This window comes from Mesoplodon densirostris, chromosome X (assembly GCF_025265405.1).
Source record: "Mesoplodon densirostris isolate mMesDen1 chromosome X, mMesDen1 primary haplotype, whole genome shotgun sequence".
NCBI lineage: Eukaryota > Metazoa > Chordata > Mammalia > Artiodactyla > Ziphiidae > Mesoplodon > Mesoplodon densirostris.
In genome coordinates this window covers 90,602,950-90,663,897 of record NC_082681.1, presented here as the reverse complement: position 1 = coordinate 90,663,897, position 60,948 = coordinate 90,602,950, and the positions used below count along the sequence as shown (strand labels likewise).

At 48.8% G+C, this 60,948-nt stretch overlaps 2 protein-coding genes across 3 annotated transcripts; one reads left to right on the top strand and one right to left on the bottom strand.

The window, feature by feature from the left end:
* The first annotated feature begins 7,011 nt into the window (after positions 1–7,011).
* TSR2 (TSR2 ribosome maturation factor) lies at positions 7,012–11,994 on the top strand. Of its 2 annotated transcripts, XM_060088114.1 has the most exons (5): positions 7,012–7,122; positions 7,286–7,376; positions 9,919–10,010; positions 10,567–10,740; positions 10,983–11,994. In XM_060088114.1, the coding sequence occupies exons 1-5, from the start codon at positions 7,024–7,026 to the stop codon at positions 11,106–11,108; spliced, it is 582 nt and encodes a 193-aa protein (XP_059944097.1). In that variant the 5' UTR covers positions 7,012–7,023; the 3' UTR covers positions 11,109–11,994. The 2 variants fall into 2 exon arrangements, with proteins under 2 accessions (XP_059944097.1, XP_059944098.1); XM_060088115.1 differs by lacking the exon at positions 7,286–7,376 and having other exon boundaries at positions 7,015–7,122.
* Positions 11,944–47,743, bottom strand: FGD1 (FYVE, RhoGEF and PH domain containing 1). Its single transcript, XM_060088112.1, has 18 exons — positions 47,355–47,743; positions 31,082–31,255; positions 30,600–30,777; positions 30,054–30,474; positions 28,674–28,763; positions 27,838–27,986; positions 26,314–26,470; positions 26,068–26,206; positions 20,538–20,596; positions 20,246–20,392; positions 19,757–19,849; positions 19,515–19,594; positions 16,093–16,123; positions 15,475–15,576; positions 14,957–15,082; positions 14,623–14,784; positions 13,421–13,564; positions 11,944–12,880 (listed from the first exon to the last, which is right to left on the bottom strand). Exons 1-18 carry the CDS (start codon positions 47,659–47,661, stop codon positions 12,575–12,577), a joined length of 2,865 nt encoding a protein of 954 aa, XP_059944095.1. The 5' UTR covers positions 47,662–47,743; the 3' UTR covers positions 11,944–12,574.
* Positions 47,744–60,948: the final 13,205 nt, after the last annotated feature.

Sequence of the window (60,948 nt, the reverse complement as noted above, 5' to 3'; positions counted from 1 at the left end):
ATTAGTTTGAGGCTGAGACCTTGGAAGCTCATCTGGGAGCATGCTGGCTTCTGATCTCAATCTGTAGACTTATTCTGAACATGGGAGTTGTGGGTCTCAGACACTGGCAGCTCAGTCTGGAGCAATTAACCTCACAGTCTCATGCCTGGGAGCTTGTGTTAGATCTGAGAAGCAGACATTAAGATTGGATTAGTGTCACAAAAGTGAGCAACAATTTTATCAGGGGAAACGCCAATGAGAGAAAATGGGGTGGGTGCCATGGAAGGCTGGGAGAGCCATTGGAACATAACGCAGTCTGACCCAGACTAAGGTGAGAAAGAGGGAAGGTTGAGTGAAAGTGTCCTAGACTGCTGTGCAGTGCAAGGGAGTTTTGGCAAGGCTGTGTGGGATTCCTTGAACCAAAGTCACCCAAGTATCCCTGCCACACTCAGTCATTGGCTGGGAGTAGCTCGTGGGAAGTATGGTCTCTGCACAAATGAGGGGAATTCAGAACACAGCAGCTGGGGCTCTTGATCAATTATGCATCAATTATGCATCCTGAAGTTTAAAGTCTATGAGATGCATTCTCATGACTACCATGGTTGTTCTCTCTGGGGATTCTCTCTAGGGCTCATTCTGGGCGTGTTATTTGGGACCTCAGACATTAGGTTTTCAGTCTGAGGGAATCTGTTTCAGAAAGTGGGCTCAGTCTGTATTTTCAGTGGGGGCATATCTGTGGCCTCAGTGTGTGAGGGGTCCTTCTGGGAACTCAGTTTGGGCTCACTTCCAAGATACCAGCCCCATTCTCCTTCAAGGAGTTAAGCTTGAGGTCTTAGTCCTATGGCTCTGCCTAGAGGTTCATTATGGGGAACCTGACTTTGAGGGTTTAAATGTTGACAGTTCACTCTTGAGACACCTGAGGATTCAATATGGGAGCCTGATTTTTGGTCTAAGATATGACTGAGTCTCTCACCAAGTGAGTGCTAGGCTCAAGGCTCTGTCTGGGTGGCGGGTCTGGCCAAGTTCGGGAGGCTCAGATACTGGGGGCTCAGTCTGGGGTATTTTAGCCTGAGGAGTCATGTGTAGGGTATCTCAATGTGATGACCTCACCTGGGGATTTCTGTCTGATGGGCTCTGTCTTGGAATCCTAAGAGGGGTCCTAGTCTGAAAAGTTTCATCTGGAAGCACCCTCTGCATTTACACCCTAGCAGTTCAGTTTGGCAGTTCAACCTTCATTTCAATCTTGGAGCTGTGCCTGAGGTCTCATGCTGGGGATTAAATTTTAGTTTAGGTTTTGGGAGTTCAGTCTTTGACACATCAATCTGATCATCTTCATCTGAAGGTCTAAGCTAGCCTGAAATGTCCCCTCTAGAGTAGGGTCTAGGAGTATTTAACCTGGGATTCATGGATTTATAAAGTGTCATGCATAGAATTTGGAGTGTCTGTGTATTTGGGTGCTAGAAAAATACATCTTATTTTCACCAACCTCCGCTGAAACTTGACATTTCTTTCAATAATGAAAGTAGGCAACCAACCACAGTAGTATTAGCAGTACATATGACTTTGTCACCAATACACAGATATTTCTCATAGAAGATCTCTTAAAGTATTGTTTACATTCATCCTTAATTTGAAATCACAGTAGTCACTTAACCTGTTAGTGAAACTGTGCAACTCAGGTTGGGACTTGAACCCTCGTGCCAGGACTCGAACTCAGACAAAACCTACAGTCTTTTAATTGAGATCACACACCTGGTCTCAGGACTTATCGAAGCTCAGGTTCTTTATGTCTTATCGCAGAAAGAATTCAGTGAGAGACAAAGTGATAGGTAAGAAGTAGATTTATTTAGAGAGGTACACATTCCATAGACAGAATGCAGCCTGTCTCAAAAGGGGGAATGGCCTTGGGAGAAACACACGCCACAGACAGAGTGTAGGCCATCTCAGAAGGCAAGAGGCCCTGAAATATGGGGTGGTTAGTTTTTTTTTTTTTTAATATTTATCTATTTATTTATTTTATTTTGGCTGCCCCGGGTCTTAGTTGCGGCACGTGGGATCTTCGCTGTGGCATGCGGGCTCTTAGTTGCAGCATGCATGCGGGATCTAGTTCCCTGACCAGGCCCCCTGCACTGGGAGCACGGAATCTTACCCACTGGACCACCGGGGAAGTCCCCCACGTGGTTAGTTCTTATGGGCTGGGTAATTTCATAGGCTAATGAGCAGGCGGATTAGTCTAACTATTTTTGGGGGAAGGGGGCGGAGATTTCCAGGAATTGGGCCACCGCCCACTTTTTGGCCTTTTAGGGTTGGCCTCAGAACTATCATGGCACTGTATTACAATGAGTGTATGAGGCTCAAGGTCTACTGGAAGTCGAATATTCTGCCATCTTGGACCTAATTGGTTCTAACCGGTTTATGTTATGTCCTCAACTGCTGTCATTCTTTTAAAGGTTGTGCCCTTCCCTCTTCCCTCCTGTTTCATTAGTAGGTCATGGTATTTAATGCATTAATAAAGAAATATGTATACTGGGAATTCCCTGGCAGTCCAGGGGTTAGGACTCAGTGCTTTCAATGCCAGGTCCTGGGTTCGATCCCTGGTTGGGGAACTAGGATCCCACAAGATGCATGGCATGGCCAAAAAAAATGTATATTACAATTAATTTTTATATTATTTTGCTATTTTAATATAATTGGTTTCCTTTGTAATTCTATATTTTAGTTTATGTACTTAAAAACATTATTCTGGCAAGAGGTATATTGGCTTCACCAGATTGCTAGATGGGTTCAAGTCACAGAAAAGGTGGAATCTTCGTACACTCAGCTTTGCACTTCAGTCTCAAGACGAAATCTCAGGGTTCATTCAGAGGCCTTGGTTTGTTGGAGCCCAGAATTGGGCTCCCTGTGTGGGAATTTCCAGCAGGCCCATCGTGATATTGTGATTTATAATAAGAAATACAAATTGGGTCTTCAACCCATTCCTGACACAGAGCTCCTACAACCTTTGGAATTTCCTCTGAGATGAGGGTGATAAAAAGTGTCTTTTGTTACATTAATGAAGAGACGTTTGGAAAGCCCCTAGGTAACCAAGTATGGGGGCTGGTTGTCTGTGGCGCCAACCACGGGGATTAGAGGTTTGACACTTTCAGTCCCTCCCCTCCACCTCTAGGAGGGGAGAGGTGCTGGAGTTTGAGTTCAATCACTAATGACCAATAATCTAATCAATCGTGCCTCTGTACCGAAGCCTCCATAAAACCCCAAAGGAACAGATTCTGAGAGTTTCAGAGTTGATGAACACGCAGAGATGCCAGGAGAGTGGCATTCTCAGAGAGCTTGGAAGCCCCTTGACCCTTCCCACATAGCTTGTCCTATGACTCTCTTCCATCTGGCTGTTCCTGAGTTATATCCTTTTTATAATAAACTGATAATCTAGTAAGTAAAATGTTTCTTTGAGCTCTGTGAGCCCCTCTAGTGAGGGGGGGGGCATTGGAACTCTGATCTGTAGGCCTGTGGGTCAGAAGCACAGGTGACAACCTGGACTTGGTGATTGGCGTCTGTGGTGGGGGCAGTCTTGTGTGACTGAGCCCTTAACCTGTGGAATCTGACACTATCTCCAGGTAGATAGTATCAGAACTGAGTTGAATTGTAGGACACCCAGCTGATATTGAAGAATTGCTTGGTGGTGTGGGAAAACTCAAGACACACACACTGCAACTGGTAACCGGAATCTTACCTACTCTCTCCCCGTACGTAACTCTGAGGTCCTGGGAACTCACGCGCAAGTGCTTAATCTCAGTTTCTTCGTCTGGGCTTCTTTGAACTCAATTTAAATTGCTGAGTCTGCAGGAATGAGTCTCTAGAGCCCCGTAGGAGTTTATGCCTCCTGAGATTATCAGTCTGGGAATGCTCATGATTATCATCACACACCACGTTGTTCCCTGCTTCTGTTTCTTTGTATAGATTGTTTCCTCAGCATGAAAGGCTCTTTCTCTCTTTAGAAACACACCCTCACCCTCATCTACACAAACTCCCCATCACCCAGCAAAATTCCTCTCAAACTTTAAGTCTGAGGCATTATCTCTCAGAGGCTTGCCATAATCCCCAAGGCTGTATCAGGAAAACCCTCTGCTGGACTCCCATGGGCTCCTGTGGTCCTTTCTCCTCTAGCATTGCACAGAGATGGATTTATCATAGAACTAATAATGTTTAAGCCTCCGCACCTCACACTTACACAGACCACTTCCAAGTCCCTGGGTGTTGAGCATTGTCAATTTGAGAAGTACTTAAGATTTGTCACTGCACAAGAACAGTCAAAATACCATGAAATTTTACAGCTCACATGTAAAAGAAACTAAATAGAAGTTTTCCCAAATTTAACAACAATCTTAAATTTTGTGTTACTAATAACAAGCTGTGAAGTTGAAATTTTTCTAAACAACCAATAACAGAATATTTTGATCAACCGAATGGAATTGAATTCAATTGAATTCTTTTTATTCTCTCTGGAAAATGTTATTATAAAATAATTGCCATTTACTTATAGGAGGATATCAAAGTGTTTGCAGCCAAAAAAAAAGGAAAAATTAGTAGATTAGTCAGTCAATTAATAAATATATTTTATTTCTCTAGTTTTGAGGATGTTTGTGGCATTTGTCAGTTTATTTTATTTTATTTTATTTTATTTTATTTATTTATTTTTTTTGCCGTACGCGGGCCTCTCACTGTTGCGGCCTCTCCCGTTGCGGAGCACAGGCTCTGGATGCGCAGGCTCAGTGGCCATGGCTCACAGGCCCAGCCGCTCCGCGGCGTGTGGGATCTTCCCGGACCGGGGCACGAACCCGCGTCTCCTGCATCGGCAGGTGGACTCTCAACCACTGCGCCACCAGGGAAGCCCTGTCAGTTTTTTTTTTAAATTGGAATTTGTAAATTTAAAAATTTCTTTTATAAATCTAAAGCAATACTCACTTTCATTCCTAAATTTGTACTGTTTTTCTTAAAGACTGCTTGCAAAATTCTATCTGCCTCAGGCCTTTCAAAAATCTGCATTCACCCTGAGCACTGATCATACTCTATGGTCCTTGGAAAATCTTGCATGCCAGACTGTAAGCTCCTTGAGCATCTGACCAAACCCCATGACCCAGCAGCACTAAGCACAGGGCCAGACACAGAAGTATCATGGACTTGTCCAAAGTTTGCAACCTTTGCTGTGAGAGGGAATCACCTATAATACTTTTCTAAAAACAGCTTTATTGAGATATTATTTATATACCATAAGCTTCACCCATTTTAAATGTACAATTAACTGGGTTTTAGTATATTTTCAGAGTTGTGAAACTATATCAGTTTGCTAGGGCTGCCGTAACAAAATACTACAGACTGGTGGCTTTAATAACAAAACTTTATTTTCTCGAAGCTCTAGAAGCTAGAAGTTTGAGATCAAGGTGTTGGCAGGTTTGGTTTCTTCTGAGGCCTTTTTCCTCATCTTGCAGATGTGTGTTCATATGGTCATCTCTCTGTGCATGCGTCTGGTTTCTCTGTCTTAATCTCCTCTTTTTTTTTTGGCCACGCTATGCGTCTTGTGGGATCTTAGTTCCCTGACCAGGGATTGAACCCCCTGTGTCTCCTGCAGTGGAAGCATGGAGTCCTAACGACTGGGCCGTAATCTCCTCTTCTTATAAGGACACCCATCATATTGGACTAGGGTGCACCCACATGGCCTCATTTTACCTTAATTACCTCTTTAAAGGCTTTGCCTCCAAATCCAACCACATTCTGGGGGTTAGGGCTTCAAGTATGAATGGGGGTTGGGGGTGGGACACAACTCAGGCCCTAACAGCAGATGTCACCACATCTAATTTTAGAACATTTTCATTGCCCGTAAAAGAAACCCTATACTCATTAGGAGTCAGGCCACATTTTCCCCCTTCCTCTATCCTTAGGCAACCATTAATCTATTTTCTGTCTCCATAGACTTGCTTGTTCTGTACATTTAACATAAACGATACCATGCAAGATATGGGCTTTTTTGACTAGTTGATAGTGATGTCACCTCTTTCATTCCTGATTTCAGTAATTTGAATCTTCTCTATTTTTTACTTAGTTAATGCAGCAAAAAGTTTGTCAATTTTGTTGATCTTTCTTAAAAAGACTGAGTTTTGGTTTTACTGATTTTCTCTCTTGTTTTTCTATTTTCTGTTGCATTTATTTCCTATCCAATTTTTATTATTTCCTTCCTTCTGCTTGCTTTGGGATTACTCTGTTCTTTTTTTTTCTAGTTTCCTAAGGGGGAAGGTCAGGTTATTCATTTGAGATCTTCTTTTTTAATAGGGACGTTTACAGCTATAAAATTCCATTTAAGCATTGCTTTGGCTGCACTGCATAAATTTTGGTGTGCTGTGCTTTAGCTTTCAAGTCATTTCAAGATGTCTTCTTATTTCTCTTGTGACTTTTTTCTTTGACCCATTTGTTATTTAGAAGTGTTTTAATATCCACATATTTGTGAATTTCACAAATGTCTTTCCGTTATTGACTTCTAATTTCACTCCACTGTGGTCAGAGAACGTACTTTGTATGATTTCAATCCTTTTAAATCTATCGAGGCCTGCTTTAGACTTAACATATGGTCTGTCCTGGAAAATGCTCCACGTGCACTTCAGAAAAATGTGTATTCTGCTGTTATTGGGTGGAGTGTTCTATAGATGTTAGGATGCATTATTAAATGCAGATTTTTAGGCAGTGCTACATGAGGTTGCTTCTTCTGTCCTAGGGCCTGAAGTGTGCCTCTTTAATAAGTTCCCCACATCTTTTCTGCGCAGTACCCATGGGTCCGGAACTCATGGCCTCAGCCGCCCTCCCCTCCTGGCTTCCTTAGATTTAATTATTACATGTGAGTGACTGCGGTGGTGTCATCGATTGCTCGACAGACTTTTCTATTGCTCTAGTCTTGCTGCCAGGTCTGCGGAAAGGCGAATCTGAGTTCTCAGGCTGGGCTTCCGACTCCTTCTGCCTGGGCGGTGCTACGCAGGTATTGGCCCGCCTGGAAGTCACATGCTCCGCGGCCGGATGATGGCGGGCGCTGCTGAAGATTCGCGAGTGCTCTTCGGGGTTGCTGTCCGCGCGGCGCTGGAGGCCTGGCCCGCCTTGCAGGTGAGCGGGGCCGCGGCTGGGACAAAGGTTAAAGACCGGGGCAGAACATGAGTTGGCCCGGCGAGCCGCCCGAGGCTTGATTGGGCGGTGTAAGCAGCGGCCTCCTGCGCCCCCGTAGTCCGGCTCCCAGGCTGACGTGGTGGGCTTGGGCCTGTGTTCGCAGATCGCTGTGGAGAACGGCTTCGGGGGTGTGCACAGCCAGGAGAAGGCTGAGTGGCTGGGGGGTGCAGTGGAGGAGTACTTCTTCCGCAATGGTGAGTGAATGTGAGGCGCTAGGGCGTGTCTCTGTGGGGGCGTGGGAAGGAGGAGGCCGATCCTAGTGAGTCGGTACTTCCTCTTGAGCAATTGACGGTTAGTACCTGAGGGCGAGGGGGAATGAATGCAGGTTTTGGAGTCAGAATCCTGAGTTCGAATGCCTTACGGGCCGTGCCATTGACTCAGGGTATCAGGCTGGACAAGTCGGTTTACTCCCCTGAGACTCAGTTTCATAATTTGTAAAATGGATATAAAAGTATCCACCAGCGCAGTCCAATAGAAATACAATGCTAGTCGCATCACGTAATTTAAAATTTTGCAGCAGCCACTTTAATAAAGTAAAAAGAAGCAGATGAAATTCATATTATTCAACTCAACATATCCAAAATACTTCAACATGTAGTCAGTATAAAACATTATTAATGAGATGTTTTACATTTTTTTAGCATTACGTTTTCAAAATCTGGTGGGTATTTTTCAGTTTTAGCACATCTCATGTTTTTGGCCTAGCCACACTTTAGGTTGCTCAATAACCACATTTGACTATTTGGACAGCAGAGATCTACATCTTTGGTGTGTCTTGAGGGTCGTTAAGAATAAGGGGCCCTGCAGGGAGTCTTTTGCGAAGTATGATTTTTACAGAATTTTTCATACAGTTTTTTTAGTCTTGGAGATGACATTAGGCAGTGTCCTTTCTCTCAAGGAAGTTTACCATCTAGTGAGGGATCCAGATAAGTAAATAGGCGTTTACACATAGGGTGATAGGTGTTCTAGTAAAGAGGGGCTCGGTGCTTGGGAAGGAGGCGTCTTTTGGAGATCGTTAGGGGGTGGTGGTGATTGGGCTGAATCTTAAGGGATGAGAAGGAGTTAACTAGGTGGGGGAGGCAGAGAGAGCAGCACTCAAAAATAAGTCCTGTGGTATGAGGAGATGATGTGTTATAGTTGGAAAGTGGTGGGGAGCTCAGTGTTAGAGTAACGGTGTGTGTGTGCTTGTGGGTGTGTGGAAGGGAGGAGTGGTGGAGAATGGGGGTTGGAGAGGACCCTGGAAAGGGGTGAGACATGGAAGGTCTTATGGGCCTTTGATTTTTGTCCTTTAAGCTAGTGTTTGCCAAAATGCATGCTTTGGAAGACTAGTTCTGTTAGATGTTCAGCGAAGAAAAACCTTCTCCAGTCAAATTATATAAGAAAAGCTCTTTTCTTCAGTTCTTACTTAAGAGTCACAGTAATCATTAACATATTAAAGGCTTGGATAAGGTTAAGAATCACCAAAAAGAAACCTGTTTACCTTTGGTTCCCATTAGTTTTCTGTGAATAGCTTCCCTTAAAACCCAGCAGGACAGTTATTTCTCAGAAGCAGAACATGGAACACTGCAGTAGGTGATTAAAAATTCATGAGCAGGATCTAAAACGATGGGGTTTTCTGGCTAGAAAGTAGTCAGTGTGGAGCATGGACTGGAGAGGGAAAGACTGATGAGAAAGCTGTTTCTATCTAGAAAATGATGAGGCCTGAACTAGCGCAGTGGCAATAGTCATGGAAAAGAAGGGGTGGCCCTAAGGAAATTGTTCGGCTGTAGAGGGCGAGGGGAAGGGAGGCAGGTTTCAGGTTTGAGTCGCTGGGTGGCTTAGGTACCTTTCATGGAATAGAAGAACGCTGGGGAATGAGAAGTAGGTTTGCAGGGTAAGGTGATGAACCTGGCTTTGGATATGGAGGGTCTGAGGCACCTGTGAAACAGGTGGAGAGTAGTCTGGGTTGGAGACAGATTTGGGGGATATTAGAGTGTTAGGGAAAGCCAAGGGGGTGAATGAGCTCTCCCAGAGGGAAGAGAGAGCAAGGAGCTTTGTGGAAGACTTTCTTGAGTTATTCTCTAATTCAGAAAAAGTAGAGCATGGGCCTATAAGGTAACTGAAGCCAACAGTCTTAGCCAAAGTAACACAATAGGATGTCAGGTCAAGGCTGTGGTTTCATCGTGGCAAGTACTCACATCCATTTCTTCTTACCTATGCCATTGGTCTATGGCCTCCTGTGTCGGTGGAACCACAGCTGGGAAGTCTCTACATTTCAAAAACGTCAGCCCTTGAGTGATGGAGGTGCACATGGATTATGGGTCTCCCCTGTGCTAGGCATTGTTTGGGTGACTTCTCCTAACAGACCTTCAAGGAGGTTACTATTAACGTCACTTTGCAGATGAGAAAACTGAGGCTTGGAGATGAGTACGTCACATGCTCAAGGTCACACAGAGAGGAGGCTGGTTAAAATAGGCCAGATGAAAGGGGGCGAGTGTGGATGGAATGCCGCAGGAAGAGAGGGCTTAGTAGAACGCAGGAGATTGGAAATTAGGTATTTTATTTAGTGTTTGGTTTTTTTCTTTTTAAAAATCATGTTAAAACCTAGAAAGCAGAGCACGTTAGCAAATAAAAGCCTCAGTGAACCTTCACCCATCAACCAGATGTGGATCCACTAAACAGGTATTGAAGGGTAGTGGGCAGGGGTGATGAAGTTGGCTGGTCTTTGATCAGGGGACCCTATCCTTTCCTACTCAGCTGACTTGGAGCTAGATGAGGTGGAGGACTTCCTCGGGGAGCTAATGACAAACGAGTTTGATACGGTTGTGGAGGATGGGAGTCTGCCCCAGGTGAGCATATCGTGGATACAACTGCCGTCTCCCTGCCTGCAGCCTTTCTTCTCCCTAGCTGTCTGTTTTAGACCAATACTCTTGGCTGTAACCATTCTATTCTTGAGTCCTGTGCAAGAATGTTCTATGACTCCCTATTGCCTGAGTCTAGTCTTCCCAGGCTTTGCAAATCTTGCCTCTTTTATTTCTCTCTATACATCATTCTCAACTAGGTCTGTTCGTCACCCCCATCTCAAGGGCACATCAGGCCAGGTACATTTCCACCCCTGCTCTGGTTAACATTACTGCCCCTGCTGGGATTGCCTTCCCTTTTTACATCTTCCATCTTTCAAACCCAGTTCTAGTGCCTTCCCTGCTAGGAGGCCCTCCTTCAATGCTTCAGACCCTTACTGAGCCCTTCATATGTGGTTGCTTCATTAGTGAACTCCTTGGGGAGGAAAGAGCCCCATTCTCTTCTGGAAAATTCCAGACCCCTCCCCACTCTTGCTGCAAACACGTGCTGGTTGTACTGTAGGTTCTCTAGAAAATCCAAGCTGGTTGAATGTTTTCTTGGTAGGTGAGCCAGCAGCTACAGACCATGTTCCACCACTTCCAGAGGGGTGATAGGGCTGCTCTGAAGGAGGTGGCCTCTCTCATCACCCAAAGAAAGTGCAAGGTCACAGCCACCGCACTGACGACAGCCAGAGAGACTGATGAGGAGGAGGATGCAAACAGCGCGGAGGAGATGGAGGTGAAGGGGGTGCCTCTTGGGTGTGGAGATGCAGATATTTTCAGTCTTTTGGGAGATCAGCTGGTTTCACAGCGAAGTGATGGGGGTGGTGGTGATGGTGGGGGTGGCTGTATTATCCAGAGAGGGCAGGAAACTTGCCTAAGGTCTCACAGCCAGTCCTGGCAAAGCTGGGAGAGCCTGGGTCTCCACTGGCCACAGTTGGGAGGTGTTGTATTCAGCTCTCTCTTGTATTTCTCCTCCAGGTCGCAGCTACGAATGATGGGGCAGCTACAGATGGGGTCTGCCCCCAGCCTGGTCCAGACTCCCAGACTATTAAGGAAGAGGAGATAGTGGAGGATGGCTGGACCATTGTCCGGAGAAGGAAATGAGTGGGGCTGCAAATGGTCTGGGTCCTTGTTTGCTAGTTGTTTGGGGCTTGTCTGTAGGGGTTTTTTGGAGGGTCATGGACCTCTGGACTGGTTACCCCATCTCCACCCTCTCCCATTCCCCTGTCCAGCTCCTTCCAGGGGAAGAAGAGCCCAAGGCTCTTTGGTCTTGGGGTGGTCTGAGTGATGAGGCCTGGTTTCCCAGCAGAGTGCCACTTGGGTGCAGTCAGTGTGAAGAGGGAGGGATGAGTGGGTATGGGAGTGACTAGAGGAAAAACTAAACGCTGGCTGGTAGTAGGCAGGTGGATGTGTGAAGGGAGAGGACCAACAGGAGAACCATCATTCCCGCTGGGTAAGGAATGTTGAGATGAGCTTGCTCATGGAAGAGAGGTTAGTTGATGATGTGAACGGAAGTAGCTGTGGTACCTCTCCCTCGCTTCCCCCTGCCCCCACACAGAGCAGCTCTGTGCCCCTGCCCAGAAATTGGAACCTCCCAGGAACGTTTCCTTCCTGCAGGCCAGTGTCCAGCCCCGGGCTCCTTCAGGATGTCTTAAGACCTTGTCTAGGCAGTGAGCTCGGGGGACCTGGGCTTTGTTTTCTGTCTCCTTCAACCTCTTTTCAAACTCCTCATCCCATTGAAGTCCAGGGATGAGGCTTAAGACCTCAGTAAATAATACCTTATTGTTTAATTTGTGGCTTGACCTGTGAGTAGTCTTGGGATCAGCCTCCTGGGAGCTGAGCTTCAGGGCTCAGCAAGGGAACAGTTTCTGGGCCCACCCCAGCAGCCTGGTACTTTGGACAAACAAACACATGGACGAATGGAGCACAGCAGCGCTCTGAGCGTTTCCGTAAGCCTGAAATAAACTGTATTTTTCTTTAAAAAACAAAACAGAGTATTCATTGTCCTCCCCCCCGCCCCGTTCCCCTGTCCTGCCCGGTGGCCCTGCCATGGGTCTGAACGATAAAATACTGGGTAGCCTGGGGCCAGGTAGAAGCTGTAAGCCGTGGGAGAGGCAGGAGGTCACCACCCCATGTAGCATCATACATGTGAAGACACTGGTTGGGGGCGCGGGGGGGCCAGGACCATGGGGTCAGTGGCAGAGCTGGCACTTGAATCCAGATCTCCTGCCTCTGGTGCTCTGGGGGGGATTGGGTGGAGGCAGGGTGTGTAGGGTATTGAGGGGTTGGGGGCAAATGGCCTAATTCAGGCAGGTCTAGCAACAGCTCCCACCCTCCCTGGAGGACAGGGTTTAAAACAAATTAACATCATCACTGTAGGAATATTGGTTTTAAAAGCCCAGGTTTTGTGAAAAGATGAATTAAAAAACCCAAGACCCAGCATTCAGGATTGAAAGTGCCCATGATGGGGGTTCAAGTATTGACTGAGCTGGGGGAGAGGGGGCTGGGGCCCTCAAGTGGACATGGGCAGCTAGAGCGCGGGGCAGGGGCCCCAGTTACCCGCAAACCCTCTAGGTCTCGCCTCGGGTCTGGGGGGCTTCCGAGGGCTCCGCCGTGGCTCCTGAAGCTGCCACTCGTGCCTCCTCCACCTCTCTGTCCTCAGACAGTGTGGGCCCTGGGCAGAACGTGTCCCCACGGCCTGCCCGGCCGAGCACAGCCATCCAGCGCCGCTGCAGCTCCTCTGTCTCGGGACTGAAGTACCAGCTCAGGTGGCTCTGGGTGATCTTGAAGACATGCCGTCTGTCAGGCCGTTCCCCAGCCTCCGGAGGCCCCACCTCAAAGCCAATGAGGGGCAGGCTGCGCTGGGCTTTCACGTCCTGGGGAACAGGGACAAAGCCAGGGATCACCTAGGGGTCGGGCCTCTCACTGGTTTTTGTATCTGCTAAATCCCTCTTTTGCTTCCCCTGCTCAAGAACCTTAACGTGGCTTCACTGAGCAACAGGAAAATGTCTGAACTGGGGCTAGAACGCAGGCTGGTTCAAATATCTCTTGCCTTCCACACCCCAAACCAGGTGGGCTAGTCTCTTTAGCATATAATGTCTTCCGGCCTTTGGGCTGTTGCCCCCCCATCTACATCTTCCCCACTCCAAATTGGATTAAGCAGTGCCTTGTCTCCACTACAGCTTCCTCCAAGAAGCTAGCTCCCCCCACAAGTCACCGACTTTTCTCTACATAAGCTGACCTACAGGCACTCCTTGCCTCTAGCCAGTCTTTGTCTCACAAGGATGGGGGCTTCTGATTTCTCCTTAGGTTCACCCTATCCTCCACGGTCAAGGAGAGGTGAAGGACTGGGGTGAAAGGAGGGCAGCCTGGTTTTGCCAGGTGGCTGAAAGGACCCAAAGGAGTAGTATACACACCTGAGGGGCTCCGTAGATGTACAGCACCAAGGGTTCGTTCTCAGGGACCACAAACCATGCCTTGTGCCAGCCTTTCCCGCCCTTCTCCATGTAGTGCAGGAAGCTGCAGATGACGCTGTTCTCCGCAGCCACTGAGGCCTGTTTCTGTGGCCGGAGACATGGGGGGGGCATCAATGTTGATAGGAGGCCTAGGCTGGCTCCTCTTGGCTTCAACACCCCCTCAGCATAGGGATTGCTATTTCCATGTCTCAGAGGAGGACGCTGAAGCTCAGGTGGCGGGAGTGATTTGCCCGTTGTCACTCAGTGAGTCAGAGTCGAGATTCAAAGCCAGGCTTGTCTGCCAGATTTGGGCCATGGCTGCTGCCTCTAAGGGTTGGTGGGAGGGGTGTGTAGCTCTCAGTGGGGGCACCTAAATGCCAGTCAGGCACTCTTCCATCAGTCCATTTATTCCTCAAGTCACTTATGCATTTACACTTCATCTTTTTTTTTCATCTTTCATCACATGCATTCCCTACACTCAGCGAGAAGCAACCTAGCGTTGTGGTTAAGGGGTTGGGTGGGTGGGTAAGGCAGTCAGTCCCAGAATCCCAGCCCTAGATGGAAGTATACTGAGTTGGAAGCAGAGCATATAGGGCTGTTGTAAGGATTAAATGAATTAATACATGCAAAGCGCTCAGAAGAGTGCCTGGCACAGAGTTAGCTTTCTTTGAGCATTAAATAAAATAAACACCTCAATTTAAAAAAGAAAAGCAAAAGCGTGCGTATGTGCACGCATCTAGAAAGATAGGAAGCATAAGTGTTAATGGTGGTAATCTCTGGGTCAAAGGAATACGGTGTTTTCGTTATTTTTGTTTATATTGTCCAACTTTCTTCAGTGCATATATCCTACTCTGTAATAAGAAAGCAGTCACTCACTGTGTCACATGGGCAAATAACCTCCCAGGGCCTCAGTTTCCTCATTTGTAAAACAGGAATAGGAATAGCATTGATAGGTAAGTTACTGTGAAGGATAAAGCACTTCAATAAAAATTACTCTTTCATTCACTCATACTCACTTTACTCACTCCAAGCCTGGGTCACTTGTTCAGTAGATACACACGGTACTACGATCTCTGGGGCGCCCAGGCCTCAGCCACCACTGCATGGGTGGCTGGGGCCCATGTGGTCAGTGTGGGTGGGTTAGTTGGGGGGTTGGCTCTTACCTCCAGGATGGACCTCCGGCGCTGGGGTGTATGCTGGCTGCAGGCTGGGCTGCTCCCGGGCACACCATGCAAGGCCACGTAGCAGTCAGTGCACACACGGTTGGAGCGGTTGTTGTCATAGACAAGGCGGGCCCGGAACTCGGAGCACTTCCCACAAACCACCTGGGGTGGCAAGTGGGTAAGAACAGCCTGATTCCAGCGGGCCTTCCCCTTCAGTGTACCAACTCCCACAGCAGACTCACAGCCTCCCCCCACTTAGTGCCCATTTAGAAGTGGGCCTTTGGGCTGCCAGCCTGTGCCCTCCCTAGCTCTGCCCCTGCCTCCCAACACTCACATGCCCGCAGGCCTTGCAGTGGTGCCTGCGTTTGGTGATGGAATTGAAGGGCTCCTGGCAGCGCATGCACATGGTGACTTCCTTCTCCCGGATGGGCGTAGGTGCCCGCTTCCCGAGATCCACATTCTGGAGAGAGGGCCAGGTCGCAGGTCAGAGACAGGTACTCCCCAGTCCAGTCCACCCAGCCCTTGCCCCTGCCCCTGCCCCTGCCCCTGCTCCTGCTCCAAGGCTTGGATCATCGCTGGGAGGCAGCAGATACATTCAGAAGAGCTGCCTTTGAGTCCTGGCTCTGCTCTACCTCACTGTGCGACTGACGACCCGTCACGTCTACTTTCTGAGCAGTGTTTGCCCAGTGATTTCTCTGTGGCCCTACCAAAAGAAGACTGTGCTTCTGAGGTCATGCACTGCCTCTCTGGTCTTTACCCTCTGGGAAGGGGAGAGGAGCATCACAAGGTAAGGTGGGCACCTGGAGGCCCGGAGGGGGTCCCGGTGCAGGAGGAGGGGGTGGGGACTCTTACCGGAGAGTTGGGGGGTGTGTCTTCATCTTCCCTGTTTGTGGAGTTCAACAGTTTGAAGGTCTCCAGCGTCTGTTCATGCTTCAGGAGGGTAGAGTTGATGGCCTGGGAGGAGGTGTAAGAAATAAGAGGTCAGAACACCTCAAAACCCACCCATTTCCACCCTTACCTCACCTTCCTGTAACCTAGCTTGGAGTCAGAAAAGTTGGGTTCTAGTCCCAGCTCTACCCCTTGCTAGGTGTGTGACCTTGGGCAAGTCCCTTCCCAAAATCCAGGTCTCAGTTCTTATATTTGTGAAGTGGGGGAGGGGGATCAGCGGCTGAAAAACCACAGAAGGCCTTCCTGGCTATTACTATCTGGGATTAAGGTTTTACAGGGCTTAACTCACTGGGGTTACACCCTCAGAGGAGCCAGCTTTCTAAAGGAAGAATTGGTTAGTCTCTGCTTAACCTCTGGACCTCAGTTTGCTTATCTGTAAAATGGGGATGGTAAAGTTTATTGGAAGGCAGGTGTCCAGGCCCATTCTGGTGAGATGTGAATTTTAGGGGAGAGCCCACCACCCCCTTGAAGACCTGTTAATACTCTTCCAGCCCCCTACCACAAAGCCTTCTTGGATGTTACCTGGACCCAGTCTTTCTTCTCCTCCTCAGTCCTTGGGTAGGGAAGGTGGTGGGGGCAGGGGGAAAGAAAGATGTTGGGTTAGGCAGGCCAACCAAAAGCAATTGTAGTGGTAAAGAGCAGGTGTTTTTTGGAGTTGGAAAGACCTGAGTGTGACCCTCCGTTCCTTCACTTATCACTTGTGACCTTAGGCAAGTCATATAACCTGTCTGAGCTTATTCAACAGTTATTAATACTCTCCAGAGCCTGTGCTAGGAACTTGGGCCTCAGAGAGGACCCTACCATCAAGGAAGGAGCTCACGGTCTAGAGGGGGAGACAGGGACAATACAGGGGGATCAGTGCTGTGACAGAAGGAAAATGGGGCTGAGGTGATCTGTAAAGCGCCCAGCACAATCCTTGATACACTAGGTGCTCAATCAGTGTGAGTTGCTTTTTGTTTAAGCCTTAAATAGTATGTTATTATCCATCAAAGTTTATATGGCTGCTTCATATTGTTCCATAGAGATATCTAATTTCTCTACATAATTTCCCTCATGAACTGTATTTACTGCTTTTGTCTTAAAGTGTCCATATATGTATGCATCTATTTTTGGACTCTGTTCAGTCTGTCTAATTTATATCCTTCTGCCATAAAACACTTTGTAGTAGTTTTTTGCTAAGTCTTGAAATCTGGTAATGTAAATCTTCAAACTTTGTCACCAAGATTGGTCCGGCTGTGCTAGGTTCGTTGCATTTCCATACATATTTAGAATCAAATATGTCAACTTTTACACACAAAAAAATCTACTGAGATTTTGATTGGAACTGAAGCTGTAGATCAATTTGAGATCATCATAGTCCTAGCAATACTGAATACTTCAGTACATGAAATGATAAATCTCTCATTTATTTAGTTCCTTTTAAATGTCTCTCAGCAAAATTTTATGGCTTTCAGGGTAGAGGTCTTGAAACTATTTCATTAAATTTGTTTCTAGGTATTTGATACTTTTGATATGATTGTAAAGAACATTATTTTTCTAATTTTATTTTCTAATTGTTGCTAGTATGCAGAAATACAATTAATTTTTATATCAACCATATATCTGGTGATCTTGATAAAGTCATTAGATACGGTACTTATTAAATTTGTTTGGATTAAAAAAAAAAAAAAAAAAAAAGAAGGCAGGCTCCCACATGCCACGGAGCAACTAAAAATTAGACGAGGCCAGGCAGGGGTCAGCCAAGAAGCTGGTCCTACTCCTAGTGAGCAGTTGATGGGCCTGCACCAGGGTGGAGGCCTTGGAGACTGCAGGGCAGACCAGAGAGTTGGGGAAGGAAGGCAAAAATATATCCTGATTCCTAAGTCAGTGGTTCTAAACCCTGGTGCACACATTAAGATCATCTGGGGAGCTTTTAAAACTCCCCATGTTCAGGCTATACCCCAGACATATTAAACCAAAGTCTCCAGGGGTGGGTCCCAGACATCAGTATTTTTTAAAAGCTCCTCAGCTGATTCCTATGTCACCAAAGTTGCGAATCAGTTGTCTAAATGGTGGGCATATGGGTATTTGTTGTATTTCTACTTTTCTGGATATTTGAAAATTTTCATTAAAAACAACTTTTTAAAGGGCAGTAAAAGCAACTGCAAAGCAAGTGCTCCATGCCTTCCCTCTGCCACGAGGAGGAAACCCTACACTGCTCGGGGCACCCTTTAGGGCCCAGCATCCCTCTGCAGCCCCCTCCTTCCCAGCCTCCCGGCAGACGTGGCTTATCACTTAGGCTCTGCTGAGGCCTGACTGGGCCCCACACCTGCCCTCCCCTGGAAGTGCCTGTTGTCGCCTTTGTTCTCACTTTCCTGGCCACGGGCCTCTGAGATGCTCTCTCAGTCTCTCAGAGCATCAAACCTCACTCCCTTCTCTCATCTTCCAGGAGGACACCCTCTAGCGCGCATTCATCTCTCTCTCCTGTCTCCACACAGTTCCAGCAATGAGGCTTCTGACTCTCATTTCTTAATTCCTTGCAGCCTGTCAGAAGCAGATCATCTACCCATGTGCATCCACTCGCTGGCCCTGACCATGGCCTCGATACCCTATCAGCTGGGCCCTCAGAAGGCAATTCCCGCTCTGCTGCTTTTTAGCTGTGGGATCTTGGGCAAGGTGCATAACTCTTCTGTGCCTCAGTTTCCTCATCTGTAAAGTGAGGTTGATGGTAACAGTGGCTACTTCAAGGATTGTTTTAAGAACTTGACTAGTCAATTTAAACTTAAATTGTTTAAGTTAAAATTAACTTAAAACTGTGCCTGGCAGGGACTTCCCCGGTGGCACAGTGGTTAAGAATCCGCCTGCCAATGCAGAGGACACAGGTTCGAGCCCTGGTCCGGGAAGGTCCCACATGCCGCGGAGCAACTAAGCCCGTGCGCCACAACTACTGAGCCTGCTCTCTAGAGCCTGTGAGCCACAGCTACTGAGCCCGTGTGCCACAACTACTGGAGCCCGTGCACCTAGAGCCCGTGCTCTGCAACAAGAGAAGCCACAGCAATGAGAAGCCCGTGCACTGCAACGAAGACCCAACACAGACATAAATAAATAAATAAATAAATAAATAAAAATGAAAACAAAACAAAACAAAAACTGTGCCTGGCATAAGAGGAAGTCTTCATTAAATGTGAACTATTATTATAATCATTCAAGTAGAGAATGCATATGAAGGCCCCTTCGTTAAATAGCTAGGCATTATTTTAAAATTTGTTATTTTTTTTTATTATGAAAAGTTTCAAGCATACAGAAAAGTAGATAGGATAACACAAGTACATTAAATATATACCCACTATATAGATGCAAATTTTAAAAATATTTTGCTATATTTCTTTCATATATATGTATAGATTAATATATATTTATATATGTAGATATGTGTGTATATGTATATATTTTTTGGTTGATAAATCATTTAAAAATAAGTTACAGATACCATGATACTAAATCATCAGCACGCATCACCAAAAAACGAGGCCATTCTCCTATATCCTCCTATACCATTATCACACCTGAGAAAGTTGGCAATAATTCCCTGATAGCTGATGCCCAGTTCACAGTTAGGGTTTTCCCTATTGTCTTGCAAATGTCTTTTAGGGCTATTTTTCTCAAACCAGACTCCTATCATGGACCAAGCATTGCATTTGGTTGTTATTTCTCTTAAATCTCTGAACCTACAATAAACTGTTTGTGCTGCTGTTATTTATGTTTGGTTTACTATCTCATTCTTCCTTCTCCTCTAACAAAGCCCATCAGAAGAGCAAGCATCTTTGGGGAAAGGTACCCACCCTTTCTCTGGAACAATCTCTCCTCTAGGGAGGTAGCCTCTGCCCTGGCACTAGGCCTAGAATGCCTCAGGATATCTGAAGGGAAGAGGGGGCTGGAGGGAAGATACAGGCAAGGGCAAGTACCTGGCCTGGAGCTCCAGGGAGCGCTGCTTTCCTGACACCAGGAAGGTCCGAGGCAGATTGAGGTTGGAGCTTTCCTTTAGCTGAATGGAGAGAGACAGGGGCTTGGTGAGGCCCACTGAGCTCTACAGGGCCCTCGCCCTCTGCACATATGCACACACTTGGGGTCAAAGTCAGAACGTCTTTGTTCCTCCCAGCACCAAGGCCCCACTCCAGGTCCCCATTTCCCACCTCCTGGTGCTCACCTCCATGCCATCTACGTCGATGCGTGCCCGCACGCTAAACTTCTGGCCAAGGAGCCGCAGCCTGGGCACACAGTAAAGGAGGCGGTCGTTGAACTAGGAAGGAAGAGGTTTCAGATGTATGTGTGGAGGACCCACAAGGGGTGCGGCCCAGCTCCCTTCCGTTATTACTCCCAAAGCTTTACTGCTAGGGACTCAAGGCAACAGGTGGAGAAAACACAGTCCAGACTGGGCACAAAGGTTGCAAGGAAAAGAGCCTAGGCGTGGGAGTCCCTTCCTAGTTGGGTGGCCTTGGGCAAGTCACTTCTCTCTAAGTCTTAGTTACATTATCTGTAAAGTAGAGAGAAAAAAATTCCCAGTAAACGTAGTGAAACTACAATGAGTTAGTAGAGGAAAGAATGGAGAGCAGGAAGTATAGCCTTGAGTGAGTACCAGGTCAGTGTGGCGGGCGGGGGTGGGGGGCATGCACCCCTCCCTACCCGTGCCACTTACTAGGATGAGGTATCGGTCTTGAGTGGTCCCGTTCTTTGCTGACAGCTTAAGGATGTGGCCTTCTTTTATGAGCTCTTTAGTGGGGCTGACAATGTCTTCCTCACCCCCTAGCAGCTCATATACCTTCAGCAGCTTGTGCATTCGCTCCTGGCAGGAGACCGTGAATAAAAGGCAGGGTTTGGGGTGCTGGCCTCCCCTCAGATGTCCACAAGTCGCAAGCCCCCCACCCCGGAATGGAGATCGAGATAGGTGGCTTGGCCAAGGAAGGGCGGGGGTTAGAAGGACCACTCACCATTTTGCGGATGGCAGCATTAGAGTGCTCTGCTGCTGTGGCTATCAGCTCCAGAGACTCTGCGGGCGGGGTGGGAGGTCAGATGGGGGGTGGCTCGCAGAGAAAAGCCTCTTGGGAGCTTCCCTGCTCCCTGAATACCTCCTCCTGGCCTGACCACACCCTCCCCATTCCAGAAAGTGCCAGCCTCAAAGATGTCCATAGCAACAGCACTTAAAATCAGAAACTGACTCAATGAATGCCACAATAGCAGAATCACAGGACATGAAATAGCTGGCAGCCAATAAAACGCAAGCTTAAGATTATTACTACCATTAAAAAAACAACAATAATAGGTACACATGTAACTGGAAGGAAATATACCCATGTTTAACAAGTTGTCTCTGGATGATGGGACTGTGGGTGATTTTTATTGTCTTCTTTTTTCATATTTTTGACAGAGAACACGTATTACTTTTATAATTAGAAAAAAGTCAGATAAAGAAGCAGATGATCCTGTTCTTTGTCTCAATAATTCTGATTATAGGAATCTATACTAAGAAAATACACGTTTTATGTACAAATACACTTTCATTGCAGTGGTGTTTACAACAGTGTCAAACCAGAAACAACCCAGTTAAATAAATGTGCATTCATATAATGCAATACTAAACAACCTTTGCAAATGATGCTTTGGTAGGGTTTTTCATAATCTGTGAAATGCTCAGGGTATTTTAAGAAAAGGAAAGGATACAAACTTGTATATACCGAATGCTCTCAATTTCACAAATATACGTGTATAAAAAACACCAGGAAGAAAATATGTCAAAATGTTCCTCACGCTTATTCTCTGGAGTCTCGTATCATAGGTGATTTTCTTCCCTGCCTCTTTCAGCTTTCCTGTATTTCCATATTTCCTATTGTGACCAGGTATCAGAAAAAAAACGAAATAAGTCCCTATGCATCTCCACACACTAACAAATCTTGCCCATGCTTGAGGCCCAGCTGCACTGCACCCCTCTCTTGTCTGCACGGTGCTGTATTTTCCCACTCAGAAAATACGCCTGTAATGGAGGAGCGCAGGTGCTTCTGAAGAGGGTCCACGTGGTTGGCAAACCAAGTGTTATTTTCCTAGGGGAAGATGACCAAGGAAAATGACCATGGAAAATGACCTCCATGACCAAGTCTTAGTGCTCAAGATCTGTGGCCCCTAACCCAGTTCAGGCCTTTCAGGTGCCAGTCTCCAAGCTCCCAGCCCTTTTCCATCCTAGCTGCCAGAGGGAGCGTTCTCGCATACAGCTTGCTGTCACTCCTCGGTTCAAATCTGTCAGTGGTTTCCCTTTGCCTGCAGGGTAAAGACTCAGTCCTTTAGCCTGGCATTCAAGGCCCTTGGTGATCTGGCTTCTGTTGACCTCTCCAGCTTTCTCCACTTGCACCTCTCTAAACGTGTCCCGTCTTGCTTCACCTGGCCAACTCAGTCTTCTGAATTCAGCTCACCTCCTCCAATAAGCCTGCCCTGAGCTCCCAGGCTGGATTAGGATACTGTCTGGGTTTCCACCTTCCCCTTTGCTCCTCTCTGTCCCACCAGTCACACTACGTATTCATTGTGTATTTCTATATCTGCATCCCTCAGCAGACTAGGAGCTCCCTAGGATGGGGCCAAGGTCCCACCATCCTCTCCTGGGCTCCTGAACAGATGCTTTGCATGCCATCATTCAATTGTCACAACAACCCTGTGTGCCCTGTTTGTCCTTGTTTGTCCAATGAGGAAATTGAGACTCAGGGAGAAGAGGTGCCGGCCCTGGGCTACCTGCCTGGGAGGCAGCAGAGCTGACATCAGAGCTGCCCTTTCTCCCACACATTCTGCATCTCCCCCACCCCAGGGCAAGGGGCATGCTGGGTCGTGGAGGTAGGCAGTGCCCCGGGAAGGGTACAGGAAGAAGACTCTGGCAAGCTGTGGGCATATACGTTCAGGCCTGTGGAGGCCGCTGGACTCAGACCGCTTTGCTATCAAAGCGTATTGTGTGAGGTACAGACTGGCATTTCCAGGGGTCCAGTGCGTGTAGGCTCTGTCTGGGGATCCGGTGTGGGGATTTCAGTCCAGGATTTCATTTGGGGGTTCAGGGCTAGGGAGTGTGCTTTGGGAAGCTTTGTGTAGGAGCTTGGTCTGGAAGCTCTGGTGGGCCTGGTCTGGGCTTGGCAGTCTGGGATCTTGGTTTGAGTTCAGTCTTGGGCTCGGGGTAGGCTGCTCAGGCCAGGAGTTCCGGCTGGCCTGGTTTGGGGAGTCTAGGGTCCAGGCTGCAGAGTTCAGTCTGGGAAGTAGAAAGTGGGGGAGTCAGTCTGGGGAACCAGGATGCAGTGGGGGCTCAAACCTGGAGGTAGCTTCTGGGGCTCTACCTGGGGATTTTAGTCTTGAGGAGGAAAAAAAATTAGGGAGGTCAGCTTAAGATCTTGGGCTGGGGAGCTCAGTGAGCACATCTCAGGCTGGCTCTCATTCAGAGATTTTCATTCTGAGCAGCTCAGAAAACTGGACTGGGAAGTTCTTTCTGGGGGGGTTCATCTTTTTTTTTTTTTTTTTTTTTGCGGTACGCGGGCCTCTCACCGTTGTGGCCTCTCCCGTTGCGGAGCACAGGCTCCAGACGCGCAGGCTCAGCGGCCATGGCTCATGGACCCAGCCACTCCGCGGCATGTGGGATCTTCCCAGACGGGGGCACGAACCCGTGTCCCCTGCATCGGCAGGCGGACTCTCAACCACTGCGCCACCAGGGAAGCCCTGGGGGGTTCATCTTTGAGCTCAATGTGGGGAGCTCAGCTGGCCAAGCTCAAGCTCTGAAGTTCATTCTAGGGACTCAGATAGGGCTGAGATTGGTATAAAACAGGAACCTAAGTTAGGTGACCTCAATCTGGGGGCTGATTTTAGGGGCATTCAGTAATAAAAACAACTAACGTTTATTGAGTCTTTACCATGTACCAGGTACTGTGCTAATAGCTTCACCTGGATCATCTCATTTATCCTCAAAACAATTCTGTGAGGTAGGTATCATCATCATCTGGAGAGTCATTCTTTTGGGGTCAAGCTAGAAGTCTCAGTCTGAGCGACAGTAAATGGGGGGGGGGGTAATCTAGGGTGCTCAGTTTGGCAATACCTGTTTATAAAATGGTGGCTAAGGAGATGAGACTGGGATGCTCTTTTGGGGGAATCTCCCTCTGGGACCTCAGGCCGAGGGCTGTGGCTGGGAACCCACTCTCAGCGCCCCGGGTGGGGAGAGCATTTTGGAAACTCAAGTCTGGGGATATTAGTTTGGGGAAACCAGTGTGGGGGATCTATAACTGGGACCTCAAACTGGGTTCAGCCTGAGGGTTCAGGTTGGAGATGTCAGTCTACGGGGCTCATCCCAGCTAGTCAGTCTGGAAGGCTTTTTCTAGAGGTTTAGGTTTTATAGTTCATCCTGATAACCTCAGTGGGGATTCTCATTCGGGGAAAGGACTAAGGCACTTAGTCTGCAGAGGTCTGTTTGTAGAGTTCGGCTATCAGATTTTCTAGTGTTCTAGCTCTTTCTAGAAGTCCAGGCTTGGTAGCAAAGTGCCCCATCTGGTGGGGTGGAAGGGGCTCAGTTTAGGAAGTGGACACAGCAGTGGACACAACTGTCTGCTCCCGACCCTTGTGGCTTCCAGGACCCCACGTTTTCTTGGTTTTCCTCCTACCTTTAGGGCTCTTCCTTCTAAGTCTCCTGTGCTGATTCCACCTCCCTCAGCTTTGTCCTTGGCCCCCTTTTCTTCTCCATTTACACTCAATCCCTTGGTGACTACGGCCAGCCTCATGGCTTTGCATACTATCCCTGTGCTAGTGACATCCAAATCTCTCTCCCTGGGATTCTAGGCTCATCTAACTCCAAATCAAAGTCCTACACTCATCTCAGGAACCATCACCACCAGCCAAAAATATGCATGCAAGTCATTCTTGACTCTTTCTCCCAAGCCCCACACCCATTCACCCTAGTTCTTTCAGTGCTACTTTCAAATATAATATATTCTGAATCCAACCATTTCTCACTACTTCCAGTGCTACCATTCTCATCAAGCCAACCTTTCCCACTTAGATTATTGCAAAAGGCTTCGAACTGGTCTCTCGGCTCCCTTTCTAGCTCCTCAAGTGATCCTAATCAAAACCTCGCCATGGCTACCCGCTGCACTCAGAATAAAATCCATCTCCTCATCTTGGCCTTCCAAGTCTTGCTCCTGTCTCCAGCCCTATTTCTTCCACCATTCTACCTTCACTGGTCATGCTCAGGTCACACTGGTCCTCTTGTTGGTCCAGAGATATGCAAGCTGCCGCCCCCTGCCCCACCCCCACCCCACTTAGGAACTCTGCACCTGCTGTTGCCTCTGCTTGGAACGTGCTCCTCCCTACTCAGCACGTGGCTCCCTTCTTCTTATTCAGATTTGACTCAAGTATCCTCTATTCTGAGAGGCCACCCAATCTAAAGTTGACCCCACCCCCCACCCCCGGTCACTGTCACATTACCCTCTTATTCTCTGAATCGCACATAGCACCTATCTAATGTTCTCCAGTGTATTTATGACTTTTGTCTACTGTCTATCTCCCCGAGTAGAATACACACTCCCTGAGATCAAGGACCTTGTCTGTCTTGTTCACCTCCATGTCCCCTGTGCCTAGGACAATGCACAGAACACCGAGGTGCTCAGTAAAGAGCTGTTATATTAATGAAGGAATGAATGGAAGTAACAGCCTGGGGAGAGAAAGTTGGGGAGACTCTGGGCAGCACTCTCTGGGGTGTGACCTTGAGGAGTGGGTCTCATACTGAAGAAATCAGAATGAAACACTTTTCTAGTGGTTCAATGTGTGAGTCCTTGTCTAAGGAGGTGGTATCTCAGCCTAGAGATCCAAATCTGGGAGGCAGAAAATATGGAGTCCAGTCTGAGGTGCTCAGTTCTGGAGAGGTGATTCTGTGGGGTTCTGATCAGACATGGGGGTTCTTTTGGCAGGGTCATTCTGGGTAGTGGCTGGTGGATACGGAGTGAAGCTCTAACGTGGAGGATGGAAAGTCAGGGGCTTGATGAGACAAGCCTCTTTCTGGGGAGCTCAGCTGTGGAGATTCAGTAAAGAGGACTTGGCCTGAGAGGGTCAGTCCGGGCCCTTAGCCTGGTGGCTCAGTCCCTGGGGGTTTAGACTCAGTTTCACTTTGCACTTGGGACAACTTCATTTGAGGACAAGTCAAAGGGTCGGCCTTGGGGTCTCAACCTAGGAAACAGATGGCTCCCTTTAGGGGATCTTTCTGGCTATGCCCCTCAAACTCTGGAGTTCCAGTTGGGAACTTCAGACTGGTGGGGGGACTCCTGAATGTTCTCTCTGGGTGCTCAGGTAGAGATCTCAACCTGGAGGTTCATCCTGGGGTCTCATTCCAGACCCTCAAGGTGGGCCTTTCAGTTTGGAGGTCCTATTCTGAGATCTCAATTACGTGGCAATGGAAGGCTGACCTTGTGAGTTAAGTCCTGGGGTGGGGGGGGGGCAGGGCCCGTTGTGTGCACTCACTTTGGGCATCCTTGCTGTCCGGGGAGCCATGGGGCAGCTTTAACAGATAGTCCTTGAGAAGCAGCTCATAACGGGGGATGCGCTGCACAGGCTCCAGCATGTGGTGCTGCAAGGTCAGGTTGCCACAGGCTTCCTCCTTCTGTGACAGGCAGAAGCAGGAGGGTTCAGGTCTGGCCAAAGGTACCCCTGACTGGGTCCCTGCAGACCTGTCCACCCCAGTCGGCCCCATCCAGCTTCACTGCTTACCTGCACCTCATGGATGATCACTTTAAACTGGGTAGAGCGCTCTGTCCAGGTGTTGACCAGCTCCACGGCCCGGTCGAAGTTCTTCACATACTCGCCGTACATCTTGAGGAAGGGTGCCAGCTTCTGCAGGATGTCTCCAATGCGTGGGTAGCGGTCCCTAGGGGGAAACAGGGGCTGATGTGGTCCTGCTGATCCTTGTCCCCCACAATGCCCCCACCCTGTAGGCCGGTCTTATCTCAGTCCTGGAAATCTACCTCTCAGCCAGTCTGCTCCTTTGGAAATGCTACTTATACTATACACAAAGTAGGCCAAAAGGCTCAGTTTGACCTGAGACCACAGCCTGGGCTGCCACCCACCCCAACTCTGCCCTGCCTTGAGCACAGGGGATGACACGTCCTGGAACACCCGCTCTGACCTTACTGCAAGGGCCACTTCATACACTGCTTTTTGATTCTGTGCCCAGCCTTGTGCTGGGTGATTCTGGGGACACAAACGAGTCACACTTAGCTGAGCCCTGAGAGGGTCACTGTCAGGTAGGGGAGGGCAAAGTAACCAGGCCTGGTTGCACTCCTCAGGAGTCACAGTCTACTGGAGGACACAGAGGACCAAACCTGGTCCCAGCCTTCATTGGTCACAGTCTGCTGGGGGAGACACGAGAACCAGCCCTGGTTCAGCCCTCAGGGGTCACAGTAGTTGGGGAGATGTAGGAAGTGACTTCATGCCAGCCGTCTGTGGTCACACAGACACGCTTTATCCTGTGGGTGTGGGGAGCATGGAGATGATTTAATCAGGAAGTGACATGGTCTGATTGTTGTTCAGAAAGACCATTATGGCAGGTGGTATAGACGCTAAAGGATGAATTGGAAGAGGAGAGCTTGGAAGCCAGGAGACTGCCTATGAACCTTGCCCTTCTACCTCGGGACTCGGCTCAGATCTCACCTCCTCCCTGAATCCTTCTTTAACCCCCAGGCTAGTTTTGGTCCCTTTATCTGGATTCCCACAGCCTCCCATTCTCAGCTCTATCATAGCACTGATAAAAAACAAACAAACAAAACAACAAAAAAAATTGCTCACATTCATTTAGCACTTATTACATACCAGGTACTGCTTTAAGCTCTCTACATGTATCAACTCATTTAATCCTTAAAATAACCCTACAACGTAGGCTATTACTATTACCCCCATTTCACAGCTGAGGAAACTGAAGCAGAGTAATTTAAGAAATTCGCTTAACATCATAAAGCTAGCAAGAGGCAGAACCGGAATTTGACCCCAGCCAGTTTGGCTCCTAACCTCACATACTCTTTAGAGCTTTGCTATTATTCTGTTGTAATTTTCTGAGTCCTGATCTGTCTTTCATTATAGATTGGGAGGGCCTAGAAAGCAGAGCTTAGGCCTGATTCTTTCTGTGAAAGGTGGTGAGGGGAGAGGGCAGGCAGGAACGAACTCTTGTGCACACATCTGGCCTGGGCTCGGCAGGCAAGTGGACAGGAAGGCGGGCAGCCTAGGTCTGGGGCCCCTCACCATTCCTCCATGCGCTTCTCTAGCTCAGGCAGCAGGAATTGCTGGTGGAAGCAATAGATGGAGCAGATGTTAGAGAAGATGCCATGGACGACGTCAGCCGGGAAGGAACTGCGGTTCCGAGCTTCTTCCAGCAGCCGGGCGCAGAACACCTATGGGGCAGGGCAGGAGAGATCAGCCCAGTGGGGCCTGGGGCTTAGCTGGGGAAGGGGCAACTGGCAGGTGAGGGCAGTGTCTGTGGGCAGCTCTGTGGAGTTTTGGGATCAGCACTGATCTTGAGACTGAGGAGTGAGGGAATGGAGTTTGGCTTATAATGTGGGGTTGGATTTCAGGTTGCCAAGGTCAGGATCTGAAGGTAGGCACTGGAACAATGAGAAGTCAGGATCAGGGTCAGGGTCAGAGAGAAGCTTGGAATTAGATCCATTCATTTAACAAATATTTTTGAGTGTCTACTGTGTGCCAGGCAGTGAACAAAGCAGACAAAAATTCCTACCCTTAGGGATTCTAGTGGGTTTGCGGGTCAGGAATAGGTCCAGGGTTAGAATGAGGTTCAGAGTGTGGTTCACAGCCAGGGGTTACTTCAGGATCTGGGTCAGAGTTGCAGTCAGGGCTGGTATACCTACCCAGGTTTAGGAATGAGGGTTGATACAAAGATACAAGCTTGGGGTCATGAATCAGAGTTGGCCTCAGGGATAGGATGGGGGTCAAGGTCAGAGGGGAGCCTTACCAAACTCTAGATTCTGGCCCCAATGGTAGGGTTGGGCTCAGGTCCTATCACTTCCTCCTTGGCACCCGCCTACCAGGTCCTGGTGCCCCGGCACCCCTGAGGGACCATTCACCTGATCCAGGAGGTGGAGCCTGGAAACATAGGCTTTCTCGGTTTGCAGGAGCTCGTTGGCAATGTGGAACACCTTCTGCTGCACAGTCAACTGGAGAGAGAAGAGGCAACTGCTGGTCCATCATCCTGTACCCTAATCTTCACCAACCCCCCAGAATTCTCAAGATAGTGCAAATGCTACTCTAAGCCTAATGCCACCCCGAGATAACCCTACCTCCCATCCCTGAACCCATAAGCCCCACAGGTTCACCCCTAACTCCCCCGTGTTTTGTAAAGGTCACCCCTCAATTCTGATGCCGTGCACTCCTCATTTGGCCACTCATTCACCCAGCCATCTTCTCCCTCTATTCACTCAGCATGGTGTAGTGGTTAAGGTGTGGGCTGGAAAGTCAGACTTTCTGGGTTCAAATCCTGGCTCTGACGTTTACTAGCCTGCATAAGTTGTATAAATGCTCTGTATCTAAGTCTCTTCATCTACATATACAGATAATAATAGGACCTAAGTCCATTTGTAATTGAGATGACAAAATGATTTAATATAAATAAAACATATTAGACTACGGATTAAGTAGACTATAAATGTTATTTATTCACCCACTCAGTTCACTGTCAGCAAAGGCTTACTGAGTACCTGGGGTGTGAGGAAAACCCCAAAGCATAAAAATGTATAAAACTCATTGCCTGTTGGCCCACTTGCCTGTTCACTGGACACATATTTGCTGAGTCCCAGACCTCGGCCCCCACATTTGAGCCGGGTTCTGGCGGAGCAGGTATTCTGGCTGCGACCTAATTAAGTGCAAGGATGCCTTTGGAAGCAGTGTTAGGCTGCTGGGGCACAGAAAGGGATTCCTGCTGCTGAGAGCCTTTGTCCCACAGCCTCAGGTTCCTAGGGGGCTCTAAGCTCTTGTGGCCCTCTGGAGGCCAGCCGTCTGGAAGTCTCTCTGGATGTGAGACTTTCCATTTTACAAATAAGGAAACTGAGGCTGTGGTGGGGCAGCAGAGACTTGCCCAATGTCACATAGCTACTGAATCTGGGGATTTTCCAGTTGGAACAGGACTTTAAAGATCCCCAACCATGATACCCATCTTCAAGATGGAAAAACTGAGGTCCAGCTAGCGGTTCTCGGATGAGGGCAGAACAATTTTCCTAGTGGGCATTTGGAACTGTGCATGGTCACTTTTGTATTTACAGTGATGGGGGGGACAGTGTACAGGTCTGCTACTGATATTTAGTACCAGGAGACCAGGGAAGCCAAACATTCCAAGTGGAAACAATGCCCTGTTTCAAGAAATACTGAGCTGGGGGAAGAATCAAGTGTAAAAAAGCCAGGCTCCCGATTTCTCCACACAGTCCTGCCTCTCGGTGAACGTGGGTCAGTACCTCCACAGACTCTTGTCTCTCCATCGGGGGCACTGGGATTTCTCTGTCCTTCTCATCCTCCTCCTCGTCATCCTCCTCCTCCAGGTCACTATCAACCTCCTGGGAGCTGGGTCGGTGGGGGTCGGCCAAAGCAACAGGGACACTGGCCAGGGCAGGGAGCCCGGGGCAGAGGCTGTGGCTGGGGGGCCCATCATCACTGATGAAGCAGGTCTCCTCGCTGTTGGATGGTGAGCTGATGCTGTCGATACCGCTGTCCCGATTGGGCACCTTCTCACCGTCCCGGGGCCCGGGAGCCAGCAGGAACAGGCAGCGGGAGGCCTCGCCCTCGGGGACCTGGGGCACTGGTGGCTGCAGCGGTGGCTCTGCGGGACCTGGGCTGGGGCCGGGGGCTGGCCTATCCGAGGCGACAATCACAGGCTCTCTGAGGTGGGTGGTGGACACACATGAAGGCAGGGTATGAGCTTGACTGAGAGGCCTGTCTTACAACTGTCCTTTCTATCCCAGGCCCACCCTACCCCCACAGGGTCCCCTGGGGACCAGACTCACCTTTCAAATTTCTCAATCAGTGAGGATACTGCTGCAGAACTGAGGCTGGCCTCTGCCCTGGAGGCCAGGCCCTTGGCTACTCGGGGGTCTGCAGGCAGTGGGCGTGATGGCGGGGGTGGGATGGGCTCAGGTGGTGGGGGCATCCGGGGCATCTGCAGGTAGCTGGGCTTTGGAGGGACTAGAGAGACGGATGGGAAAAAGAGGGGAGATCCCAATGGGCTGAGTTTGGAGTTGGCTGTCATAGCCAGACCACAGGCCCCTCCACAAACCCCCAGTCTGTACCTTTGCCTGAGGTAGGCACAGAGCAGGCCTGAGGTGAGATGCCAGTGTGCACACGTTAGCCCCAGGTCACAGCCCTTTGCCCCTAGACCACAGTGCTTCCTGTCCTTCTAACAAGCCCTCTCCTCCCCCACTGGCCAACCTTTCCCCTCCTCTGTCCCCGCTCATGGGCCATTCCTCTGCCCCTCTCTGGACCCACTTACCCTGTGGCTTTGGGCCCGGTGCCCGCTTCAGTGGTGAAGGACGCTGGCTGGGGGTTTCAGTGGGGGGACCTGGGTCTGAGCGAAGTCGCTGGGGACCTTCTGGATGAGGCTCAAGGCTCTGGCCAGGGTCAAGGGACAAACTTTTAACCAGGATACGGTTTCCCTGGTGCAGCCCTGCAGAAAGGGAGAAACTGGGTGTGAAGCAACTGATTACCCCAAAGGAGACTGGGAAGTTGTATGTCTTAGCAGGTACCTGTGGTATCGGGCTTTCCTGAGCCCCTTTCCTGGCCACACTGCCTTTCTGGGAAGCCTTTACCCCAGCCATCAGACGGGGAGCCAGGCCCAGGGTTGTGGCTGGCTGTTTTCAGTAACAGACAAGAGTTCCTTGTGATTAGTACATTGATTTCTTGTATGTCAGCAGGCATTATTATTAGGGAGTTTAACCAGGCTGGGAGTGAGCACGAGCAGCCTATGGTTTGTGTACACGCTTGCACTCTTGTTTATTTAGCCACAGTGAGATGCTGAGCCTAAACCATTCTTCACCTTTTTTCTTAAGGTCCTGAGGATATCTGGACTTCCTTTTCTACGGTTTTATATAGCTGAAAATGATGAAATTATATTTCATGAACAAAAGTTTTGCTCCTTAAAATGCCAGCTTCTCACTAATCTGTACTATCCTCTATTTCCACACCTACACACACAAATACACAGCCAGCACCCAGAGTTCAGGTCACAGGAACAGCTTTAAACAGGCAAAAAAAAATTCAGAAAAGGGAGGCCTTTTTGCACTGTCCCTCTTCTTTCACTGTGGGCTCCCTACCTACCTTTGTCTTTGAGCCTGGGGGAGATGATGGTCACACTGGGGAGAGAAGATTCAGTCTGGGAGGTGTGAGGGACACCCCCCCCCCCCCGCACCAAGGGATGGCATGTTCCTAAGGGAAGGAGTGTGGCCTGGATGGGCAGGGAGCTGTGGTGGGTCTCAGATGATAGAGAAGAAGGGGACGGGGAAGAGTAGAGTGGAGAGGGCAAGCCCTGGATGGCAGCCTGAGGAGCTGGGTGACCATCCTGCGGGCAGAAGGGAGCCATGAAAAGCTGTTGTAGGGAAGGATGCAGGCAAACAGGTGTGAGGACGAGAGGGTGACTGGCAGCCAAGAGCCCCCAGAGCTCCCACCCACATATGGTGCCAGTTTTGCTGTGCCACAGCCACGTGACCTCTCCCAGCCACAGAGAGGCTGTTAACCTGTGTCACACAGTCTCATACATGACCAGTCACAAGTGGGCCCACGCAGTCACAGAGACACATGGGGTTATTTACACCGCTTCACTTAACTTTGGGGCCGCACAAATTCAAACATCCCATCACGTGCCATCACGCTTCTGAAAGCCTGGTCACACACAGTCACAAAGACCCACAGTCACAACTTCACATATTACCACACAGCCTCACGGTATCTCATGCACCGGCAAACGTGGCCATGCACAGTCACAAAGATGCAAGTCACACAGTGGCAAATCTACAATTTCACACACAGCCTCGTACAACAATCACCCAGCCACTTACCATCGTATACCCACTTACATACTCTTCAAATATGGTTCCACTGAGTCACAAAGATATACAGTGCCATTTATGCTGTACCTCACAATTGCAGGGCCACAGGGTGTCATAAACACCAGGATATGGTGTTGCACGTTCACACACCTGCGAACGGTTCACACAGTGACAAGACTATAGCCACACAGGGTCATTATACCATGTCAGACACAACCTTGCACAGTGGCAAAACAGCACAAAGTCACATGCCACCATGTACCCAGAAACACAGACACACAATCACAGACACATGGCATAATTTACTATGTCATACTCATGAAACAAACATGTCCATGGAGTCCCTGGGTCTTAGGGGCTCAGGTATACACACCCACATGACACTTGCCTCGTGGTCTAAATAGTCACGGTTTCACATGCAGCCTCTGTTGCAAGAACATACAGCTACAACACAAAGATACCCTACCGGGTCACAGGCAGAAAGAGCAGCAGGGAATTTTAGCTCTCCCAGTCCTGGAGGGAAGGGAGTAGCCCAACCCACAGGGTTCCAGCAGCTTCCCAGGGTCTCTGACTCCATCCAGGCTACAATCCAGTCGCAGAGGCCCCAGGGACCTCAGGCCATGGTCCCCTCCCAGCCCTGAAGGAACAAGGTGCCCCAGGCCACAGGCTGAGGCCCCCACCCCCACTCTGTACCTGGCTTTGGGTGCAGTTTCCTTACTTCCTTTCCCACCTGAGCAGGCAGGGCCCAGGCTGGGAGGGAGAAGGTGCTCCTCTCAGCTCAGCTGGGCTGCTTACCCTGCCCTGCTCAGCACATCCTGGCCTGGTCCTGCCCTGCCTTCCCCCTGGGCTTGGGGTTGAGGGGGATGATGAATCACCTGGAGGGCGGCACATGCAGAGACATAGTGCGAGAGACAATATGGCTAGAGAAAGTGAGAGACACAGAGAGCAGCTGAAAGGACCAGAGATCCAGAGAGCAAAGCCAGGCACCCCACCGTGCAGAGACCCCTCTCAGGGTTACACACGTAGGTGCCAGGGTCCCAGGTGCCCCTTGTCTGCCTCCTTGGGCCTGGAGGTGCCCACCTGGCCCCGTCTCCACACCTCAAAGCAGGCAGGCCTCCCTGGGCAAGCCCTCCCACCCAGTCGGTACAGGGCAGTGGGGCCCCTAGTTGGGGCCTCTCCCTCTCTCCACTGCTTGTCCCAGGGATAGGGTGACCATGCCACCCTCTGTGGCCTTGCTCTGGCCCAGTCTCTGCTCCCTCCTCACCCACCTCACCTGGGAGCGCACAGATGGGCCGGCCCCTCCTTTCTCTCTGCCTCCTTGCAGGCAGCCATGCAGAATGGGATTCAAATATTCGGGGACACCCTGGATTCCCAGGTGAGAGGGGCAGGGACTGTCAGCCCAGTTTCTAATGAAGAGATGAAGGCAGCGAGAGGGGCAGTGACTTGCCCGAGGTCACACAGCAAGTCAGTGACAGACTTGTAGCAGACTGATCTGAGACTGGACTTCTTAACCCTGCTCTCCAAGAGGAAGCTCGGAAAGAGGGGAATCTAGAGGGGCAGAGGTGCGCGTCAGTGCTTCCGAAAGTCATGAGCTAGTGCGGCTAGTAAGAGCAACACCCCCAAGCCTGCCCACAGATTATGACAACAGGGCTTCAGTTCAGGAGCCTAGGCCTGGCCAAGAACCAGGCAGGGCTCCACTGAGGGAAGAAGATTCAAGATCCATCTCTCTCCTATTGCAGGGCTCCCCCTCCCTGTCCCTCTGCCTACATTTCCCTGTTTCCTCCTACATTTCCCCTTAGTGGCCCCCTTGGCCCCAGGTCTTGCTCCCTTCGGGTGGCTAGATGGACCTCCAGCTCAGGTAATGCCACTTATCTGCGCAAGAACCTTCCATGACTCCCCATTGCCCGTGGGGAAAATAGAAGCTTCCCAGCTGGTTCTCTATGGCCCCTCAAGACCCTGCTGAACTCCCTGGCTTCCTTCAGCTTAGTTTAGTCGCCCCAATATTTCTGAGCTCTGCTCTGAGCCTGGTAGATTCTGTGCTGGGGGAGTTGAAAATCCTCTCTCTGCCCTCAGGGAACTCCGAAGGGAGGTCCTTCCCCTCCCCTAGATACCACAGCCCTTCCCACTTCCCCATCCCATCCGCACCCCCCTTAAGTCCTGCATTGATTTTCTCCAGTCCATTTTTTTTTACATTTAATTTAATTTTTGGGGGCAAGCTGCTCCGCATGTGGGATCTTAGTTCCCCGACCGGGGATGGAACTTGCGCCCCTGGCAGTGGAACTGTGGAGTCTTAACCACTGGACCACCAGCGAAGTCCTCCAGTCCATTTTTTATGGTTGATAATCCACAACATTCTCTCTTACACATGCACGCACATCCACACTCACACCCACACACCTGACAAGGTCTTCCACCAGCACTGCCCCCTTGACCACTGGCACTAGAACAGAGGCCACAAAGGGCATCCCCCTCCCCCACCACGAAAGTCACACCACCAAATGCTTCCAATGCAGGGGGCACGGGTTCGATCCCTGGTCTGGTGTTGGGGGGGGGTGGAGAAAAGCGCAAAGACCTGGTGAAAACCACAAAGCTGCTCACACGTCCACATGCAACACGCTTGGCACAGGGTGTGCACACACAGCCATACTCAGGCGTCTCTTGTCACTGATGGGAAACACGTCCTGGGCACCCCAGGATGCCTGGGTGTGGCCCTGGCTCTGCTGTGGGCGTGGGGTGTGCCCTCCGACAGGCCCCTCAGCAGGCCGAAGGGCAATCTTGATCCTGACCCTGAGGGAGCTCCCAATCTCAAAGACAAGAAACTCTCATTCAGGAAAAGCTAAGTGCGGCTCAGGAAGTGCAAGGGGGTCAGCCTGTCGGGACTGGGGAAGCTCAGGGGAGGGAGAGGCCAGGGACAGGATGGCCAGATAAAATACAGGATGCTCAGTTATGTTTGACTTTCAGATAAGCAATGAATAATTTCTTAGTATAAGCATGCCTCATGCATACTAAAAATGTATTATGCTATACTAAAATTTTTTTGTTGTACATCTGAAATTCAAATCTAACTGTACTTTTTTCGGGGTGAACTCCAGAAGCCCTAGTCAAGAAGGGATTCTAGTGAATGAGGTGGAGCCAGGCCTCTGAGGTGGCACCAGGCAAGCTGTGGGCTCTACCCAATTTCCCTGCAATGGGCACCTGAATGCTTATGACAGAGACATTATTTCAGGGATCACCTTGAATCTGGTCTTATTTATTAAAAAAACAAAGTCAATAATTAAAAACCTGTGGTACTTGACCATTCCAAAGAAGGGTGGCATGATCACACTCGCTGACCAGACTGCATGGGTTAAGGTGTTGGGAAGCCTTCACTAGGAACATCTGGCTCAGGAGTAACACAGGCCTCAGTTAAATCCCAACACCCTCACTTACTAGCTGTGTGACCCTAGGGAAGCCTCTCCATCTATCTGAGCCTCAGTTTCCTTGTGTGGAAAATAGGATAATAATCACAGCTCCCTGGTTTTGAGGAGTCCATGAGACAAAGAAGGGAAAGAGCCTAGTGCTCCCCCACCCACAGAGCAATGTGGCTTGAACTTGAAGCCAACAGAACCGCACATCCACAAAGACACAAAACTACACACACAGATACATAAACCCACAGACCACAGGCTGCAACCCAACACAAAGCTACCAACACAGTGAGAAACGTGTGCAAACCCAGCCAGAGATGGACACAGAATCCAGCCCCATTCTCCTTGGCAGCTTCTCAGATCAGGGCGGGATTCCTACTAGAGGCAGAATGGCAGAGAAAAGACAATGGTACCCCATCCCCCATTCAAATTCAGTTCAAATATAGAAACCAAACAAAACCATAAAATAAGTGTCAAGAAGTATAAAAGAGTTTGGAATTTTCCCATGACAACTTACTGTTAGTGAAATAGCAAACTCATTCCAAAAATTGTTTCTGGTAGCTTCATGCCCCTGTTTGGCAGGTGCCCTGAGCATGTGCTTCTGGGCTTACTGGCTGAGTAGGTCTACCGTCTAGCTGAGTTTGAGGACAACGACTTTACCACTGGAACTGGAATGGACCCTTACCTCTTTCCGAGAATTTCAGCTCCCAGGTCTCCCCATCCCTGGCCAGCAGCACCCCCTCTCCCTTCTCCCAGCTTTAGCCTGGGCTTAATCTCAAGACAGCTAATAGGACCCCAGACTGGACCTCAGCCATTAACGCCCTGGTGACGTGGGGAATCGCTTCACAACTCTGGACCCCGATTTCCCCCATCTGCAAAATGGGGAGAATATGTGTGTGCTTCTCATTGTGAGGAACCGGTGAGATGCTACTGTGGGCAGAAGCCAGCCCTAGCACTCAGGCCTCCTGACCCCCAGTGCATGGTTCTCCCAGCAGCCCTCAGCCTCCAGGCTGAGAGGTAGGCCCCTGGGACAGCTGAATTCCTGGGGGTGGGGTGGGGTGGGGAAAGGGAGCAGAGGGAGTGGAGAAGAAAGAACAGCAAATAAGAAAGTGTCCTTTGGGCAGCCAGCTCCGTGGGGGGGCGGGGGGGGGGAAGGGGAGTCCCTTGGCTTGAGAAAAAAGCAGAGGATAAAGGTGCCCCACCTCTTCCCACCTGCCCCTTGAATGTGAGGTCCAGCCCAGCTGCCCTGCTCCACCTCTGCAGCCAAACTTGCTTGGCCTGGCAGATGTTCTTTCTGAAAATTTAAACACAAAGCTCTGTCAAGTATGAGAAGCGCAGGGGGAGCTGTCTATAGGAACCCTGTGGCTAGCCCGAAGATCCCTTCCTTGAAGTGGACTGGTCTTGTGAACATAAGGCCTGCAGAAAAATGGAGGCACCTTTTGCAGAGTGAAGGCATTTTTGGAAAGTGGGAGCCATTCTGGCAAGTAAGGAGCTTCCTAGAGTGTTCCCTCTTGAAAACTGGAGAAACTTTCTGGAAAATGAAGGTCTTTTTGATAAAAAGAAGGCTCCTTCTGCAAAGGGAAGACGTTTCTGCAATATGGAGGCGCTTTCTTCAAAGTGGAGGGACATTCTGTAAAGTGAGGAGAGTTCTATAAAGACGCTTTTGTAAAATGGATCATGTCTGTAAATGAAGGACTCTTTGACAAAATACAAGAGTGTTCTGTAAAACGGAGGACCTCTTTGGTAAAATGAGGCTCCTCTGTAAAGTGAAGAGCGTTTCTGTGAAGTGTGGACTCTTGTGTAAAGTGAGGGCCTTTTTGTAAAATGGGACAGTATAATGCAATAGGGGATGGTGAAGACGGGGGTAAACTGGAGAGCACATGCCTCACTTAAAGTAGGGATGGCAGCTTCTCCCCTCTATCTAATTGTCACCTTGCAGTAACGGGGGCCCTGCATCTTCAGGTCTTCCAGTATTTCAAGAGAATTAGAAATCCAGACTTTTATGTGAAATCCCCTAATTTTGAAAACAGTGAGTAGGCCAAATGAAACTTGTGAGTCAAATGAAACTTGTGGGCCACCCGTTTGCAATACCTGAGCTAGACGGTCCTTAAGGTCCCTTCCACCTCTGCCATTTACCTCCTGCTCTATCTGATGTGCTCTGGCCCTAGGGCGGCAGCTTTGGCGTCCCTCCTCTACCCCCTGGAAGGGCCCAGTCTCTTCTGGGCCTGAGCACCCTCAGGGAGCTGGCTCATGCAATACTTGTCAGCAGTTCCGTGAACTGGAATCTGCCTTTCGTTCTGTCTGGTCTTCTGCCTTGTGCAGGATGCCTGGTGAAAAAAGCAGGAGACTGCAAGAACGTTTAGAACTGTCTGGAACTCAAGGTGTTCAGTTTTTTGTGGAGGATATAAGGTATGAGGATTCAACTGTTTGTTGAGCTCCTACGCTGCACCAGGCATTTTGTTGATGCTTTCCTGCAGGGCATCCTCCTAACAACCCTGTATGCTATTAGCTCCATTTTACAGACGAGCAAACTGAGGCACAGAGAAACAAAATAACTTGCCTGAGGATACACAGCTAGAAGAGGCTGAACTGAGACTGGATCCCAAGTGTGTCTGTGTCCAGAGTCACAGAGCACATCCTCGGTCAATGTTTGCTGAATTGCGAAAGACATCACATTGGGGGCGGTTGGGGGGAGGTCAGAGAACATTCTAAAGGAAATGGCTTTTGAGTCTGGCCATCCAGGTTGTGTTTCTTTTAGGTGTAGATAGACTGGGCACAGTCCTGCAGGCAAGGGAAGAAAAGTGAGCAAAGGTGTGGATACTAGGGGTGGGGAGGTGAAGAGTGTGTTTGAAGGGCACAGTGACCAGAGTCTTGGGTTTGTAAGAACAGGAGGAAGGGGCAGAAAAACCCAAAAGACAGGCAGGCACCCTCCTTCTCCACCAACCACTACCACCAAGATACAGACCCATAGGGGCCATGCAGAGGCAGGCACTGGCACAGAAACACACACACACACACACACACACACACACACACACACACACAGAGTCTACATACAGAGACCCACACGCAAAAACATCTGGAAATGCCCCAGGGGCTTAGAGCCAAGGTGTCATAACACAGGAACACATAACATATACAGACCCAAAGACACACATAGACACACATGGATATATAATGACACACACTCAAACATACACATGGATATACAGAAGCAAGAACATTAAGATATACACAGAACAGACCCATGGGGACAAAGACAGCGAGGCAGCCAGGCACATGTGCACGCATGCGCACGTACACACACACACACACACACACACACACACACACACACACACCCCACAGCCACATGGGAGCACAGACAGCCCATCTCTCTTCCAGTTGCTTGATTGCTGTGAGGGCCTGGCCACCTCCTCCCAGCATCTCTGGACCTGAGGCCAGAGAAGGCTGGGGGTGGTAGCTCCACCCCCAGGGAGGGGCTGGGGACTTCAGAGGACAGGAAGGGAAGGGAGTGGAGCTGCAGCTGGGAGCACTGGGGGCAGTAATTACCCAGTGCTGGGGCTGCCACGCTGGCTGTGATTTCCCTCCCCTTGAGGACAAAGCCGCTAGGGGATGGCCCCTCTGACCCCTGCTGTGTGTGACCCCAGAGCCCCCAACACCCACCCCTCTCCCCCCCACCGAGGCCTGGTCAAAACTGAGAGTTGGCAACACAGAAAGATCATGACGGAAAAGGACCGAGAGAGACTGGGACAAAAACAAGGAGGAAGAAGACAGGAAAACTACAGAGACCCAGAAAATCGGACAGCTAGAGAGGGAGACAGGAAAAAAATGGGCGGGGGCGAGTCAGAAGGGAGACAGGGACAGTGAGGGGTGCAGGCCCAAAGAGGCAAAGGGGACAAAAAGAGCAGACCAGGGCCACTTGTTGAACATGGCTACAATGTGCCACGCCGAGTACTCTGCGCTACCTGTGGCATTTAATCCTAACAACCCTAGGAGGTGGGGATGCTAACCCCATTTTGTAGATGAGAAAACCGAGGCTCAGAGGGCTGAGGTGATTCACGCAGGATCACATGAAACTAGAAAGTGGCAGAGCTGGGTCTGGGGGGCTCTCACCACTGCCTGCCTGCCCCTGACAGGGACATAGGGCCCAAACAGAGATCCCCTGAAGGAATCCTCCGGAGACAGAAGCTGTCTGGGAGATCTGGAGACTTGGAGCCCCTAAGAGACGCAGAGTGAAAGAGCCCAGCACCTTCCCTGCCCCCTCCCCTGCGCCCCGGGTGGGGGAGGGGGGCCGCAGCTACACCTGGAACGCATTAGGCTGGGAGGCCCCGCCCGGGGAGCAGGGAAGAAGCTGGAGGGGGGCGGGCAGAGAAGGTGAAGGTGAAGTTGAAGGCAGCGGCGTGGGCGGCAGAGAGGGCCTAGCAGGCCCAGGCAGAAAGGCTTCTATGCCAGCTTCAGCTCCTTGGGGCCAGCGCTGCTAAGTCCTGCCTTTCCCGCTTTCTACAGGCGCCTTCCCTCCCTGACTTAACCCCTTCTCTGCACGGGCCACGGGGAGGTGCTGCGGAGGGCTGAAAGCCGCCAGCAATGGGAAGAGCCTTCAGTTCCCTCTCTGGGCCTCAGCCACACACCTGTGCCCCTCACCCTCCTGTCCTTAGTCTGGGGCCCAGATGGACACAGTTGACGCCTACTGGGCACTGCCCCTTTTCCAGGCTCCTCAGACTCACTGCAACTTAAAACCCAGCTCTATGCCAGCCCCTAGTGGCTCTTCCTCCTGTTTCCCCACCCCAGGAATGGCACCTCCAGCCACCCAGTTCCCTAAGCCAGAGGCTGGCCTTTCTCCACGACTCCCCCTGCTCCCTTAACTCACATGTCCAGCCAGACCCCAAGTCCTACAGACTCAACTTCTTAGGAGGGCAGGAATCCACAGACTATTTTTCCCACTCCAGCCTCCTAACGGGTCTCCCTCCCATCCTCAGGGCCCTCTACAAGGTATTCTCCACACCACAACCCGGTTATGAAAACAATCCTCTTCAATTTCTGTAGCCCGGTGAAGGGCTCCCCTCGCCTCGGGGGTAAACTCCAAACTCCTGAGCATAGGGACAAGTAAGGCCCAGCTTGAAAACACTTCCCCACCCCCACCCCCACCCCCACCCTCCAGCCACAAAGGCCTCTTGTCTGTTCCTCGAAAGTGCTCTCCTCTGCCTGGGGCTTTGGCACATGTCATTCTCGTGGGCCTGAACAGCTTTCCTGCTTCTGCTTACCTCTGGACTATTTATCCGTGGGATCTCAGCTCAAGTGTCCTCTTTTCCCTGCCTGCCCCCTCCTCATCTGTTCCTTCAGCATCTGTGCTTGGAATGACCTGTCATGTATGTCTTCCCTGCTAGAAAGGAGCTCCAGGAGGACAGGGACTGAGCCTGCCTTTTGTTGCCCACCCAGCAATTCACACAGGGCCAAGCACAAAGTAGGTACTCAATAAACATTTGTTAAGTGAAGAAATGTCCTCCTTCTTCCCCTCTTGCACTCTCCCTTATCTGCTCACCAAGTACTTATGGATGCCCTACTATATGCCAGACAAATGCGATGAACAGGGCCTTGATGTTACAAATGGGGAAACGAAGGCCTTGAGGTGGGAAGGGAAGCCTGAGGGCACAGTGAACCAAGGGCAGAGTCAGGAGTGCAGAGGTGCCTTCTGCTATTGCCCTCATCCTTGTCTTCAGCCCTCTGTGCTTTGAGGTACCTTTTGGAGGTGTGATGCCTTCCAGGTCCAAGGAACTGGGTACTGGAGCCTGGAGAGGCTGGACTCACTGCTCCAAGGATGTCTGCTCTCTCCAGATGAGGGCACTTAACACTTCTGGGCTGGGCAACGGCAGAGTGCACTTCCTGTCCTCATTCCAGACAGGTCCTAGCCCCACCCAGCCAGCGTCTGGCCAGCTCCACATCTGCCTAAGGCATTTAGCTAACTGGTCCCCAGAATACCATGGTTGGCATCTGTCTGGAGCACTGGTAGCTGCCGCTCACTCTTGAAGGAGCAAGTAGCTCCAGCCCGGCTGTCCCCTAGGGGCAGAGGCACGTGAAAGGGCCGAGGAATGGGGATGCCAACCATCTGCAGCTGGAAACTTCAATTCTTTTAGTCCTGTCTGGAGAAGTCCTTACTGCAGCTACCCAGTCTTTACACTTTGTTGTGTTTGTTTGGGAGGCCCCAGCTGACTAGAAACCAAATCTGGGTCTTTTCCCAGACACTCCCCTGGAATCTCAAACTGCTGCTCTCCAAAAATCACCAGCAGAGCCCACCACCCCCTCCTGTCATGAGTCTCCTCTTCTCCTTTCCATGAGCAACCTCCCTCTATGGCCTCTCAGGATGCCCTCAACAGGGAAAACACGGAAGGAGCCACAGGAATTTACTTCACCAATGTTTGCTTTGCTTTTCAGGAGTACTCCCTCCGTTCTTTGCAGCAGCCACTACCCTGGGTATATGTGAAATGGGTCTCAGCTTTATGCAAATATACTTTAAAAACTGCTCTTCCCCCCACCCCACCCCCAAATGACATTTCTAAGGCAAAGTTTGGGTGACTCTGCTGACCTCACTATCTGACCTCACTATCTATGTCTTCAAGGATGGGACTGGGGCTTCCCTGGTGGTGCAGTGGTTAAGAATCCACCTGCCAATGCAGGGGACACGGGTTCGAGCCCTGGTCCAGGAAGATCCCACATGCTGCAGAGCAACTGAACCGGTGAGCCACAACTACTGAGCCTGCACTCTAGAGCCCGCGAGCCACAACTACTGAGCCGGCGAGCCACAACTCCTGAAGCCCACGCGCCCTAGAGCCCATGCTCTGCAACAAGAGAAGCCAGAGCAACGAGAAGCCTGCGCACCACACGAAGAGTAGCCCCCACTCGCCACCCGGATGTCCCCCCAGGCCTCTCAAATGCAACAGGTTTCAAACGTACATCAGTATCTCCCCCCCAAACCTGCTCCTTCTCTTGCAAGCAGGAGGCCCCACCAGCATCCACCAGGTCACCGTAGTTGGTTTCAGAAAACAACCCAGACTCATCCTGGACTTTTCCTTCTTCCTCGGCCTCTACGTCCAAGACACCACCAAGATCTGTCCATGTTAGCACCAAAATCTCTCTCAGACCTTACCTTCCTCACCTACCATCACTCTAACCCAAGCTACTATCACCTCTTGCTGGGATGACTGCGACCCCTACCTGCCGGTCTCTGACTCCACTCTTGTGCCCCTACCATCCACTCTCCACATACAGCCGTGGGGATTTCTCAAACACCCATATCTGAGCACATCATTCCCCTTCAAAGGTTCCCCTTTGCCCTCAGGATTAAGTCCTTTCGCCAGCCTTCTCTCTCTACTTCTCCCAATACCAGCCCCTGTCTGAGGATGCCTCATGTCTCAGTGCCTTTGCTCCCACTGAACTTCCTACCTGAACTGCTCTCTGTGTTCCTCCTAGCTCTGCAAACCCTGCTGGCACCCCTCTAGAGCCCTTCCTTTGGGCCAGGCCCTGTGCTGGGTGCTGCTGATGCCAGCGTTTCCTCTGCCTAGAGTCCCAGAACTGTAACTGGCTTCCAGCTTAAATTGCCAAATGGCAGCCATACATAAGAGCTAGGCATAAAGGGTAAACTGAGGCTGCCAGTGTTTGTGCGTATGTGGGTGAGAGGTTGACTCACTCCCTTTGGCTTAGATCCCAGGCCTCCCTTCAGGGTTGGGAGTTATGGTGGGAGGCCCACACAAGGCCCTGGGGAGAGGGCCTCAGAGTGGAGGCTGATGTGGTATCCTAATGATGCGGACTCACTGTAGGACCACAGCTTAAACTGCCTCTCAGAGTCTCCACTGTCCCAGCTCAAGGATGGTTCCCACTCTAGGCTATACATCAGAATCACCTGAGGAGCTTTCAAAATAGGTTCCCAGGTTGCAACCCTAAGATCCTGGAGCTTTGAGGTAGAGTCTGGGAATCACATTTATTTTTTCAAAATCAACAAGGGGGATTCTGATGTTCATCCAGTATAGGAAACCCAGAACCAGACGGTGACTAGGGGTCTTTCCAGCTCCAATTCTTACTCTTAGAGTGTCAGATGATGGCCCAGGCTCCAAATCAGAAGGAGCCAGCCCCTCTTGCTGCCCCCCTCAACAGGCTGAGTCCTTCCACTACCCACAAAAAGGCTTTAACACCAGGTGCAACTCCTTTGACTGAGCTAGGGTCAAGTCCCAAGCTACCCCCCAATCAGCATCTGGAAAGATATTCCCAAAGCTGAGGAAGAGGGCAGGGCTCCCCCCAAATCTCTATGAGCAAACCTACACTTGGGAACTCCGTTCTGACTCTCTCAAAGCCCTCTCTGGTATCTCAGAGAAGTTTAGTTATCTCAGTAACCCAATAAGGCCTTAGGTTTTATCAAACTGGGAAATGGGCATAAAAACAATCAACCAACCCCGCACTAGGAATCAGGGTAACTAAAAGAGAAAGCACTTGGAAGCAATTCAAATCTTTCACATGGATAAGATACATTATTTTAAAAACCATCCCCCCCACCAGGATGGGCCACTGCCCCTAAGGATGGTGATTCTATAAAGGCCTCAGCAGTCTGAGGGAGGAAGCGGGGAGGCACACGGAAATCTTAACATGTGGACTAAAACGTTTCAGCCCTTGAATTGACGCTCTCTCTCTCTCTCTCTCTCACACTCACACACTCACACACACACACACACCCTACAACTACCAACCCTGCCCTCTTTGGGCCAATTATAGGCAAGTCCTGTGGAGAGAGAAGCAAGTCACTTGTGCCTACCCCTGGGCTGGCTGGGCAGTGGGGGTGGCGGGCTCTCACGCCCCATGCTGCTGTGAATCACATGGCCCAGCACTTGTCTTGCCAGGGCCTGAGTAATTCCTCCGCCTCTTCTTCAGAAGGTTTTTCTCTTATTTTTTTTTAAATTTTATTTCATTCTGCAGGCTTTGCAACCAGTATCTCATAGACTTCTCATGGCATTCTCTAGATGAGGAAATTGAGGCTCAGAGAAGGGAAGTCACTCACCCGGGGTTCCACAGTGAGTCAGTTAGGAATGGTTGGATGGGAGGCCAGGTCCTTCCCTGACACCCTTCTTATTCCCACTCCTCAACTTGAAGTGAAAGAAAGAAAAAGACACCCACCAATTAGAGAGGCAGGGACTTCACTGGGAAAACGGATCGTAGGAACTTTTTGCGGGGAGGAGGGGAGTGGTTCAGGATGGGTATTTTGATTGTAATTTGGAAGGACTGATGGAGTAGAAAGAATCACTGCTGTGTATTGATCAGAGGCCAGAGACCAGGGGCCTAGATGCTGCCCAGCTACTGACTCCCATACCAAGAGTATCTGGAGGGCAGGAGCTCAGTTGTCCTTCTCTTAGACAATGGTTACTGAGGGCCTACTATGTGGTCCCTTCGTATCTGTTCAGGCATTTGTTCAAGGATTTATTGAGCACCTACTGTGTGCTAGGCACTATGCTAGTTGCTGGGGATACAACGGTGAACAAAACAGATATAATCCCCTTGCCCTCACGGAGTTCACATTCTAGTTGAGGAAGACAGGCAATAAATAAGTAGACACATAGAATCAGGTAACTGCGTATGTACTAAGCGCAAGGATGGAAGTGCAGTGGCAATTTTGATGGAGACCCACAAGGGCCCCTACCTAAAGTGATCAGGGAAGGTCTCTCAGAGGAGGTGACATCTGAGCTGAGACCTGAAAGATAAGAAACAAGCCAGGTAGAGAGCAGGCGGAAGAGCTGCCAGGCAGAGGGAAAAGCAGATGCAAAAGCCCTGAGGTGGGAGTGCTTGTGGCATGTTTTGGGATCTGAAAGAAGGTGCTGCAGTAAAGTGGGTGAGTAACCTGCTCCACACAGTGTCTGTCAAGGGGAGTTTGGAAAGTCAGCAAGAGCAACATGCAGGGTAGGGCGTTAAAGGCCTGTTGTCAGCTGGTTATCTCCAGCCCACACTGAGGGAGCCCCTGAGAACTCCCAGAGGTTCCACAACTAGCCCAAGGTCACAAGAGCAGCAAGGGGCACATGTTGCCCATACTTTTATGCTTTACTAATGCTACCTGGTACTGGGCCACAGTCCCCCCAAACCTGAGAAGCCTGGGATGTGGGCCCTGGGAGGTCCCAGAGGCTCAACAGCTACTTCAAGTGTTGCCCAGTGGAAGGTACTGCTCTTCCTGCATGGCTTCCGGGCTCAGGTCCACATGGGATGTTCCCAGACGGGGGAGGCCCTGCTGGACTCCTCAGACACTCAGTTCTGTGCAGGGAAAAGGTCTCTCCAGGCAGTGATCTGTGGCCCCAGCCTGAACTAGAGCTGCTCCACCTCTGCAAATCCAAGTTCAAGCATCCTGGCTTCGCCTCACAAACAACCTTATAGCCCTGCACCTCTGCAGCTCTGCTACAACTGGCTTCTGCCTCCCCCATCACCACCTTTCTGCTGTCTCCCTACCTACCAGCCCCTCCAGCCCTTCCCTCCAACCTGACCCCCAAGGCCCACCTCTTCCACCTTTCTCTCTCATCAGCACCTTCTACTCCCTCCTTCCCTTGTCCTCCTGCCACATACACCTGGCAAAACCCCAACCTTGGATCAATCTACCATCCCTCTTTCTTTTTTTTTTTTTTCCACTCATACTCCAGAGCTGCTGAACAGTACAGGAGAAAATCACATAAGCAGAAGGCTTGGCTTTACTTTCATGGTCTCCAACCTCAGTTTGGGAAGCAGAAAGACCATAGACTTTGGACTCAAATAGATCTGGTTTGGAATCCTGTCTCTATACTAGCTGTGTGACCTTGGGCAAGTTACTTAATTTCTTTGAGTCTCAGTTTCCTCCCGTACAAAATGGGTCTAATGATACTTACTTCACAGGAGGCTCCTGAAGATGAAATGAAAACCCATGTAAAGCACCCAGTGCCTGGCAAAATGTAGGCGCTTGGCAAATGGGAGACTCATTCTTTTCTCCCATTCCCCCAAACAAACCCCCCTTACTGCCTTGCAATCCAGCCCCTTTTTCTTACAGTGCTCCCTCTCCCATTAGCCTCAGCAGATAGAAGAGGAGGGTCGGAAGGGTTGAGGGGGCACAGAGGACAGAGAGGAGGCGGGAGGGGTGGGGGTGGACAGGGGTTGAAAGAATTAGACGAAGGCCGAGGAGCGAGGGAAGGGGTTGCGGGTTGAGAAGAGACGAAGGGCTGGGGTGAGCGGGCCGGCCCAGAGGTGGGGCTTAAAGGGCCCGAGAACAAGAACCCGCTCCCAGGCCCATGGCTCGGGCTCCCATGCTTTCTCGATCACTCACCAGGCCGGGGTTGCGAGCCCTCCAGGTGGTAGGAGAAGCGCAGGGCCCGGTGGTGCTGTGGACTGGGGCCGCAGGGCAAGACCCGGGGGCCTGGAGCGACGCCCAGACTGGCGTCCGAGGGTCCGGCAAACTGGGGATCCAAGAGGCTTCCGAGAGCCGAGCCTGATCCCCTGGGCACCGGCAGTCCAGGCTCCGAGGTTCCAGGGTCCGAGTCGGCATAGGCCGGTGGCGCGGCGCTGGGGGAGTTCGCGGTTGGGTGTTCGGGCTCGGAAGGCCCGGCGCCCCCCGGGGCTCGGTGGCCGTGCATGGTCCGGGCCTGGGCGCGGGGCCCGGGCTCCCCGCTTGGCTCCAGCTCCTGGGGCGTAGGCGCGGGCGGAGGAGGCCCGGCGCCCGGCGGAGCAGCGGCCTCAGGCTCGGGGGGCGGGGCTGCGGGCTCAGCCCCACTGCGGAGACTCGAGCCCCGGGCCCGGGCCCGGGCCAGCAGCCGTGGCAGCGGTGGCAGTACCAGCAGCAGCCGCGGCCACCGCCGCTGCGGTGCCAGGCATCGCCGGCCCGGGCCCCGCGCGGGGAATGGGCTCGGCGGGGCCGGGGGCCCGCTGGGGAGCGCTGTCTATGCGGCAGCGGCTGCGTGAGGGTCGGGGGGTAGCGCTCGGCGCGGGCTCTCTCGTGAGCGTTGAGCCACTTCCGTGGCCCCGGGGCGAGCGGCCGGTCTGTTCCGAGTGCGTGTTCTCTTCTTTCTCCCCAGATGGGAATCGATCTGGGCTCTCCTGGCTGGTCGGAAAAGGTTCTTCCTCCCGCCGCAGCGGAGGCTGGGGGGCGGAGGGGAGGAGAGGAGAGGGAAGGGGAGGGAGGGAGGGAGGAGAGGATGGCGGTGGCGGGGGGCGCGCGTGTGCGCCGCGCGCTCGGGCTGGGGGTTTCCCCCTCAGCCAATGCCTCCCGACGATGCTCCAGCGGCGGGGGCAGGGGAACAGCCTGGGCCCGGCTCCGCCGTCCTCCCCAGCCTCGGCCTGGGTCTCCGCGGCGGCGGGCGGGAAGGAGCCCGGGGAAGGGGGGTGGGGAGGCGGGAGCAGTCGCTGAGGCAGCCGCAGCCACAGCGGCGCTGGGACCCAGTTGCCCGGGTCCCGCCCCCTCGCCCGGGATTTGCGCCTGGCCACGCCTCCTCACTTCGGCCGGCCTCAATTCTCGCTGCGACCGCCTTCAAGGCACTCCTTCTTCTTAAAAATCCCCCCTGAGCCTGTCCTCCCCATCTCCCCCTGGTCCCGCACAATCAAGTCTACGGGCTCAAACCCCCAAACCTGCCTTTCTGTCACATCTCAGTTCTGCCTCCCTCTGCTCATCGTTCAATCTCCTTTCCAGCAACCTTTCCACATGTTCCAGAGTTTACCTAGGGCTTGGCTCATAGGGGACTTGCCTTTGATACTCTTCACGCAGCTCAAACCAGACCTCATGGTTCTTTACTTCGCCACTCTTTGGCCAATAGCCTCAGTTCCCAGGATTGTCGCATCTGCCTGGCAACATTCCAACCTTGAATCAGTCCAACTGTCCGCCTATTCCATGCCTGTGCCCAGGCAGCTAAACACTGCTGGAGAAAACTATTCAACCTCACAGATTTGTGCCACTATAAACTCACGGTCCCCAGCTTCTACCAGGCCCTCGGTGCTGACCCACAACCCTACTATGCGTTCCCGGGCAGCCTTCTCTCTCATGCTCTGCAACAGCCATTTCTAACCTCCCTTCTCCTCAAACCCCCAACTTCTCCAGCTGTCCCCTGACCCTCAGCAGATGACCCCACCTCCTGCTTCACAGAGTAAACAGAAGTCACCAAAAAGGAAGTTCTTTCCTTCTTGCCACCAAACCTACAGAATCTGTCCCTTGTTCCTTCCCAACAGCATTTAAACATACCCAGGTCTCTTCCATCTAAAACTTACCAAAAAATCTCCCTCTCCAACCACCTCCCTCTCTTCCCTCTATAAACGTCTCAAGAGTCGCCTACACTTAACTGTCTTAATTTTCCCACTTCCCACTTATCTTTCAACCCACTCCAATCTGCCTCTACTATTTGCCTGATACTGCTCTCTTATCAAGGTCTGCCACGGCCCATGTCACTAAATCCAATAGAATTTATTCAGAGGTTATCTTACCTGACTTCTTGGTAGCATTTGGCACTAGTGACCACTCCCTCCTCCTTAAACCACTTCCATGACACCACACTCTCAGTTTTCTCCTGCTTCCTTGGTAACTCCTTTTTACTTTCCAGACTCCTCCTTGTCCAACTCTTAAATGCTGATGCTCTTTAGGTTTTGGCCTGAGCTCTCTTCTCTCTGTCTGCTCTTTCCTATGATTACTACATTCATTCTCATGGTTTCAACTATCATTCCTTTGCTGATGACTCCCAAATTGATACAAGTCCAGGTACTTCTCCTGACCTATGCGTTCAGCGGGTTAATAGACAGACAGCTCTACCTGAATACCCTGGGGACACCTAAAGCCTCAGCTTCTCTCCAACTCCAGGTATCCTCCTCCCAGCCTTTGTGTCCTTCTTTGTGCCTTACCTTAGCGAATGACCCCAGTCAAGGCAGAAACCTGAGCTGTACCCCTCTTCTTTCTCCTCCACTCCCATGCAATCACCAAGTCCTGTCATTCTTATCTCCTGAATATCTCCCAAATTTATTTACATAGTCTTTTATTTCTGCTGCTACTACCCTAATCTAGGCCAGCACCATTTCTGACCTGAATACTGTCACAACCTCCCTGTTTCAGTCTTATTCCCTGGAATCTAGTCTCTTCACTGTAGGCAGTATGATCTTTTGAAAAGGTAAACCAAAATCATATCACTCTCACGTTTAGAACCCTTCAATGAGTCCCCCACTTGCTCAGAAGGAAAACTACCTTCCTCAACAGGCAAAGTCAAGCTGGGCTCTTCATGATTTGACCACCACCAGCCTTTCCAGACTCCATGCTTGAGTCACAGCTGAAATTATTGGACTGTTCCTTAGTCTGTCTAGCTTTGGAGTCTTTGCATATGCTGTTGCATCTGCAAGAAATTCTGTCCACATCTCCCCTGTTCCATTTCATTTGTTCTTCAGATCTCTGCTCATTTGATGGATGCCTTTTGAGCACACACTTTGGGCCAGGCACCATATGAGGCACTACTTATGCAGTGGTGAATCAGACAGACATGAACAAGATCATGGAAAAACAAACTCGGCCCTCCGAATTTCAGTCTGGTGCTGGAGAGGACTTGAGGTAAACAAATACATAATTACAACATATAAACACACAAAATTACAAGTCGTGATAAGGCTATAAAGAGTTGGAACAGGGTGATAGGAAAGAGAATAACAGGTGGGGGCAATTTAGCCTGAGATTCAGGCAAGGCCGATACTTAAGGTGAGTAAAGGAATGGGAGTTAGCCCATGAAGAGTGGAGGCAAAAGTGTCCCAGGCAGAGGCCACGGCAAGTGAGAAGGCCCTAGGAAGAAAGGGAAAGGGTATACTTAGGAACTGCAGGAAGGCCAGTGTGGCTGGAGCATAGTGAGCTGAGGGCAAGCGGTATGGGATGTGAAGTTGAGGCGGTAGGCAGGCAGAAGCCAGCTTATGTTGGGCTTTATAGGCCGTGGTGAGAATAGATCTTATCCTATGAGCAATAAAAAGGTACTGAAGCAGTGCTTTTAAATGTGGGTCAACCTGCAGAAGGTACTGAAATCAATTTGAGAAAAGAATAGAAAATATCAGAACGTATCATAGGATTATGTAGGAAGGGTAAGCATGTCTCAGTTTGCATCATATGTGATCATGATGAAATAGTATCTCTTTTGTAGATACTTCCTATCCCCCAAATGCTGAAATACACTAAATTGAAAGGTTTTAAGCTTGGCATTGACATGGTATAGTTAATGTTTAAAGAGATTACTTTGGCTGTTGTGGATTGGATTGGAGGTGGACAAGATTAGGAGTCTACTGCAATCAGAGATGACGGTGAGTGGACTAAGGTGGCAGAGGTGGAGATGAAGAGAGGTAGATTTGAAAGATATTTAGAATTGAAAGGGCTTGGTGTGGTGGCTTGCGGGTGGGAGGGTGAGGGAGGAATCAAGGATACCTCCCAGGGACCTGGTGACGTGAGGCCAGGTCATTCATCGAGATGAGGAAGACAGAAAGAGCAACAGGTTTTCAGGGGAAGATCAAGAGTTCAGTTTTACATGCCCTTGAAATAGCCAAAGGAAGAAGTCAAGCAGATAGTGGTATAAATTGTACATCCCAGAGAGGTCTGGTTTCAGATATAAATGAGAGTTGGCAGTATAGCGATAGCATTAAAAAACAACGAGAGAAGAAGTCAGTCTGAGACAGAACAAAGAGAAAGGAAGAGGATCCATGACTGAGCTCTGAGAAATTTCAAGTTTAGAGGTTGGATGAAGGAGTAGGAGGTGGTAAAGAGATAGGGACATAACTAGCGACGTGTCAGGGATGTTTTAAGGGTGCTGAGAAGTCAACTAAAATGAGGATTGAAAGGGGTCCATTGGATACGGCAATACGGGTGTTGGTAGTGACCTTGATATAAGTAGTTTTGGAGGAGTGGTGGGGTGGAAACCAGAATGGATGAAGAGTGAATGGATACACCATTGGTAGGAGTGTAAACTGATACAACCACTCTAGAAAATGTTGGCCATTTTCTAGTAAAGCTGAGCTATGCACATACTCTAGGTCCAGCGATTTTAGGTGTCTATCCCAGAGCGGTAGTTCCCACAATGTGGTCTGGGGATCCTGAGGGCAGGGATGGGGGGTGGGGGAACCAAAGCCATAATACTAGAAAGATGTTATTTGCTTCTTTTACTCTCATTCTCTCAAGTACGTAGAGTGGAGTTTTCCAGAGGCTACATGACATGTAATATCACAACAGATTGAATGCAGAAGCAGATATGAGAATCCAGCTGTCTTCTATTAAGCCATACAGTAAAGAGATTTGCAAAAATGTAAAACAATGCCACTCTTCTCACTATGTTCTTTTTGTTTTGGAAAATAGTTATTTTTCATAAAAATGTTACTTTTGTTAAATGTAATTGGCTTATTATTTTTAAATTAATATATTTAAGCTTTCTCGGTTTTAATTTCTAATACAGCAAGTATCAATTGGTATAACCCACATACGCCAAAGCTTTTTAGGGTCTACATTGATTTTTAAGAATGTAAAGCAAGTCCTGAGACCAGAAAGTTTGATAATCGCTCCCCTAGAGAAATCCTCACGTGTGTATACTGGGAGACACTACAAGAGTGTTCACCAAAGCCTGTTTGAAACAGCAAGAAACAGAAACAAGAAAATAAGATGAATAAATTGAGACATATTTATACAATGGAATACTATAATTAAATAAATGAATGGAGCTTCCCTGGTGGCGCAGTGGTTGAGAGTCCACCTGCCGATGCAGGGGACGCGGGTTCGTGCCCCGGTCCGGGAGGATCCCACATGCCACGGAGCGGCTGGGCCCGTGAGCCATGGCCGCTGGGCCTGCGTGTCCGGAGCCTGTGCTCCGCAACGGGAGAGGCCACAACGGTGAGAGGCCCGTGTACTAAAAAATAAATAAATAAATAAAACAAATAAAAATAAATGAATGAACTTCAGCTACATGTATCAACATGGATAAAACTCAGGAAACCTAATACTGATTCAAAAAAGTCATGAAAGAATATGTTTATATCAAGTTGAACAACATTCAAAATTATACAATATATGGATGCAGTAATATGTTGTAAAACCATACAAAAAAGCAAGGCATGAAAAATGACACTGGTTACCTCAGGGAGGGGAAGAAGATGTGACTGGGGAGGGCTACATGGCGGGTTTTGTCATTCAGAAATGATTTGTTTTTGAAGCTGGGTGATGGGTACAGGTACATAGGTATTTGTTTTATAATTTATTCAAACTGTACAGATATGTATATTATAAAATTTTTAATGTATTATCATGAAAAATAAATAAAATTTAAAAAGCAGGAATAATTGGATAGAGTGCTGGTGGGAGGGTAGATTGTTACAGGACCCTCCCCGAGGTCAGAGGGAATAAAACACTGCCCCCCATCCTGCTGAAGTGGAGCTAGGTGTGTAGGCGATTTCCTTGTGAAACATGGCTGTGAATGGGAACAGAGCCCAGAGAGCTAAGGTGATGGTAGGAGGAGGGGCAAAGAATGATTTTTCTAAGATGGGAGATACTAGACTATGCTTGTTTGCTGCTGGGAAAGACCCAGAGACCACAGAGAGGGACCGGATGGGAACACAGAAGAGAAAGGGAATAATGGAAGGGAAAGGAGCGGCTGGGGTCTGGGGCACTGGGCCTCAGAGAGAAGGAGAGGTCCTCAGGCCCTTCATTGTAACAGGAGGGAATGAAACAAAAGATGAACACAGATACTGGGAGGTTTAGAGATTCAGTGGTGGGAAGATGAAGGTCCTGGAGTAATTCTCCCATGTCTGATGGCTTTTATTTTATCACTGAAGCATGAGATAAGATCATTTTTCTGTAGAGAGAATAGAAATATTAGTCAGTCTTTCTTAATAGCACGGTTGATAGAAATTTTTTACTATTGATAGTTTAGAAAAGTTTCAGCTTTACAATAATGTACATTTTTAGGACTATTGTCAAATTTGGGAAAACCTGTTTAGTTTCTTTCATATATGAGCTGTAAGATGTCAGGGCATTTCAATTTTCTTATAGAGTGAAGAGTACACATCTTCAGTACTCTTTGATTTTTCGCTGATTGTTAAGCAGGGCCTTGGAAGAGACACATGAGGGACCCTGAAGCTTCACTGACCTCTCTGTAAATCTGTCTTTGGCCTCTTTGAACCACTTTCTCCTCCAGGAAGCATTCTCTCGATTTTCCCTGGCCGAGGTTCTCCCACAGGGCTTTATTCCTGTCACTCACAGGACTTTTCTCACTCTCTCTGAGGTAGCCAGGTCATCCTCCTTTGCTAGATAGAGGGAGCTCCAGAGGGTAAGGAGTCAGGACACACTTACCTTGGTTCAGCAGTCTTCCATCAGTCTGTGAGTGAGTCTTCACTGGAGCAGTGTGGCATGGTGGTCAAACATGTAGGCCTTGGAGGCAGGCAGATTGGAATTTGATTTTTTGCACCTTGGGTGTACAGAAAGAACAGGGTTCATCCTAATCCTTGGTTCATGACATACTCTCACCATTGGTCCAGGCTGGGGCTTCAACTCCTAGCTCCTCTGTGTGACCCTGGGTAAGTTACTCATTGCTCTAAGTCTCAGTTTCCCCACCTGTAAACTGGGGATGATAACAATACCTACAACATCAGAATTTTGAGGATTCAATAACATAATCCATGAAACGCATGCACAGTCCCCAGTACCCAATGTTTAATAAATGGTAGCCCTCCACATGACTGGGAGTATACTGTAGGTGGAGGATACAGTATTGCATAACAAAGGCCCAGGCCCTGCCTTCCTGAGCTCACAGCCTATTGGGTACCACACAGCCCAGTGCCAGCCCTGATATATCCGAGACTTGTGAGTGGTTGTTGAATCAAAATTACTTCATTCTGTGCCTCTATTTCTTTTATTTTTTACTGTCACCCCAGTTCACCATCACTGTCACCACCTTTCAGATGTCTCCCATCTCTTATTTTGCTCTCTCTTGTCTTTCTGTTTACATCTCTCTGGTGGTTTCTCTTTCCTATCTCTCCTATTCTCTCTCAATCTCTCCCCTTCTTGCTATTGCTCTCTCTCTCTCTCTCCATTGCCTCTGTTGGGGGTTGCCTTGTCTCTATCCTGTCCCCATCTAACTTATGGTTCTTCTCTTGGTCTGTGTCTCCATCCTCACATATATAATACCATATTACCCTACCTCATCTGTTTCTGAATCTGTGTTCCAAAATTTCTGTCTTTTCTGTTTCTCTTTCAATTTCCTTTGGCTCCTTGGCCTCTTTTCTGTCCACCCCTCTGTCTCCATCACTCTGTACCTATTTATCTTATCTCTGCCTGTCTCCCAGTTCTCATCTTTCTATTTACGTTGCTGCATTCATCTGTCTCTGTTCCCCACCTATCTTTCTCTATTTCTATTCTCACCTTTCTGTTCCAGTCTCTGTCTTCACCCCAGCCTCCCATCCCCTCACAACTAACATTTACCTTCTCTTTGTTTCTCTCTCACACACATACCCCTATGTTGGTCTTCTTGCCCTTGTTTCCCTCTTTGAGTCTCTCCTCATCTATCACCCCTTTTCTACCTCTTACCATCTCTCTTGCTGGGTGGCTCTCCTCATGTGCCTGTCTCTTGTTTCCATCTTTCTGTCCCTATGTGTGTTTCATCTGTTTGCTATCTTGTCCCCAGATCCCTGTCTGTATCTCTCTGTCACTGACAGAGTAGTCAAGAGTATGGCCTCTGGTGTTAGATTGTTTGGATTCCAATCCTAGTTGTGCTGCTGACTTGCTGTGCCTCAGTGTCCTCATCTGTAAAACAGGGCTGATAACAGTACCTGCTTCAGTGTTACCAAGAGCATTAAATGAACTAACACATGTACAGCTTGTAGAACCATGCCTCAAATACAACAAATGCTCAAAAATATTAGCTCCTAAAAATAAATAACAAGGACCTACTATAGCACAGGGAACTGTATTCAATATCTTGTAATAACCTATAATGGAAAAGAATATGAAAAAGACTACATATACCTATATATTTACATATATATAATTGAATCACTTTGCTGTACACCTGTAACATTGTAAATCAACTATACCTCAATTAAAAAAACATTAGTTTTGGGGGCTTCCCTGGTGGCGCAGTGGTTGAGAGTCCGCCTGCCGATGCAGGGGACACGGGTTCGTGCCCCGGTCCGGGAGGATCCCACATGCTGCGGAGCGGCTGGGCCCGTGAGCCATGGCCGCTGAGCCTGTGCGTCCGGAGCCTGCGCTCCGCAACGGGAGAGGTCACAGCAGTGAGAGGCCCGCGTACCGAAAAACAAAAAAATTAGTTTCTATATCATCAACCTCTTCCTCCTCAACACCATCTCCGCTTCTATCTTTGTCTATCTAATCCCAGTCACTCTCTTTATCTACCTGGCTGTTATCATCTCTGTGTCTCTATCCTCATGTTTTATGTAACTGCCTTTCTGACCCCAATCTCTGTGTCTCTGTCCCCATCTCTCTCTCTCCCTACATTCCAGGCTCATTTCTGTCAGTCCCTCTTTTTCTACACTGCCCATGCAATCCGTCTGTACATCTCTCTGTCCCTAACCTTCTTTGTTTATTTATCACCATTTCTGACTATCTGTTCCTACCATTCAGGCCCTATTTCTTGGTCTCTGTCTCTTTATCTCCTTGTTCTCATTTCTCTATCCCCAATTCCCATATCTATCTTTATCTATTTCTTTATAAAAATCGTATTCTGTTTCTTTCTCCTCATCTCCCTGTGTCTTCTTCTGGCCTCTCTGGACAATTTAGATTGGAATTGGTCTGGTAGATAATGTGGAGCTATAAAAGGGTTTAGGAGGAAGCAGTAGGCCTGGCAAGAGGCAAGTGGCAGGGTGTGGAATTTCATGGCTCTGCCAAATCCTCCTGAAAGACGTGGCCTCTGAGGTCAAGGTTAGCATAAACCCCCTCAACTCAGCCTCTTCAAGAAAGACAAAGAATGCTGCAGTTATTGGGAGGACCAGGAAGGGGTATTTTTCTGAGTGAAATTCCATCCGGAAGCTGGAATCCAGAGCATTTCCTGTTGTAATGTTTCTTCCAGACTTGGAGAGTCTGAACTTGCCACGTAGCATGTGCACTGCATACATTTATTTCTACAGTAAGACACAGAGATGCATACATAATCCCCCACCCTCAGAGATGCAGACATGTGCAGAGACATAAAGATACACATAGAATCAAGAACCCTCACAGTTGCAGATACTCCAAGACATGGAAAATCACACAGAATGAATTACCAGCTGGCAGAGATGCTGATGTACACAGGGACATTGAGAGAACCATGGAAATACCCCCATCACAGCTCACGGAACCATGCAAACAGATACAGAAAAATAACTACACAGAAAAATTGTTCTTTTTCAGCCTGACATTCATATAAACAGAAACACACCAGAGCATCATGTATGAAAACACACCTTTATAGAAGTGTGCACATTCATACATAATCACAAATATCCAAAGCAACAGAGAATCACATATAGCCATTGCTTTGCTGAAAGTGTAGAGGTAGCCAAACTTCCTCTGGCCCCCAAATGACAGATATGCTGCTCCTCTTGTGCCCCCCTCTCTGTGAAGGCACCACCAAGTACTCAAGCCAGAAATCTGACTGCTAGGAACTAGACAGAAATAATTGGAAAGATCTAGATAAAGTTTTTTTTCCTAGAAAAATATAAAATAATAAAAATGGCAGAGGAAGTAGAGAACATGAATAGACCACTAGGCATTAATGAAACTGAAATGGTAGGTAAGGACATCCCTTCCCCCCAAATCCAGGCCCAGATGGATTTACAGGTATAGTGTGCGGGACTCTCAGGAGTTACTTCTCTTCTTATACAAGTTATTCCAGAAAATAGAAGAGGAGAGAAAGCTGCCTAGCTCATTTTATTTGTCTAGTAAAATCTTGAAGTCTTGATTTTAAAAACAGATAAGGACAATTAAAGAAAATTGTAGGCTCATTTCACTTATGAATATAGATGCATAAATCTTAAATAAAATATTAGCTAATCGAATCCAACAGTATTTTAAAAATACATCACAATCAAATGGAGTTAATTCCAAGAATGCAAGGATAATGCATTCAAACTCAGAAAAATCTATCAATGTAATTTACCACATGAATAGACTAAGAGAGTATAATCGTATGAGTATCTCAATTAATGTAGAAAAAGTATGTCACATGTCTACTTACGATGAAAACTCTTTAAAAAATACAAATAGAAGGCAAATCTCTTAACTTGGTGAAGGTTACATACCAAAACTTTACAGCATATTTTGCAGTAAATGGAGAAATTTAAGATGCATTTCCTTGAAGATAAAGAAAAAGACTAGATACTTACTCTCACCAACTACTGTTTAACATAGAACTGGAAGTCTTGTTTAATACTATAAAGGGAGAAAAAGAAATGAGACATGTAAGGACTGGAAGAGAAGAGATAAAACCAACAGATTCAACTGACATACTATTAGAATTAAAAAGAGTTCAGCAAGGTTGCCAGGTACAAAATCAACTTATAAAAATCAATAACATTATTTACATTAGCAATAAACAACTAGAAAAAACAAGATACCTAAAATTAATCACTAGACCAAAGTATAAACTTTTCTAAATGTCAGGACAACTAAAAACAATCAGAAAAAAAAAACCCCATTCACAGAAAGATAGACAAGATGAAAAGGCAGAGGGCTATGTACCAGATGAAGGAACAAGATAAAACCTCAGAAAAACAACTAAATGAAGTGGAGGTAGAAAACCTTCCAGAAAAAGAATTCAGAATAACGATAGTGAAGATGATCGAGGAACTCGGAAAAAGAATGGAGGCAAAGATAGAGAAGATGCAAGAAATGTTTAACAAAGACCTAGAAGAATTAAAGAAAAAACACCAAGAAGAATTAAAGAACAAACAAACAGAGATGAACAATACAATAACTGAAATGAAAAATACACTAGAAGGAATCAATAGCAGAATAACTGAGGCAGAAGAACAGATAAGTGACCTAGAAGACACAATTGTGGAACTCACTGCCATGGAACAGAATAAAGAAAAAAGAATGAAAAGAAATGGAGACAGCCTGAGACCTCTGGGACAACATTAAACACAGCAACATTCACATTATAGGGGTCCCAGAAGGAGAAGACAGAGAGAAAGGACCCAAGAAAATATTTGAAGAGATTATAGTCGAAAACTTACCTAACATGGGAAAGGAAAGAGCCACCCAAGTCCAGGAAGCGCAGACAGTCCCAGGTAAGATAAACCCAAAGAGAAACACACTGAGACACAGAGTAATCAAATTGAAGAAAATTAAAGACAAAGAAAAATTATTGAAAGCAACAAGGGAAAAATGACAAATAACATACAAGGGAACTCCTATAGGGTTAACAGCTGATTTCTCAGCAGAAACTACAAGTCAGAAGGGAGTGGCATGATATATTTAACATGATGAAAGGGAAGAATCTACAACCAAGTTTACTCTACCTGGCAAGAATCTCATTCAGATATGATGGACAAATCAAAAGCTTTACAGACAAGCAAAAGCTAAGAGAATTCAGCACCACCAAACAAGCTGTACAACAAATGCTAAAGGAATTTTCTAAGTGGGAAACACAAGAGAAGAAAAGGACCTACAAAAACAAACCCAAGAAAATTAAGAAAATGGTCATAGGAACATACATATAGATAATTACCTTAAACGTGAATGGATTAAATGCTCCAACCAAAAGACACAGGCTCACTGAATGGATACAAAAACAAGACCCATATATGTGTTGTCTACAAGAGACCCACTTCAGACCTAAGGACACATACAGACTGAAACTGAGGGGATGGAAAAATATATTCCATGCAAATGGTAATCAAAAGAAAGCTGGAGGAGCAATACTCATATCAGATAAAACAGACCTTAAAATAAAAATGTTATAAGAGACAAGGAAGGACACTACATAATGATCAAGGGATCAATCCAAGAAAAAGATATAACAATTATAAATATATATGCACCCAACACAGGAGCACCTAAATACATAAGGCAACTGCTAACAGCTCTAAAAGAGGAAATCAACAGTAACACAATAATAGTGGGGGGCTTTAACACCTCGCTTACACCAATGGACAGATCATCCAAACAGAAAATTAATAAGGAAACACAAGCTTTAAATGACACAATAGACCAGATAGATTTAACTGATATTTATTTATAGGACATTCCATCCACAGACAGCAGATCGCACTTTCTTTTCCAGTGCATACGGAACATTCTCCAGGATAGATCACATCTTGGGTCACAAATGAAGCCTCAGTAAACATAAGAAAACTGAAATCATATCAAGCATCTGTTCTGACCACAATGCTATGAGATTAGAAATGAATTACAGGGAAAAAAACGTAAAAAACACAAACACATGGAGGCTAAACAATACGTTACTAAATAACCAAGAGATCACTGAAGAAATCAAAAGAGGAAATCAAAAAATACCTAGAGAAAAATTACAATGAAAACATGACGATCCAAAACCTATTGGATGCAGCAAAAGCAGTTCTAAGAGGGAAGTTTATAGCAATACAAGCCTACCTCAAGAAACAAGAAAAATCTCAAATAAACAACCTAACCTCACACCTAAAGGAACTAGAGAAAGAAGAACAAACAAACCCAAACTTAGCAGAAGGAAAGAAACCATAAATAACAGAGCAGAAATAAACGAGATAGAAACAAAGAAAACAATACAAAAGATCAATAAAACTAAAAGCTGGTTCTCTGAGACAATAAACAAAATTGATACACCATTAGCCAGACTCATCAATAAAAAAAGGGAGAGGACTCAAATCAATAAAATTAGAAATGAAAAAGAAGTTACAACAGACACTGCAGAAATACAAAGCATCCTAAGAGACTACTACAAGGAACT

Coding starts and splice junctions, on each gene's coding strand:
- TSR2 (XM_060088114.1), top strand. CDS start 7,024: ATGCTCCGCGGCCGGATGATGGCGGGCGCTGCTGAAGATTCGCGAGTG. Junction 10,011..10,566: donor AGGATGGGAGTCTGCCCCAG/GTGAGCATATCG, acceptor TTTTCTTGGTAG/GTGAGCCAGCAGCTACAGAC. Junction 10,741..10,982: donor ACAGCGCGGAGGAGATGGAG/GTGAAGGGGGTG, acceptor TTTCTCCTCCAG/GTCGCAGCTACGAATGATGG.
- FGD1 (XM_060088112.1), bottom strand. CDS start 47,661: ATGCACGGCCACCGAGCCCCGGGGGGCGCCGGGCCTTCCGAGCCCGAA. Junction 19,595..19,756: donor TCGACGTAGATGGCATGGAG/GTGAGCACCAGG, acceptor CTCTCCATTCAG/CTAAAGGAAAGCTCCAACCT. Junction 15,083..15,474: donor ACACACCCCCCAACTCTCCG/GTAAGAGTCCCC, acceptor CCCTCTCTCCAG/AATGTGGATCTCGGGAAGCG.